The following is a 72089-nucleotide window of genomic DNA, read 5'->3' on the forward strand; positions in this document are numbered from 1 at the left end:
AGAATGTACACAAACTCCAGGGAAGCAACTGGAAGGACATCAATCACATACAGGAGGTGGGTGAAGTGACTGGAAATGGGGCATCAGGAAAATTGCCAGAAGCCAGGCAGTGGCATTGTCCCTTCGTTGAGCTCCCTACCATAAAGAGAGCCACAAAGCAGTTAAGGGAGTGGCTCCACCCTGGCAATTACCTAAGACTACACCCCACATAATTTACAGGTATCATACCTTTGCTACATAGGCTATGCTACTAAGGGAGTAAAAGCAGCTCTACCTAATACACAAAAACAAACACAGGGAGGCTGCCAACTTGAGAAAGCAAAGAAATATGAAAGTTATACAAAGTGAAATAAAGAAAAATATACAGGGAACGACGAGTGAAGGGAAGAAAGCCAGGATTCAAATCAACAATTTGGGACAAAAGGAAGAAATAAACATTCAATCAGAACAGAAAGAAGAAACAAAATGAAAAACAAAAACAAGGAGAGACTTAGGGACCTCTGGGACAACTTAAATGTACCCACATCCAAATTATAGGGGTGCCAGACGGAGAACAGGAAGAGCAAGAAATTGAAAACTTATTTGAAAAAATAATGAAAGAAAACTTCCTTAATTTGGTAAAAGAAATAGACATATAAGTCCAGGAAGCACAGAGTCCCAAACAAGTTGGACACAAAGAGGACCACACCAAGACACATCATAATTAAAATGCTAAAGGTTAAAGACAAAGAGAGAATCTTAAAAGCAGCAAGAGAAAAGCAGAGTTATTGACAAAGGAGTTCCCGTAAGACTATCAGCTGATTTCTCAAAAGAAACTGCAGGCAAGAAGGGACTGGCAAGAAGCATTCAATGTGATGAAAAGCAAGCACCTACAACCAAGATTACTCTATCCAGCAAAGCTATCATTTAGAATAGAAAGGCAGATGAAGTGCTTCCCAGACAAGGTGAAGCTAAAGGAGCTCATCATCACCAAGCCATTATTATATGAAATGTTAAAGAAACTTATTTAAGAAAAAGAAGATCAGAACTATGAACACTAAAATGACAACAAACTCACAACTATCAACAACTGAATCTAAAAAATAAAAACAAAAACAAACTAAGCAAACAACCAGAACAGGAACAGAATCTTAGGTATGGAAGTCATTTGGAGTGTTATCAGCCAGGAGGGTGAAGGCAGAGAATGGGGAAATGGTGCAGGGATTAAGAAGCATAATTGGTAGGAACAAAATACACAGGGGGATGTTAAGAATAATATAAGAAAGAGTGAGGTCAAAGAACTTAAATGCATGACCCATGAACATGAACTAAGCAGTGGACTACAGGAGAAAAGGGGGGCACCAGGCAGAGGGGGGCAGAGGGGGGAAAATTGGGACAAATGTAATAGCATAATCAATAAAATATACTTAAAAAATAAATAAAATATTTTAAAAATCATAATAGCTCAAAAGATTATATGAAACCCACTGCTAATATCAGAAAATGTTTCTTGTATGTGGGTAATTCTCTATTGAAATCAGCAACCATTATGATAGGTGGGAAAATATCTGAGCTTCTGTCTCTTTTGACAGGATGACTTAGCATATTTAATTTTACAAAATAACAATGTTATCACAGATTAATCAAATTCTGAATATAAAATCATAGCCTACTTTTAAAGGCAATACCAATAAAATATTTTAGTGGCACTTAGAATCTGATGATGACAATCCTTTTAAGAAGAGAAGTGTCTCACAGGGAAAAGAATACAGATGGTATCTTGTGGCTCCTTCACAGGTCACTTTGCATTCCTAACTCTCTTTTAAATGCTATCAACAGAGCACACTCTCAGCCTTTCCTTCCTCTCCATTTCTCATATTTCTTGGCCCATTCACTTTGATTTCAATCACTTGGCTCCTTCTAATTCCTCCTTTCCTTGAACCTCAGTTCTCTCTTTTCTACTTTACCTGATACACAAAGAGTATAACTGCTCCTCATATGACGGCACTGCATTTCTCTGGTGTTAGCACAAAGGAAGAGTTCTCTCTCAGATAGGGTCCAGTTACCCTGCAATTTCCCATGTCCTTCTTTTTTCAGAGATACAAGTCTCTCTGTCTGTCTCTGTCTCTGTCTCTCTCCAAAGCATCTGATCCATGATAATAGAGTGAGAGTGTTTTTGGTTAATGTTCAGAGTGAAAGTAGACTTAATCATAAAAAACTTTAAGTGGCTCTTTCAAACATTTTTCTAGAGTGGTAAGAGACGTAGCTTCTAACATATAGATGTGAACATTAAATTCAAATCAATAATTACTAATGTCTATATCTGCCACACCTCATACTAGGGATAGAAATTCACATAAGGCTTAGGCTCTGCCATTAAAGTGAAAACTTTGTAAAAATATTAAAGGAAATTAAAAAATAGTCAACCATTTGGTAGGAAACCTGGCAAATATCACCTGAGTATCACCAATTGGAAAGAAATTCTCAGGATACTACTGAGCTTCTGTTTCAACATTTTAAAAAATTTTTAATTAAACTTATTGGGGTGACAGTGGTTAATAGGATCACGTAGGTTTCAAGTGTACAGTTCTATGATACAAGATCTGTATATTGCAGTGTGCGCCCAACACCTAAAGTCAAACCGTCTTCCATCAGTATATAGTAGGCCCTCTCCACCGTTTTTTCAGTTAAAAAAAAAGATTTTATTGATCTGTTTTTAGAGAGAGAAAGGGAGGGAGAGAAATATCGGTGTGCAAGAGATACATCAATAGGTTGCCTCTCCTTTGCCCCCAAGTGGGGACCTGGCCTCCAACCCAGGCATGTACCCTGACTTGGAACCAAACCAGTGATTCTTTGGTTCACAGGCTGGCACTCAATCCACTGAGCCACACCAGCCAGGGCAAAATCATATTTTAATTTGACCCGAATAGTAATCATCCTGTGAAACAAGTAATGTTAACATCATAATACCCATATTAAAAGTGATGAAACAGCCATGGCTGGTGTGGCTCAGTGGATTGAGCACTGGCCTGCAAACCAAAGGGTCACCAGTTCAATTCCCAGTCAGGGCACATGCCTGGGTTGTGGGCCAGCTCCCCAGTTGGGGGTGTGTGAGAGGCAACCACAGATTGATGTTTCTCTCCCTCTCTTTCTCCCCGCCTTCCCCTCTCTCTAAAAATAAATAAATAAAATCTTTTAAAAAAAGAATTGGTTTAAAAATATATGATTTAATGTATCTTACAACTGTGCAACTGAATTTAAATTATATTCAATCAGCATTTATTCAGCACCTACCTTGTGCCAGGTCCTGTGCTAGAGCGATTGGAAATAAAAAGGAACATATAATCCTTTGAAACTAAAGCACTCAAAGTCTGAGGGACCAGAAACATGTAAAAAATATATATGTAATGTAAATAATATATAATATATAATACAGATATAATACAGTGTGATTATATGCTGTAATAGAGATACAGAAAATGTACCAGATCTTAGAGGAGAGATGAAATTATCAGCCAGGGGTATAGAGAGTAGGGAAAAAGGAAAAGGGCATCAAGGGATGCTATAGAAACAGAGTAGATAATAATAAGAGTAACTATCTCTTTCATCAAGTCCCTTCTGTGTCGTCGTCGTCGTCGTCGTCGTCGTCGGCAGCCGTCTATCTCGAGAGACGATGGTGTAGCTTCTTAAGAGTCTATCTGCACCGCCGAGAATGGCTGTGCAGTCCGACTCGGGAGTGACACGGTATCTCTCCTCCCGTGTTGAATCGACATCTTACAATGACGCTGGAGTGTCCTCTCCAGTGAAGCTGAAGCTACAGAGCCTGGGCAGGGTGATATGGAGGGTCTGCTGTTGCCCATGCAGCAGACCCCCCCTCTCTTCGCAGCTGAAGGGTCCAAGGGAAAGACGGAGTCAATACAGCTTGGCTTCAGGTGCGCCGCAGGAGTTGCCGGTGTTGACTACAACGTCAAACCGCCTTAGGGACTCCGGCTCCGGATTTTCTGTCGGGGTTTACTCCCTTAGCCTTTCCCTGAAGAGGTATGCCGCAAGGCAGCGGAGGTTTTTTGGAGTCAGAGTTTTCCTTCTCTGATGTGCCCTGACTGGAAGATCGAACCAGCGACACTTAGCTCGCAGGCCGACGCTCAATCCACTGAGCCAAACCAGCCAGGGTCCCTTCTGTGTACTAGTCAATATATTAGGTACTTTTTAGAGAATATTCTCAATAAATAAAGAAAACATTAAGTTAGAGTTTGGCTTTATATTGGCTATCAAGTCTATTTGCCTGGAGAGACTAACAGACAATTGCCCAGAAGGAAGGCAGGGAAACACAGAAGTAAAAGTGAAAAGTGATGGGTCCTCATCCCGGTCAGTTGCTATGTGTGCTAGGTTGTCCCTTAACTTGCTAGTCCTCAGTTCCCTCATCTACAAAATGAAAATTTAATACCAACTGACCTTGTAAGGTTGATGGGATAACAGATATGTAAAAGGCTTCCAAGTCTGTTGAGTGTTCTTTAGGGTAAGGCCTAAGCTGGAAATTCACTTACCTACAGTGGTCAGAGAGGTAACGTAGTTTAGCAAAGAAGGGCTGTGGGAACTCTGCCAGTTATTGTATCATCTAGCTATTGCTGCATAACAAATCACCCAACAACTTAATGGCTTAAACCACTAAAACGGTATATTACTTTTCACTATTTTATAGGTTGGCTGAGCAATTTTTCTGCTGGTTTTGACTGGGCTCATTCATATGACTATCTTCATTTGGAAGGTTGGCTGAGGGCTGGGCTCATTTGGGATAGCAGGGTGGTTACTCCTTATTAATTAATGTTCAAGATTGTCATGTAGAAAATTGGGCCCCTTGCTGCCAACTTATTGTTCTTTAAAAATTGAAACATTTGTCTCTCTGTGCATGTAAATGTGTATGTGCAAATGTGCGTAAGTCTCTAACTTTTAAATATTAACTAGTTTTTTACGGGAAAACATATCTATAGACTGGTTTGGGGTGTGGGGTTTGGGCCAATTGATAACCTCCATGTAAAGTAATGTTTCCAGCTGGCCTTTACTTAGGTGTCCATTCTCTAAAGTTTTCTTCAGTCCCAAAGGGCCATATCAGGCCCATATGAGCTCTCTACCTTAGTCCAGGTCCTCTTGGTCAATGATTCTCAAGGTGTGGTTCATGGATCAACAGCGTCAGCATCACCTGAAAATTGTTTAGAAATGCAGATTTGGGGGCCTGTGGATGGGAATAAAGGGGGTTCCATAGAAAGGAACCTCACAGGGTGATCTTATCATAAATGTGTAACTGGACAGGTCATGTTGGATAGTCACATGTTGGGCATATAACTATTTAGTAAAAGGTTTATCTTTGCCTTAAGCAAGCTCTGTCCATTGTGTCTGTGCATCTAGGTTAACACACCTTTGAAATACCCATGCTCAAGAGAGCACACAATCTTGTAATCTAATCCCTACCTTCCTTTCTCTCACTTCCATGTAATCCCTCCTTAATTTCAAATGTATATAAAAAGCCACATAACCTATTCTCCAGAGCATTTGAAAACTTTCCCACTGGCATATGTTGTCATTTATACAAATAAACTCTTATAAAAATTCTCTATAGATTTGGACATTTCTTACCTCAACAGGCCTCACCCTAGACCTACTGATTCAGACACTTGGAGTGTGGCCTAGCTATCTGTGGTCTAACAAGCCCTTCAGGTGAATCTGATGTGCAGTAGAGAACCAATATGCTTCATATCTGGGAAGAGAAAGGGTTAGGATACACATACTGCCTTTCAAAACTAGGGAAGTTCTCATCCTTGAGCACCACCAGGCAAGCTACAGATTCCCACTGTCAGTAAGATGAGATCACAAGCCAGGCTGTGTGATACAGACCAAAAGGTCCACGGGAGAGAGAGTTCAGTGCCTGCTGATCAGAAGGACTTCACACTAGTTCTCAGTCCCTGCTGCGGATCCTGTGGAGAACTTCCCAAAATATTGATGCCAGAATTGCATCCCCAGCAATTCTCATTTAAATGGTCTGAGCTGTAGCCTGGCCATCAGGATTTTTAATGCTCTACAAGTGGCTCTAATTTGCAGCAACGGGACTTCACTTGGGCCTCAAAAAAAGGGAGAAAAGAAATGGGTAACTGTAGATGTCTCTGGAGGAAAGCATGGTGGAACCAGAAGACTGGGAAAGAGTCTCACTTTTAAGTTCTCTTTTATAGTGGGCACTTCCTCCAGGTCTTCCTTCCTTAACTTCCAGCAGATTAGCATTCCAATCAGTTCCCACAGAGCCCAGAGCTCAGGAATGAAAGCAACTGAAAGCTTTTCAAGACTTTTTTGGGGGGTGGGGGGTGGGGGGAGAGCAGTTTAAATTATAAAAGAAGAGAGGGAGGAGAGATAGAGAGCTGGGTAGAATGTGAACATATAGGAAATGGGAGGGCTATATTCTAAGCAAAAGAAACAGTTTGGACAAAGGTTGGAGGTGAATACTGCAAGGGATGTATACAAATAATAAAAAACTTGTTTACCTGGAGCATGCATGGTCCTTATAGCATTGGAGCTCAAATCTTACTGGATTTGATGGGGGACTCAAATGCTGGAAAATTTTAGTTTCAGCTAACAGCTAATAAGCTTAGTAATCAATGTATGTAAAAAGCTATTGTTTCAGGAACTGGAGGTATGACCCACTTTGATTCCAAGAAACCATAAGAAGTTCCACCTTTGTGCCTCAGGAGGACTGCAAGCAATCAAGATGATATCTGAGTCATTGTACTCCAGGGTGACCACCGCCCAGGACACAGTTGAAAGACTGCTGCAGCTTTTATCCAATTATCCCATTAACCTTTTCCCTGAATTCCAACCCCCTTACTTACTCTTCTCCTTATAAAAAGGGCCCATTTATACTGCAATTTAAGACAGTCTGTTAGGATATAAACCTTGTGTCTTCTCAGATCGCTGACCATCTGAATAAAGCGCCCGTAAAGATTCAATCCCTGTCTCTGCTTATTGGGTCTGGTAGGTGACAGGCAACATGGACACTGGCTTTTCTGGTTTCAGGTTGTTTAGAAAATCAAATCAAATCATATGTGCAAATTACAAGACGTAGTGGTTCTTGCATAGAAGAAATGCATAGAATAAATGCTAGTTTCCTTCTTGTGAGAAACACAATAAAACACTGGGACACAGGACTTGTGCAGCAAAGCAAGGCATTTATTCATGAGTCTGCAGAGTCGGGCACACAGCCAGCCAGGGGCCTGCAAAATAGACAAAGAAAACTGGTTTTATACTGAAGCAATTAGCTCCCCTTCCCTTCTCCCCCATTTCTCCATTACTGGTTAATCCGGGTTCACAATCTAATGCAATAAACTACTTATCTCAGGATGTGATTAAATAAGGGTAATCTAGTTATAGGTCTGTCTCCAATGTATTTGCAAAGTTATCTAGCTACATCTTCCCATTTCTCTGTGTTTGGTGATGACAGTCTTCCTCCTTTTGATCCCAGAGATATGTGTGAGGAGCTGCAGAATGTCATTTCCTCACCCCTTTTCCATGATTCATTTGTTAATTATCTCCTACTGGTTTGAGTCACTGGCTTCTTTATCCCTAACACTTCTGAAGGGTACTAGACTATGTCAACCCAAAATATGCCTCTTTTGCATGTGGATCATTTTGAGCTAAAGTCAATTGAGAATCAGCAGAGGCAAGAAAAGTTCTTTACCTATCCCTAACTGACTAAAAATAGAGTACAAATTTCCCCTTTTGTAAAGGAAATTTGCATTTATTAAGGAATTTTTCATTTATAATGGTGTCTCTGAATCAGGGAGAGACTTTTATCACCTGAGAGACTCTTACCTGCATAACCAGACAACCTGTCTTTACCATATATTTCATCCCCTTTTACCTTCCCATAACTTGTTTCCCCCACCCAGAGGCTCCAAACCCCTTTTCCTTTGTCTAGCACAGGATAGTATATAAACCTCAAGCATCTGGCCACCTCCTTGAGTCTCATTTCTTTGTGAAACTCCCATGTATATCTATGTAATTAAAACTGTCATTTTTTGCTCTTATTTATCTATTATAAGTTTGATTTGAGTGCCCAGCCAGTGAATTTAGGAGGGTAGAGAAAAAACAATTTTTCCTCCCCTACACATCCTTCCCACAGACCATGGGCCACAAACTCAAGTGCCTTTATGTGATCCATTCAGGTGCAATGTTCCCAATCTTCCAGTCTTTTTTTTTTTTTAATATGTTTTATTGATTATGCTTTTACAGTTGTCCTAATTTCTTTTCCCTTTGTTCCCCTCCACCCAGTGACCCCCTTAGTCCATGTCCATTGGTTGTGCGTATAGTTCCTCTCAACATCTTCCTGTCTACTCCACTCCCGCCTGCTATGCTTCTTAATTCCTGCACCATCTCTTTCCCTTTCCCCCCTTCCTCCTCCCTGCTGACCTCCCCTCAAAATATTCCCCTACCTATAGTTCTTTCCCCACTCTCGTTGCCTATTTAGTTTGCCTTTGTTTCGATTCCCTAGCTTCTGTTGCTGGTGATTGTGATACTATTTTAATTTTAATGTTCATAGTTTTGATTCTCTTTCTCCTAAACAAGTCCCTTTAACATTTCATATAACAGTGGTTTGGATCTGATGAACTACTTCAGTTTTACTTCGTCCTGGAAGCACTTTCTCTGCCCCTCTATTCTGAATAACAGCTTCGCTGGATAGAGTAATCGTGGTTGTAGGTTTCTGCTTTTCATTACTTTGAATATTTCTTGCCAGTCTCTTCTTGCCTGCAGAGTTTCTTTTGAGAAATCAGCTAATAAGTCTTATTGGGACCCATTTGTACGTAATTTCCTTCTTCTCTCTTGCTGCTTTTAAGATTCTCTCTTTATCCTTAATTTTTGATATTTTGATTCTAATGTGTCTTGGTGTGGTTCTCCCTGGGTCCAGTTTTTTTGGAACTCTGTGCTTCCTGGACCTGTAAGTCTATTTCCTTCCCCAAGTTAGGGAAGTTCTGCTTCATTATTTTTTCACATAATTTTTCAATTTCTAGTTCTTCTTATTCACCTTCTGGCAACCCTATGATTCGGATGTTGGCCCGCTTATAGCTGTCCCATAGGTTTCTGAGCCTCTCCTCATTTTCCTCACTTTTCATTTCCTCTTTCTGCACTGGTTGACTGTTTGTTCCTTCCCTAAGTTCTGATTTGTTGATTTGATCCCTGGTTTTCTTTCCCTCATCACTAGTTTCATATGTGTTTTCATTCATTTCAGCAGGACTAGCCTTCATTCCCTTCCCATCTTCTTTAAGATCTGCTGTTAGGTCTGTAAGCATTCGTATAACCAACGCTCTGAACTGTGCCTTAGAAAGATTTCCTATCTGCTGAAGCATTAGATTAGATATTTGCTGTCTGGTCAGCTGCGTGACTGGGATCTCTATCATGATCTGTGCCATCCTGACAGTTTTGTGTTTACCTTTGCTTCCTGGGTGGGGCTGTCACACCTCCTACGGTACACTGTGCACTCACCACAAATGGGAGACCCTTCTCACCACACTGTAGCCCTTTGCGTGGGAGCGGGGGTCCAAGATGGATTCCTGCCATTCACTCTTTGCTGAGAGACCGGGAGCCTCCTCCTCCATCCCTATGCTCTCTGGCCCTCACAGTCCAAGGCAATGGGAGTCTGCCTTCCCTGGTATTGGAATCACGAGCTGACGGGCTTGGTCTGCAGCCGGGGGTGCTCCCTAGGCGCTTCTCGCTTCCCCTTAAATACAGGTGTCTGTGCTTACTGCTGTACCACTGCTGCCGTCGCCGCAGCTGCTGCCGCCAGCACAGCTTAACCTCTCTGCCCCAGCTTCACCCCTCCAACCCGTCCAAACAAGCACCGCTTCTTTATAACTTCATACATTGGACTTCTATGTAGCTTTATTTTCTGGAACTTCTTGTTATTTCTGGTTTTGAGGTAGTTGTATGCCTTCTTAGTCGTGGAGGGAGACGGAGTGTGTCAGTCTAGGCCTCCATTTTGGCGGGAAGTTGTCTCTAACCTTCCAGTCTTAAACAGAAACAATGTTGGCAACTAATTCCTTACCTTGGCTAGACTGAATAAATACATCTGACCCAGGGGCTTCCCATTTGCAACTTCCATTACAGACTAACCCCAAATAGGCAAGGCATTCAGATAACTCCCAGTGTTAAGATCCCTCTGAGGCATTATGCAGGAAGACTGAGGGACCTCCAGTAAAATCCTTATTTCATTCCAGCTCAGACTAAATCAATCAGCCTAACTCTCTTCACGCTCCAATGAAACAGCAACCTGGTGTGACAGGATCATTATCACCAGAGGAAGGGACAATCTCACCATGGATCATCAGTTTGCATTATATAAATAAATCTAAGGGCTCCATATGAAGAAACAATGAAAAAGTACTCAACAGGACAGTGAGGCACAGTAGTTCAGGAACCAAATAGTGCTGATAGGACTTAAAGGGTCAATCATAACTACACAGGGAACATTCAGCCAGAATTCTCAGGTGTTATTTTCCCAGTGTGATATGCTTTCATGCTTCCTTTGTTTCTCACTCTTTCTGGTTCAATCTATTTTGTTTATAGATTTAATATCTGGTACTACTCCTCTAAAGAGCTCACAATTTTCCTCTGTCTTCTCTTACCCCTCCTGCTTCAGAGCAGGGCAGATGGAAAATCAAATAATAAACAATGACAGATGTAAAAAGATATGAATATGCGTATTGCTTCAGTCTGGGATCCCAATGAAGCTGAAATAACAGACACAAGGTTGGAGCTGCCTCATCTCTACCAGAAGAGTCTAGGTATTGTTGACTCTGACATATACCTTGTGTATAAAACCCAGTAATTATAATTCTGTGCCAGACACCCACACTTCCCCCTTTGTGTGTTGTTATTGCTGCTTTCGCTACTTCTGTCAGTCAGAAATGACCCTAACAGACCTGAATCATTCAGAAGTCCAACTCTGGGAGGACCAATACCCAACAGTCTTCTTACCCATTGGAATAGTTTGGTGACAGTGGAATTGGTAGCCAGCCACATTCCTTGGTGTGTATAGGACACAAGAGCCCTATGGAAGAGATGTTAAACATATACCACAATTGGGATATACTACAACCTTTTGTGATAGACAAGCAAGTTCTTTTCAAAAGGCCAGACTGTTTGAAGAGACAACAGGGCCATGAAGAAAAAATCACCATGAATTAAGGAGTCTGGCAGGGTGGTTGTCTTAGTTCAGTCTACCATAAAAAAATACCATAGGTAAAATAAATACTTTTATTATATTTCATGAGAATGAAAATAACTTTCTTGGGAATCTGAGCTTGGTGGTACCCTAAATGTGTGGTTGCAGTAGCCTATAAATTGCCAAATGTAGTGGGAACTTTCCATCACATATATTATCTGGCATCTGATATTGCTGACAATTCCTTCCTTGAAATTCTTTCCTCCTTTAATTTCCCTTCCCTCTGAATCCCTCTGGCCACTTTTGGTATGGCTGAACCTGGTGAAGGCGGAGAGGCAGTAAGGAGAGAATACATGGGATGTACCTATGGAATAGCAAGAAATTGCTTGCCCCTTTCTCTGTGGAATTACGATGGTGACTGGGACCCTGTACACATATCCTGAAAACTGGAGGGCCTTCAAGGCCCTCATAGCCACTCAGTACAGTGGAGCTCAGGTCCGCGTGCTGTCCACACCACTCCACTTCTACTTTGGCCAAACCAACCTCACCCCTGAATTTCACCACAAATTTCCTGCTGGCAAGCTTCCAGCATTTGAAGGTGACAATGAATTCCGTGTCTTTGACAGCAATGCCATCACCTACTGTTACTGAGCAAACTAGGGCTCATTCACATGTTGGTGTAAGACTCAACAATCAGTGTTGAGAAAAACAGATTTTTATTTACAATATTCCAACCTGGGGGGTAGGAGGGCTGTGAGCACTCCTGCTAAGAGCCCTGTTTTCCCCCAGCACCCAGCACTTCCCTTGGTCCCCAAAAGGCTATAAGCCAAAACCAAGCCCAATAGCTCTCCATTCCTTATCTATCAGCTCTCTCCTTCAGGATCTGGGGTATGTTGTCATCAACCTCCATATAATAGTCTAGAAAAACATGCGCCATGTTACACTGATCCTGGTGAAGTCCAGGAAAAGCATGAGTCCTAGGAGAGTGTCCTCTCTGCATGTCCTAAGTTCCAAGAGTCCAGAGTTTGGGTCTGCAAGGCAGAGTCCTTCGTGGCTTCAGAGTCAGCTGCGGCGGGCACAATCAAAGCAGCAGCAGGCCTGCTTTCCTACAGGCCCAGGTCACATGGCCAGATCCTGACTGCAAACTGCATAGCTACTTCTTCTCATGTGGCTGCTACAAACTGCTCATCCATCATGCTATTCTAACATGCTTCTTCCAGCGTGCTTCTTCTCATAGCAGACAGTGCCCTTCTTCATCCTTTCAAACAGCATGGCCCCCTTCCTTATGGCTAGCTCCTTCCCTTCTGGATCCTTCCTTTCCTTACAGAGCTCAACTTCAGGAAAAGGCTGAGATCTTCTAGTCATTGATATGCAAAGTACCTTAAAAGCTGTATTGTCTCCTTCCCCCAACCCCAAAACCATGGGCTATGGGGAATTTGGGGATGGCCTCCCTCTGCCCTCTTACACTACTACTTAGGCAATGAGTTGCTGTGGGGAAGTAGTCCAGAAGCAGTGGCCCAGGTGGTACAGTGGATGAGCTTGGCTGACAGCAACACAGTGCCCCCAGCCAGTGCCTGGGTTTTCCCCACCTTGGGTATCATGCACTACAACACGCAGGCCACAAAGAATGCAAAGGAGGAGGTGAGGCAAGTTCTGGGGCTGCTGGATGCTCACTTGAAGACACAGACTTTTCTGGTTGGCAAATGTGTGACATTAGCTGATATCACAGTTGTCTGCACCCTCTTGTGGCTCTATAAATAGGTCCTGGAGTCTTCCTTCTGCCAGGCCTTCCCCAATACCAACCACTGGTTCCTCACCTGCATTGACCTGCCCCAGTTCCACGCTGTCTTGGGAGAGGTGACGCTCTCTGAGAAGATGGCCCATCTTGATGCTAAAAAGTCTGCAGAGAGTCAGACTAAAAAGGACACCCCTCAGAAGAAGGGATCTTAGGAGGAGAAGTAGAAATCCCAAGCTGAGCAGAAAGAGAAGAAGGCAGCTGCCCCCACTCCTGAGGAGACAAATGAATGTGAGCAGGTGTTGGCTTCTGAGCCAAAGGCCAAGGACTCTTTTGCTCACCTGCCCAAGAGGACCTTTGTGTTGGATGAATTTAAGCACAAGTATTCCAATAAGGACTCACTCTCTGTGATGCTGTCATATTTTTGGGAGTACTTTGATAGGAATAGTTGCTGGTCCCTGTGGTACTCTGAGTACCGCTTCCCTGAAGAGCTCACCCAGACCTTCATGAGTTGCAGCTTCATCACTGGAATGTTCCAGCAATTGGACAAGCTGAGGAAGAATGCCTTTGCCAGTGTCATCCTCTTTGGAACCAACAATAGCAGCTCCATTTCTGGAGTCTGGGTCTTCCGAGGTCAGGAGCTTGCCTTTTCACTGAGTCCAGACTGGCAAGTGGACTACAAGTCATATACGTGACGGAAGCTGGATCTTGGCAGCGAAGAGACCCAGACACTGATTCGAGAGGACTATTACTGGGAGGGGGCCTTCCAGTATGTGGGCAAAGCCTTCAATCAGGACAAGATTTTCAAGTGTACATCTTTTGCCATCACCTAGCTGCCTACCCCTGTCCTTTAGGGAGATGGGGTCATTAAAGGAAACTGAACATTGAAAAAAAAATTGCTTAAGTAGTAGTACCTAGACCCTTGAGGGCTGCCAGGCCCTTCCCCAGACTGAAGAGCAGTAAGTGGCAGATAAGACTTCAAAGGGACTGTTCTGATCCCTGAATTTTGGTCACATGTCCATAAGGAGAAGAAACTCCAGCGTCTGTCACTCACTTTCATTCTCATTTCCTGTGCCTCTTGCAGTGCTTGCTTGCAGATTTGGAAGTAAGCTAGAATTTTGCAACCTTGAACTTGTCCAACTAGTCATTCTTGCCAGGCTTTGAACCTGGATTAGCCTGTTTTAGGCTAGCCTAACTCACCACTCCTTGATCTACTCAGTGACCTCCTCTTCCTTGTCCTGCTTTGAATTGCTGTGGTTCCACAGGGGTCCCTGCTCAGTCTTTTTCTCAGTGTTCACTGTGTAAGCAAACCTTAAAAACCACTCAGTTCTAACAACTCCTCACATACTAATGATCTCTAATCTGTATGTGGTGACCACACCTGAACTTCAGACTCATGTGCCACAGCTTAGTACATACCCCACAAACTCCTCAAATTCCACGTGTCCAAAACTGAATTCATTCTCTTCCTCCACAACCTAGTCCTCCTGTCACTTTCTCTTTCTTAGTCAACTTGACCTTCATTAACTTCACTGAACAAGCCAGGAAAACAAAACTCTATCACCAGAGTTGGCTCTAAGTTTCTTTCTTTCTTTTTTCTTTTTTTCTTTCAAATTATGAGAGTTTATTTAGAAAATTACATAGATAGTAGAAGTGAGCCAGCTGGGCTGTATAGGCTCAGGGAACAAGGTACAGAAGCAAAAGAAGGGCCCCTGAAGCTTAGGAGAGAGAAAGGCAAAGGAAACACCCCAGGGGGAAAGAAGAGGAAAAAGGCAAGGGCATGTTCTTAGAGGGAGAGCGTTTGAGTTTATAGGGATATACATGAATCATGTTGGCTCTTTTAAAAGATCGATTTTATTATTGATTTGAAGATGTGGTATGTTTTTATAGTTCTCATAGTACAAAGAAACTTGTGACTCTCAAACCAGAGTAGGAAATAATTAGCAGGAAAGAAAAAATGTAATTAAATCTTTAATTAGGGGGTCTCTGAGTCAGAGTGGACAGTATTAGCATACCTACAAGTCAGGAACTGACATTTCTGCAGCTCAGCACAAAGCCTGTGAGGTCAAAGGGGGAAGATATTCACCACCAAACACCAGGAAATGGAAAAATGTAGCTAGACAGGTCAGCAAAAAATTTAGGAAATTACTACCCTCAGTTAACTTAGTTAATCGCTTCAATTGTCACTCTGGAGTATCCAAGCATGAAGAAACGGAGGAGAAAGGGAAAGTGGAGGAGGCGGGCTACTCATGTTAGTATAAAAGCAGCTTGCTTTGCTTGTTTGGGTGTGCATACCTTTGCTGTGCACCCAGCTCTGCAGACCTCTGAATAAACAAAGCCTCATCTACTGCTGAAGTCCTGTGTCCTGGTGTTTTTATTGTGAGCATTTCTCACAATAAGACTACTAAGTAATGTCTTTAATCAGGTTTTTTCTCCTCTACCCACATTGCCGTATCTTTGGTTCCGACTTGCATTGTGTTTTTCCTGAACTACTGCAATAACCTCTTATCCAATATCCCTCATTCATATTCTTCTAACCGCTGCTGCCAAAATGATCTTTTTGTTTCAAGTATATTTAAATACCTTTTTGCTTAGTCCAGAAGTAATGTGTTTTGAGAAAAGTCCACAATATAAAAAAAAAAAAGATAATCACTAGTAACATAGTATAATACGTACTTCTAGTCATTTTTTAATTTATTTTTATTATGTATTGGTTTTTGGAGAGAGAGGGGAAGAGGGAGAGAGAAACATCGATTTATTGTTCCACTTATTTATGCATTCATTGGTTGATTCTTGCATTCATTGATTCTTGTATGTGCCTTGACTGGGAATTGAACCCGCAACCTTGGCATATAGGGAAAATACTCTAATCAACTTAACTACCTGGCCAGGGTGTCCAGTCATTTTCTTTTTCCTTTTTTAAGTATATTTTATTGATTATGTTGTTACAGTTGTCCCAATTTATTTTCCCTTTGCTCCCCTCTGCCCAGTACCGCCCTTCCCTCCAGCAATCCCAACCCCTTAGTTCATGTCCATGGGTCATGCATATAAGTTCTTTGGCATCACCCTTTCCTGTATTATTCTTAACTTCTCCCTGTCTATTTTGTACCAACCAATTATGTTTCTTAATCCCTGCACCATTTCCCCATTTATACCCTTTCCCCCTCCCAGCTGATAACTCCCCATACCTATGATTCTGTTCCTATTCTGGTTTTCTTAGTTGGGTTTTGTTTTTATTTTTTAGATTCAGTTGTTGATAGTTGTGAGTATGTTGTCATTTTAATGTTCATAGTCTGGGTCTCCTTTTTCTTAAATAAGTCCCTTTAACATTTCATGTAATAATGGCTTGGTGATGATGAACTCCTTTAGCTTTACGTTGTCTGGGAAGCATTTTATCTGCCCTCCCATTCTAAATGATAGCTTTGCTGGATAGAGGAATCTTGCTTGTAGGTCCTTGCTTTTCATCACTTTGAATACTTCTTGCCAGTCTCTTCTTGCCTGCAAAATTTGTTTTGAGAAATCAGCTGATAGTCTTATAGGCACCTCTCTGTAGGTAACTCTTTGCTTTTCAGGTTCTCTCTTTATCTTTTGCTTTTGGCATTTTAATTATGTTTCTTGGTGTGGTCCTCTTTTGGTCTAGCTTATTTGGGACCCTCTGTGCTTCCTGGACTTGTACATCTATTTCCTTCGCCAAATTTGGGAAGTTTTCCTTCATTGTTTTTTCATGTAAGCTTTCGATTTCTTGCTCTTACTCTTCTCCTTCTGGCACCCTTATGATTTTGGATGTTGGCACATTTAAAATTGTCCCTTAGGTTCCTAAGCCTCTCCTCACTTTTTCCAGTTCTTGTTTCTTCATTCTGTACTGGCTGTTTCTTTTTCTTCCTTATGTTCCAAATCATTGATTTGGACCCCAGTTTCCTTCCCTTCACCATTGGTTTTGTGTGGATTTTCCTTCGTTTCATTTAGCATAGCCTTCACTTCTTACTTTCTGGGTTTGCTGTACTTAAGCACATCTGTCAAGTCTGTGAGCATCTTTAGCACCAGTGTTTTGAACGCTACATCTGTTATGTTGGCTATCTCCTTGTCACTTAATTCTCCCACTGGAACCTTGATCCGTTACCTCTTTGGGGCCATACTTCTTTGTCTCCTCATCTTGACAGTCCCCTGTGTTTGTTTGCCTCTGTGTTCTAGTTAGAGTTGCCGCACCTGTTACATTGTAAGGGGTGGAATCTTAGGTATTCATCAGTACAGGGCGACCCATTTCACCACATTGTGGGTCTGTATGTGGAGGAGGGGTCTGAGAGGGAACAATGCTGCTTGCTCAGCACTCGCTCCTTTTCCAGGCACTTCTCCCACTTTCCACATGAGACTGGCACCCCTCTAGCTGTTGCCTGGGCTGTCGTTCCACAGTGGGTGGGTTTGCGGATGTTCTAGGACTATGGAGGCCCTTTAAACAAACGGACTCTGCTGAGAGACTGGCAGTTTCTTCCCCCACCCCAACCCCCACTGGTTTTCACAGTCAGAAGCAATGAGGCTTTATTTTCCCTGGCACTGGAACCGTGAACTGCATGGTCTGGTCTGGTGCTGGGAGCACTCCCCAGGTGTCCTTCCCTACTTTTTAAAATGTGTGACTGAGCTTTCCACTGGCCTGCTGCTGCCGCCGCTGGTACCACCACCACAATGCTTCCTCTCCGCTCTGGCTCCACCCCTCTTACCTGTCTGGATGAGTATTTCTTCTTTATATCTTTGTTTGTTGGATTCCATGCAGCTTGATTTTCTGGAACTTCTGGTTGTCTCTAGTTTTGAGGTAGTCGTATTCCTTCTTAGTTGTGGAGGGAGACACAGAATGTCTATATAGGCCTCCATCTTGTCCGGAAGTCTCATTTTCTAAGAATAGATATACATCAGATATTTTTAAATGTGCTGTAATAAACGTCTTTGTACATGCATCTTTGTTCATTTTCATAGTAATTTCTTTAGAAGTGGAACTGCCTGGTCAACAGGGATGCATATTTTTAAGATTTTGAACCTGTTGCCAAATACTCCCTGGAAAGGTTTTAGCTATTTAATATACTTCTGCTAGTAGAGTGATTATTTCAATGTAGAAATCAGATTGTTATTCAACAACTTGGAGGTAAGTTGCAGGTTCAAGAACACAGGACCAAAGAAGACTCAGAAATAAGGCTGTTGCAGTCATGTAGGCCAGCATGTTTCCAAGTATAATTCTGGCCCACAAGTTTTCCTAATGAACCATGAAAACAAAAAATATGCAAGTTCTTTCTTCAACTCTTAGAGCAAATGCCATGCAAGGGGCCAGGGACCTTCATTTTTACATATGACTGAGTACTTAATAGCTTCCTTCATTAATTATTAAGAGTGATTAAAATTTTATATTCACCCCCCCCAAAAAGCGTAGTATTGCCAATTATTGAAAACTTTGGCTGCCATAGAAATTTTGGCAATAATGCAAATTTCCTGTTGCGCATGTGACAACATAGATTGTTGGAATTTTCACAATTTTCAAAAAGGATACTTTTCTTTTAGGACTTCATAGTGTCTTGAGTTTCAAATACAGCCCTTCTGGTATGTATTATTTCACTTGTGAAATGCTGTTTTCTGTTTTTGATAACTTTGTTCATGAATAAAGTTTATGATGCTGTCATTTTAGATTCCTAATTTGTTCCTCTGTAATTCTTTGTTATCATCAGATTCTTTTCCCACCAGAAGTGGAATGGATAGTGGTATATTAGGTGTACAGTATTCCCTCACTTATCACAGGTATTACGTTCCAGACACCCCCCCCTCACAAAGTAGGAACCCTACATTTATTCTACACTCTTAAACCTACGTAACTTTAACAACATACATATACAGGACCGCAAAATCCTGCAATATAGCAAAAACTCTGCGATAAATAATTAAATATAATATTTTAAGAAATCCTGTGATACAGTGAGGCTGTGGTAAATGAACCGTGATATAGGGAGGGACTACTGTATTGTGGTGTCCTTTATGCCAATTAACATGTTGAGAATCAGTGGTCTAAATGCCTCAAAATCTCCCTACCCTGCGTCTAGACTGGTTAACTACTAAAGAGGCCTGGTAAATGATTGCCTATCCAATGATCAGATGTTTGAAGGAAGGGAAAAAATAGGGTGGCTATTACCAATTTTGAAAAAAGATAACAGGAGTCTCATAGACTCATCCTTTCCCCTCCCAACTCTCAGGTTTTAAAACACTGGTCTTATGTGACAGAAGAACATATGCAGGAATATAAGTTATATGACTAAATAACATGATTCAATTAAACATTAGCAGGGCTAAGAGGTCTGAGCTACCTATTAGCCTAATTGAAACATAAAAAGGCTCTGTTGAGAGCCTTCAATACTGTTCTGTATTCAGTCCAAGCTACCCAGCCACAAGCCTGCAGATTCATGAAACTCCTGATTTGAATCTGAAAGACTAGCAGGAAAGAGGAAAGAGATCTGGATTATTGTTTCCGGTGATAGGTTCAAAGCTCCTTATTTTCCTATTAAGCCCTGGGAAGTCATGATTTTAAAATGTTAGATGTACCTTGAAAAATAGCTTATGAGAGGATATGGCAATCTGATTTCCACCAGTCCAGCTTGCACTTAAACAGGGATTTCATAATGTTACCAGCCTAAGAAAGAACAGGTCCACTGTGTGGTAGTACATTTTCTTCAAAAAAGGGGAAGAGCTCTGGCCGGATAGCTCAGTTAGTTAGAGCGTCATTCCAATACACCAGTTTGTAGGTTTGATCCCTAGTCAGGGCACATACAAGAACCAACCAGTAAAGACATAAATAAGTGGAACAACAAATCAATGTTTCCCCCTTCTCTCTCTCCCCCCACACCCCACCTCAAGTCAATCTTAAAAGGGTGGGGGTGGCTAAATCAGTTCTACTTGTTCTGTTCACATTTCTACTGCCAAGAATGGCATGGCTACTCACCAACAGGTACTAGAAACAACCATATGCTCAAAAACATAAATGGTCAGGCATTTGTTAGGTTATAACTCAATAAGCTTGCTATTTTCCATAATCTAGGCCCTGGTTAAAATACTGAGTAGCCCCAGAACTGGACTCACTTCAATAGCGAATTTTATGTGAAGACCTAAGTCGGCTATGAATCACAAAGAGTTACATTTTATTTAGTTCCAGAATCTTCTGTGCATCTCTGAAGTAAGACAAAACAACAGATGAGGTTCCCCGGAAGGCCACAAGTAAGAGTAGGAGAGAAGATGCACTAACAGAAAGAAAATTTTAAAAAGAAGAAAGGGACAAAGACTGGAAAGAAAAGGGAGAAAGACTAACTGTACTAGAATACTCTAAAGATAAATGTGAATGGTCTCATTTATTACAGTACTGAACTGAGCTGTAATAGGTTATATTTATTGAACATCATCTACTCTATATCAGACATGTTATAAGTGCTTTTGCATGCATTATTTAATTCATTAACACACATTCATTTCATATCTTCTGTGTGTTAGGCACTGTTCTAAGCAAAGGATGTTTCATAGAGAATAAAATAGATGAAACAGCCCTTGTTGGGTGGCTTAGTTGGTTGGAGCACCGTCCCATACACCAAAAATGTTGTGGGATCGATTCCCAGTCGGGGCACATATCTTAGTTGCAGGAGGCAAACGATCTATGTTTCTCTACCTCTCTTTCTCTCTCCCTTCCCCTCTCTCTAAAATCAATAAATATGTCCTCAGTTGGCACAGTTGGTTGGAGCATCATCTGTATACCAAAAGGCTGCAGGTTCCATCCCCAGTCGGGCACATATGGGAGGCAACCAACTGATAGGTCTCTCTCACATAGATGTTTCTCTCTCAATCTCAACCAATCTCTCTCTCTCTCCCTCTCTCTGCCCCTTGCTCTCTCTCTAAAATTAAATATATATATCCATCCATCTGGTGAGGATTTAAAAAAATGGATAAAAATAGATGAAACATCTCCTCCTTCCTGGATCTTACATTTCAGTAGGGAAGATCTTATTTTATTATCACAATAAGGAAAAGTGATAGGAAAGGCATACATACAGAAAAAAAGAGGATTTAGGAAAAAGGACATAAAGAAGTTGAAAGTTAAAGGTTCATTCTTGGGGATTTGAGATGCTAGATTAAAAGGTAAATCTCTGTTAAGGCCTCAGATCCTCCAGCATAAAGGCTTTGAAAGGGTCCACCAAACCAATTTACTGAAAAGTCTGAATTGTAAATGTTTGAAGAAATATGCTTCTATATTATTTCGAATGTGCACGTATATGGCAATTTGAAATGCTAACAAAATGTTTCTGAGTAGATATCCAGCAATATCCTGTTTTAATAAAAAGACAAGACATATTTGTAATAAGCAATGCCCATCTGCTCATATAAGCCTCATTTCTCCCAGCCTATTCCAGTGAAGGGGGTAAAAATCAGTGACCTAAGAAAAGATGACCCAGGTATTTAGCTGAATCCCTCACCAGCACCAATTAGAATACTAATAAATACCACTTACTGAGGGCTTTCTATTTGCTGCATAACAAACTATCTCAAAACTTAATATTTTAACATTAATTATTTATTTCTTGTGATTCTGTGGGTTCTGGTCTTGCTAGGCTCACTCATGTGGCAGCATTCAGATGATGAGCTCAGGTGGATCACTGGCCCCCTGTTGCCCCTTTCTCCATGTAGTCTTATCATATAAGACTCTAGGCTGGGCTTCTTTATACTGGCACAAGTGGTCCAAGAGAGGAAAAATGGAAGCTGCCAGGCCTCGCAAGACCTAGGTTGGGAACTGGCCAATGACACATCTGCTGCATTACTGAATTGTCAAAGTAAGGCATAAAAGCCCAGCCCAGCTTGTTGGGAGGAGTCATGGTACTTAAAAATGATGAGAAAAACTGTTGGCAACCATCTGGCACATTTCATTTGCCATGTGCCAGACACTATACAATATCTCAATGAATCTTCACAACAACTTAATAAATAGTCTCCATTTTATCCATTTTACAATTAAGGAAATGTAGTTCCTAAAATGTTGAATCTTCCTACAAGTAGGTGACAGATCTAGGACCAGACCTTAACCACATTAAAGTTCCACTTTACAACCATCCCTCAATACAAGGGTCAATAGAGTTAGAGTGGTTAGACCTTATGTTCCCTCTCTTTGAGGGAAACAGGAAAGCATCGTAAGAGCTCAGACCCTGGGGTCAAACCACCTTCATTCCAATCTTGGCACTAGGTCTCATTAGCTCTATGACTAGTGAGCCTCAGGTTCATTAGCTGTAGAACAGAGCTGATAATATTTACCCTGCAGCACTATTATGAGATAATGCAAGTAAAGCACTGCCTGAAAAGAGTATGTGCTCCATAGATGTTAATTATTTTTGTGTCCTGATTAGTTTACCCTCAATCAAGCAGTATTGCAGTCCCAAGACCATGGTCTGCAGGCCTGTTGCTGACCAATGATCCTGAGTCTATGTGACTTAATCATCACTGTCCCTGCTGGCCTTGCCTCTGATTCTCCTCTGCTTCTGGACCCATGCTGCTGCTGCACTGACCACTACTGAGGGTCCTGCCTCACCGCAGTCCCTTTTTGCTCATTTGTTGCACTCCTTGCTTCCTTCTGGAGTTGCCACTTCATCTAGAGATCTGGTGGCTGTCCTTGTTTACCTACAACATTCTGTCTTTGTCAGTGCTCTGTTATACAAAGGGAGAGCAGCTCTCAGAGCTAACTTCATTAATACCTTGTTTTATCTTTGACTATTTACAAAAGGTTCACTAACATCTCTTTCTAAAATGGGAGGAGAGAATAGAAGTTTCCCAGTTTAAGGACATTGCCTGGATGTTCCTGTACTTAGTTTCTCTTCTGTTGTCTGTGCTTTGAAAGAACTATAGTGTTTCAATTCCTTCTTTCTTTCTGCTGTGTAGTACTCCATTGAGATAGCATGGATGGAACTGTAGACTATTATGCTAAGTGAAATAAGCCAGTCAGTGAAAGACAAATACCATATGATTTCACTTATAAGAGGAATCTAATGAACAAAAAAAACAAATGAGTCAAAGAGAACCAGAGGCATAGAATCATGGAACAGACTGTCAGCTGTAAGAGGGGAGGGTGGAATTGGGGACTAATTGAAAGAAGGTGAAGGGATTCGTCAAAGAGTATATATGAAGGACCCATTGACAAAAACGTGAGGGGACTGATTATGGAAGTGGAGGAGGGCTGGATGGAGGATATAAAGAGAGGGAAAGTGGGACAACTGCAATAGCACAAGCAATAAAATATTTTTAAAAACAATCATCAGTATTAAAGGTGGGTCTAATTCTCAAAGAAAAGAACTACAGTGTTTCAGAATGAGTAACCACTAGGTGGCACAGGTGTTTCACTCCCCAGCTCACTTCCTTCTTCCCCCACGTAATATCAATTACAGCCCCTTTCAAAATGAATGAGTTGCTTTTAAATCAACTTAGTTATCCACATGAAGTTCAAGGTGAACAATAAATTTCACATACATTCTCTTGAAAATTCATTGTGATGTCACTAATTCTAAGGGAGAGCTCTCACAAGAGTTATATTACTAAAGCAGTTTTATAGCCTTTGGCTTGAAAGGGCATGGGAAAAGTAAATAAACCTCAGCTTATTTAGGGCAGGTCCAAAGCTGACTGTTTTCCCCTCTAGTTGTTAACTCCCAACAGGCCAAAGGTTGACTGAGTTAAGAGTTCATGGACTTGTAGACTATCATTTCTTTAATAAGACTGTAGACACATCTCTCATTTCCCAATGAAGTCCCAAAAGGTTTTCTTGGGGGAGATGGAATTTCAGTAGCTTCTTGAGTGAGAAGCAGATGTAGGGACATCCCTTCTTTCAATTACATCCCCACAAGCATCCAACCTACCAAGTGGAATGCTCTTTAACAAACTAGATTGGGAGGTTCAAAGAAGGGAGGAGAGGCAGAGGAAAAGCCAGAGTGCTGATAAAACCCTCATCTTAAATGTGGGGGATTAAGTGATGCTATCTAAAGCTGATAGAACTAGATGTTTAATATATCAATTTAACAAAGAGGAACAAATTATACTGGGTTATAACTTTAATGGGAGGAGAAGGGAGATGAAATAGGATGGTGGGGATGTTAAAAGGCTAAATCTCAGGTACCATAACGGAGTCTGTAAATAATCCCTAAAATTGAAAAAGCAAGAAATAGCACTACAAGCTTGTCATTTAAAGAGTTGGAGGAAATCACCATGTGAACAAAAGGTATAAGTAGTTAATAGTCCCTGCCTCTATAGAAGAGCACAGGAAGAGGGAGGGTTGGGGAATGGCTGTATTTATTGGGCTTTCTAACCATGGCTCTATTTTACTCTTAAGAATGGACAAGGATAAAAAACTATTAGGGTAAAATAGATTATCTAGGTTCATGGGAACAACTACTAAGTTCCTAATTTGTGTCACTATATCTGATAGGAATTATTGAGTTCAATTATTTGCTTGTTTACATAGGGGTCACTTTAGTTTAATATAACACTGTTGCCAATTAGAAAGAAATGAGAGGCTTCAATTTCCACATGTATATGTTACTTACCCAAAACTGGCATTTTTGAGCAAGGATCCACTTTAGTCAATATTTTTACAGCAGACCATCAGGGTTTTCCTGATGTAAGGTAAAATACTATTACTCTACAATAAAGCAGAACCAGAACTCTAAAGAGCAAATGTGTTTATCTTTTCTTCCTTTGTAACATTTTAGCCTGAGTTCTTGAGCATGCATCACCCAGCAGAATAGAGCACTCTCGACCAGCAAATTTGCTGGTCTGACCTTCAGACTCCCTGTTCTTTACCTTCTTTTCAAACCTATATCCAACCCATCACCAATGACTGGTAATCCTTCAATATACACCAGAATTTGACAATTCTCATCACACCTACCCCTAATATCCTAATTTGAGTCATCATCTTCTCTCATTTGGACCACTAAAAGAACCTAGTAACTGCTGTTATTCCTGTCCACTCCCATTCCACACACAGCAGCCAGAGTAACTCTTTATTTTACTTCATATATTGATGAGAAAGAAAGAAAAGGAGAAGAAGATGATGAAAGAAGAAAGAAGAAAAGAGGAGAGAAATGTGCCCTAACTGGGGATCAAACCCTCAATCTTGGCATATCAGGATGATGCTTTAACCCAGCAATTTTCAACCTTTTTCATCTCATGACACAAATAAACTAATTATTAAATTCTGCAACACACCAAAAAATGAGTTACATTTTTTGCCCATCTGACAAAAAAATAAGTATATTTTTGATTCATTCATACCAGATGGCTATTGTTGTGTTGGCTGTTGTCATTTTTTTACTTTGAGAACCTAAGGGAAAAGAAGTCAGTGCCTCTGACTGGTCAGGTATTGCGTATTTTAAAAATTCTTGCAGCACACCAGTTGAAAATCGCTGCTCTAACCAACTGAACTACCCAGCCAGAGATAAGAGTGATTCTTTTTAAAAGTAGCTCATAGTGATAATTTGTAAAACATAAGCCTATTTGATGTACTCACCCCATCTTATCTTTTACCTCTCCTCCCTCATTCATTCTTCCCCAGCCACACTGGCCTCCTGGCTCTTGCTAGCCCCTGTTGAACATGTTCCTGCTCTCTGCCTAGAATGCTCTTCTCTCAGACATTCAATTGGTTGCTCTCTCATTTTCCACAGGCTCTGCTTTGTCACCTTATAAATGATATCTTTCCTAACCACCTGACATAAAATAGGCATTACCCTCCATGTCTTCAACACCCTCTCTCCCCCCATCTTATTTAGTTTTTTTTTTCATAATACTGACCATCACAGTGATGTTATGTATGTATTTTCTATATTATCTGGGTTTTGTTTTGTTTTTTCATTTAGAATATAAGCTCTAGAATAGGAAGTCAGAAGCTTAGGAACTTCTTTTTCACTGCTGTATCCTCAGTGCCTAAAAAGAATGTCTGACATGTAATAGATGATCAATAAATTCTGCTAAATAACAGACTTAATATGATACTACTGGTAGATAATGTGTCTTTAGAACAATGTTTCCCCAAATGTGAGACCCGTTTATAAAGGTAACTTTAAACAGTAGAAGGTATGCATTAAAAGCACTGAATCAGGTGAAGAGAATCTTGAGGAGTCTCTTGTTTTAATCCCTCTTACTTTTTCAAGAAGGTCTCATTTACTGCAAGTTTGTTCCTAATATCTGATAATTTATCCCTTTAAAGAATAGAGAATGAGCCTTACATAGAGCCTACTAAGAGCCTTTTGTAGGTAACAGTACCTGGATAGAATCTAATAACCTTGTTTTGTTTTCATTGTATTTATTTTTAAGGGTACCATCTATTTCAATTATGTGCCTGTCAAAATATTAATCTTTTTAAAATCTTGTAATAACTTTTATGAGAGAAGTAGTATTTTGCATATGAGAAAACTGCAGATGAGTTTCCCATGAGGCCAAAGATTCCTTTGAGACAAAAATTCACATACCATAAAAATCCACTATTTTAAATATTATAAAGTGTACAGTTCATTGTTTCTTAGTCTATTCACAATGTTGTGGAACCACCACCACTATCTAACTCCAGAATGTTCTCTTTACACTGAAAAGAAACCCCATACCCTTTATCTATCATCCCCAATCTCCACAATCTTCCCAGCTGTAAATAATCAATAACCTACTTTATCTCTACAGTTTTGCCTACTCTGGATATTTCATACAAATGGAAAGATATATGTGGTCTTTTGGGTCTAGCCTTTTTTCTTAGCATAGTATTTTCAAGGTTCATCCATGTTGCAGCATGTATCAGTACCTTTTCTCTCTGTATTACCTGATAACATCGCATTGCATTGATAGATTACATTTGCTTATCTATTCATCTACTGGTGGACATTTAGGTTGATTGCACTTTGGAACTATTATGAAAAATGCTATTAAACACATTCATGTACAAGTTTTTGCTTGAATATCTGTTTTCAATTCCCTTGGGTATATACCTGAGTAAAACCGTTGGGTCATGTGGCAGTTCCATGTTTAACTTTTTGAGAAAGGCCAAATTGTTTTCCAAAGTGGCTGTACCATTTTAAAAGCATTCCACCAGCAATGTATAAATTTTCCATCACTTCACATCCTCAATGGAACTTGGAACTGTTCATTTTTAAAAACATTTAGCCACTCAAAATAGGTATTTCATTGTGGTCTTAATTTGCATTTTCCTAATGACCAGTGATGTTGAGCCTCTTTCTTTGTGACTATCTGGCCAGATAAGTGTTTCTTCTTTGGAGAAATAGTCGAGACTTCACCCATTTTTAAATTGGGTTATCTTTCTGTTGTTGAGCTTTAAGGTTTTCTTCTAAAATGTTAAAATAGATATTTAAAAAATATTAAGTAAAGAATAGTGCAATTGGGCAAAAACAGTGAAGACAATTTTTGTAGTGCCCCCTTTTCCACAGTGGATATGTTCCAGGATTCTGGTATTTGCCCAAAACCACAGACAACACCAATTCCTATATATACTATGTATTTTCCTATGCATATGTACCTATGATAGAGTTTAATTCTTGAGTTTGGCATAGTAACTGATTAACAATAACCAATAATAAAGTATAACAATATACTATAATAAAATATCTGAATGTGGTCTCTCTCAAGATATCTCATTATATTGTATGCATAGTGTGGACACCTTGGACAAAGGAATGTTTCACATCATAGGCAAGCCAGAGCAGGCAGCACGAGATTTCATCATGCTACTCAGAACAGCATGCAACTTAACACTTTTTTTCTGGAATTTTCCTTATAATATTGTCAGACCAGTGTTGACCCAGGGGAACTAAAACTGTGGAAAACAAAACCATGAGTAAGTGTGTGTAGGGGGGGAGGCGGTGAGGAAGAAGACTGCTGTATATCACCCAGGAACTACTTTTGTTACAGAGAAGTCCCCCCCCCCCGCCCCCAAATCCCCAGAGCCTGTGGTTGGGAGATGGAGGAATGGGGCAGCTTTCAAGATGCCTTTGTATATATATGGCTGGTACCTAGTGTCTTAGTTATGCAAATAGTTTTGGTTCTTCCAAGGCCCCAAGGAGATGGGAGGGGTTTTGATCATAGAAAGGTGAAGAAAGAGCATATAGGGCCTGCACAAGGTTCTGTGAATGGTCAGAACCGGTTACCATGCCCAGTGTGTCACAGGGCATGGTCAGAGATTTAAAAATAAGGCAGCAGCCATTTTTGTAAAGAGTAGGGAGTTCTATGCAGTTTACAAGGAGGTGGCGTAGTAAGAGCCATGTGGTTTTGAGAGGAGAGAGTTCCATGTGCAGAGTGAGAACCATGCAGTTTGCAGAGAGCAGAGAACCATGTGTTTTGCAAGGAGCTAAAAGAGATCCATGTGGCTTTGAAAGGACAGGGAGAGAACCATGCGTGAGCCAGTGCAACACGGCACATGTTTTCCTGGACTGTTAAAAGGAGGCTGATGACATAGTTCCCTAGATCCTGCAGGAGAGACCTGACAGATAAAGGATAGGCATGTTTTTGGCTTTTAACCTTTTGGAGAGCAAGGGCAGTTCTGGGTCCCGTGGGAGAACAGGGCTCTGAGCTGATGTGCTCACTGCCCTCCTCACAAAGCGCCATGTAAAAGAACCCCCTTTCCCTCTGCAACACTTTGAGCAACAGTAACTCAGATGTTAAGAGCAAGAATTTCGGTACCACCATCCAAATTCAAATCCCAGCTCTGCCTGGAAAGTGCTGTGCCTGATATTTCAGCCAAGATATTTAACTTCTTTGAGACTAGTTTCTCCTACTTTAAAACGGGAATGGCTCAGCTACATCAAGGAGTTGTCGGAACAAATGGAATGAGGCGTGTAAACCACTTACTTGGTGCTTGGCAAGGCTAAACACTCTATAAATGCTAGCAATTACGAGAACAGGCTACGAGGCCCTCAATTTTGCAAGTTCAGAAAGCAGAGGACACTGCTCCAATTGGTAGGGCGGACCAACCATATTGGCCGCCACCCAACACGGACCTTTATGCGGAAGTTCCTCTTTCCATGACCTTGTGCCGGGGCCCGCCCCTAGTTCGGAGTTGCTGTGACAGCGCCCCCTGACTTCCGTTTCCGGGTCTATCTAGGTGGCTTCCGGCTGCGTGACAGGAGTGCGTTGGGTGCCTTGTGTGCTGGAGCCGGAAGGGTCTGCGCTACCAACCGGTAACCGGGCGGCGGAGCGGGGCGGCTGGGTATAGAGCACTTGGGGAGGGAGGGGCGACCTTCGTCTTGTTACTAGGGCTAGTACTAGGCCTGACTTCAGCCTGGTGTCGCGGAGCCTTTTTCGCTCCTTCTCCCGGGCCTTTACCCGCTCCCAGGATTCCTTTGATGAAGGCCCTGGGCGGGGATGGAGGGGGTGGGGGGAGTGGGGGGGTGGTCCGGAGACTAGGATTTTCAGTCCAGCTTGCGCCAGAGATTGGGTTTCTGTCCTTGGAGCCTCCTTATTTAGAAGCAGGTCTTACAGTGATTGTACGCTCTTTAAGGGCAGGAATTGACTTTTATTAGTGTTAGACGCTGTTGCTTGTCCCGGCTACAGAACAAGGACTGTGTAGGTAGTCAATGCCTTCTTAAGTTGTTTTAGGTCGCAGAGCCTTTGAAAATATGGTGAGAGCTATTGATCTCCACTTCCCACCTCTCTAACCCCACCCCCACCCATATTCTGGTACTGAAAATTTGGCTTACTATTTCAAATATTTCACAGATCTCTCGATGCCCAGCCATGGATGGATCCAGGGCTCTGGAGCCCTGGCCGGTAATGGGCATTCAGATATTTGCATTCAGTTTATCATTTTTAAACGCATGAATCACTGTCTCCTTCACAGGAGGAAGAAAGATATCCTATTACTAAGTTTTAGTCATGGGTCTGGCAGTATGCTATTCTCACTTAATTCTCCCAACAACTCTAGGAGAGAGGTATTGTTTAATTTCCATTTTGCAGATTAGGAAATTGAAGCACCAGAGAATAAATTTATTTAGGTCATTGAACCTACGAATGGTGAGGGTCAGATTCCGATCCATTTCTGAAATTCTAAAGGCCCATGTTCTTAAGTGCTAGCTAAAAAAAGAACAAGATACAGAAATTATTTGAATGTGTTCTAGGAGCCTCTGTTTTTGAGTTATTAACTATTGTAGTTATGAGATGGCTATTATCAACATAGATGATCCCAAACCAAACATCATGTGCTGTGGAAATTCTCTTGTCTTTTTCCTTTTCTTCCATAGTATCTATATTGCTTGTTTAAAAATATATTTTACATCTATGCCCATGTTATTCAATCCTTTTATCTTCGGTGAATACTGATTCAGGTGTGCTGACTGAATATGGCTATATCAGTTGTGTTGCCTTGTTCTTCTAGCCGTCCAAAGCAGTTATTTTCACTTATAGTTGAAATATGAGGTGATAATGTTTGGAGATTTTTTTTTTTTCTTTTCTGTACTGCTTTTGAAAGTACTATATCAGGGATCTTGGAAGCACTGCCAACATGTCTGATGTTCAGGAAGCCACTAACCAACTTCTGGATGTGAACCTTCATGAGAACCAGAGGTCTATACAAGTGACAGAAAGTGGCTCTAGAAGTGAGTCCGAGAACCCTCAAGTCACTATTGGAGCCACTGTACCTACTGGTTTTGAGCAAACAGCTGCAGATGAAGTGAGAGAGAAATTGAGGTCATCATGCAAAATCAGCAAAGACCGGGGCAAGATATATTTTGACATTTCAATGGAAAGTCTGGCTCAGGTTTGAATGAGGCAATATTTAAAATAGTTTTATAACTAGGTTATCTTACAGTTATTTCCTGTTGCATTTTCTGTTGGGTACTGATTTGTAAGTTTGATAGGTTTGCTATATTTTTAGAAGTGATCCTAATATTTCCAGAGGATGAATTAACCAGAAGAATTCTGTGTGACTTAAGAAGAAATTCTGGGCATCTGCTACACATCTTTGAATTACTTTACTTAAGTACCTAGCTGAAGTTTAGACTTTGGGAGTGAAACATAAACAAGGATTTAAAAAAAAAAAAATCTGCACCAATAAATACTTGTGTAAAAGTAATTAGGAATCACACTGAAGGTGAGACATGACAGTCAGCAAACTACCATCCCGCTAGAATAAAAAGCTAAGCTATATCTCATTACCATCTAAGCAACAAGAGGACAGGGATTATCTTTTTTCTTTTTTTTTTTTAATTGTCTCACAAGTTCTTAGTGTCTGCCATAGAGTAGATAGCCCCCAAAAACATGTGAGATGAATTGGTAAGCAAGTATTTTCCATCCAGTATTTTAGTAAATAACTTTAGTAGCTTTGTGAAGATAGGCATTGTTATTCTTATTAATCATTAAGCTTAGTAATAAGTGATCTGCCCAGGATTGCTCAGCTAGTAATCATAGAGCTGGAGCTCAAACACTGTGTTCTTAACTACTGCACTATACAGTGTACCCCAAAGAGCCAAGAGGGAAACATGATAAAGCCTTACTTGTCTTTCCTTTCTCCCCCAAACCTGTTACCTACATAAACTTCTGTCTTTCCACTTGTCCTTCCTTTTATCTAGAGGAATAGAAACTGAACAGATAACCAAAAAGATGGGAAAGTGAGGATATGGGGGGAAATGTTAAATATAAATTTTAGGTACAGTAGACCCCCCCCCATCCATGGAGATATGTTCCAAGACCCCCAGTTGATGCCTGAAACTGCAGGTAGTACTGAACCCTATATATACTGGGGGTTTTTCTATACATACATACCTATGATAAAGTTTAATTTATGAATTAGACAATTTCATGGTAGGAGATTTTTTTTTTTTTAAGATTTTATTTATTTTTAGAGAGAGAGGAAAAGAGGGAGAAAGAGAGGGAGAGAAACATCAACATGAGAGAGAAACATTGATCCATTGTTTCTTGAACACACTCTGACCAGGGACTAAAACTGCAACCCAGGCATGTGCCCTGACCAGGAATAGAACCAGAGACCGTTCACTTCATGAGAGAATGCCCAACCAGCTTGGCCACAGGGGTCAGGACGAAAACTGATTTTTGCCATATATCTTAGCAACCTCAGTGTACAGTTTTTTTCTTATTAAATCATCAACTTTTGCTTTTTCACTTAAAGGAAGCACTTTACAGCTTCTCTTTGGCATATCCAAATTGCCAGCATTACCACTTGCACTACAGGGCCAATCTTAAGTAAAATAATGGTTATTTGAATATAAGCACTGTGATACCATGACATGGCTACTAAGTGACTAATGGGTGGGTAGCAGATACAGTGTGGATATACTAGGCAAGGGGGTGACTCATTGTCCTGGGTGGGATGGCACAAGATTTCATCAAGCTACTTAGATACTCAGAATAACATGTAGTTTAAAACTTAAGAATTCTTTATTTTTTCCATGTAACATGTTTGGACAGTAGTTGACCATGTGTAACTAAAACCACAGATAAGAAGGGACTACCTAGGCAGGTGGTTCAGTTAGTTGGACCTTCGTCCCCCACACCAAAAGGATGTGGGTTTGATTTCCAGTCAGGACACATACCTGGGTGGCAGGTTCAATTCTGGATTGGGGTGCATTCAGGAGGGAACCTATCTGTGTTTCTCTTTCTCATCAGTGTTTCTCTGTTTTTTTTTTCTCTCTCTCTCTAAAAAAAAATCAATAAAAGTGCTCTGGCTGGTGTGGCTCAGTGGATTGAGTGTCAGCCTGTGAACTGAAAGGTCGCCAGTTCAATTTTTGACCAGGGCACATTTCTGGGTTGTGGCCAGGTCCCCGGTTGGAGGCATACGAGAGGCAACCAATTGATGTTTCTCTTGCACATAGATGTTTTCCTCCCTTCCCCTCTAAAAATAAATAAATAAAAACTTTATTTTTTTTAAATCAATAAAAGTATATCCTCAGGTAAGAATTAAAAAAGTGGGGGGGGACTACCATATTGGCTCCTTTGTTTTTATTTTTCTATTTTTGAAAGGTTTATTCTCATTTGAGAGAGGGAAGGGGGAGAGAGAGAGAGAGAGAAACATCAATGTGAGAGAGAAACACAGATCAGCCCCAACAGGGGATTAAGCCCTCAAATTGAGTATGTGCCCTGACGGGGAATTGAACTGGCAACCTTTTGGTTGTGAGATGACATGTCAAGCAACTGAGCCACACCGGCCCGGGCCATGTCTTTGTGCCTAGACCTGGCCAGGTGGCTCGGTTGGAATCAGGACAAATACCTAGGTTGTGAGTTTGAAACAAGGCACATACAGGAGGCAATCAATTAGTGTTTCTCTCTTTTCCTTCTAAAATCAATAAGCATATCCTCAGGTGAGGATTTTAAAAAGTATTTTTTTACCTCTTCTATCTAATTTTTATATTTAAATGTCAATAGTTTGTGTGATTCAAACGCTTTCTCAGAAATCTGTTCCTAATATTTTTTTCCCTTACCAGGTTCACTGTCTAAGATCAGTTGATAATTTATTTGTGGTTGTTCAGGAGATTAAAGATTACCAGTTCAAAGAAACAAAGGTAAGCTATCCCAACCAAACATAGTAGCTGATTTTCAGCCATCATCCCCAAAGAGATTATTTCTACTTTTCACATTCTATCTATCATTTAGTATTGCTACTCTTTTTACATTATAGAATACTGGGAGACTTTTACAATAAAATCCAGAAATTTGTTGACGATCCATCCCAAAAGCTGTTTTTAAAAATCAGTATTTCAGGGGATGGAGTAGAGAGTGGGCAAAATGGGTAGAGGGGGTCAAAAAGTACAAACTTCCAGGTATAAAAATAAGTAAGTCATGGGGATGCAATGTAAAGCATGGCAACTGGAACATATTTGCAAGTTGCTAAGAGAGTAGATCTTAAAAGTTCTCATCACATGAAGATGAGAACCTGGTAGCAGATGTTAACTAGATATAACGTAGTGATCATTTCACAATGTATACAAATATTGAATCACTATATTGTACACCTGAAACTAAAATGTTACATTAATTATACCTTATTTTTTAAAAAGATGAAAGAGTAATAAAATTTAAAAGTCAGTACTGAAAACATCAAAATTTATAAGAAAACAAACTGTTGGACTTTCTAACAAAAGATATATACCTCAGATTAGCTTTGCTGATATATATGATTTCAAAATAGAATTGCTTCCGGACTGCAAACCAAAGAGCAAGTGACAGTTTATATCATCTGCAAATAACACTTTCCCTCACCATTCTGCTTTTGCCTGATATTTTCCTCTAACTTCATTTTTTTAAATAAAGTCAAAGTAATATCTAGATATTCCTTCAGTTATTAGGACAACAGCTTTGTCTCCAAATTGTATTTAGCATCTGATTCTTAAATATTGAGAATGCTGCCTACGCTGAAGGTTGAAAATAGATCTCAGTAAGGCTTTTAGTATTTTTCTACATTGCTTTTTGGTCAGATTTTCAGAATCAAGTGCTTGAAACCTTTTTCTGTTAGTTTTATTGCCTATATGAGAAATAACCTGTTTTAAGAAACTGATACGCTGCTTAATTCTCTAATTTTTTTATTTATTGGCAAAAGGTTGATTTTCAAAACATTCAAAAACCAATCAAAGTGGTATGAACCCACAGCCTAGAGAAAAAATAAAACCAGACCTAAAAGAATACAGACTGAAAATAGATTAAAATTTTAATAACCCCAAATGTAGCTTTCAACACTAGTATAACCCTTTAGATTTCTGTTAGTCATTGCTAACTGAAATTATATCTGTGGAACTAGTAAATAATAGGCTACTAAAAATTTTTGCTGCTAAGTATTTCAAAAATTTAATAGCCATGAATAAATGTTAACATTTTAAAAACTTTTACTTGGCTGCTGTGGCTCAGTGGATTGAGCATCAGCCTGCGAGCCAAGTGTCTCTGGTTCGATTCCCAGTCAGGGCACATCACTAGGTTGCAAGTCAGGTCCCCAGTTGGGGGCACAAGTGAGAGGCAACCACACAGGGATGTTTCTCTCCCTCTCTTTCTCCTTTCCCCTCTCTCTAAAAATAAAAAATAAACAAATAATTTTAAAAAAACAAAACTTTTAAGTGTTTGTTTGAGTTTTGAAATTCTTAGCCCTGGCTGGTAGCTCTATTGGTTAGAGCAGCATCCTGATACACCAAGGTTGTGGGTTTGATCCCCAGTCAGGACCCCTACAAGAAGCAACCAGTGAGTGCATAAATAAGTGGAAGAGCAAAAATCAGTCTCTCTCTCTCTCTCTCCCTCTCTCTCCCACTACTCATATGTGTGTGTGTGTGTGTGTGTGTGTGTGTGTGTATATATATATATATATATATATATATATATATATATATATATATATATATCTCGTTGGCAGCCGTCCGTCTCGAGATCTCCCCCTTCCACCCTCCCTCCCTCCCTTTCTCTAAATTCAATATGTAAAAATCTTTTAAAATTTAAATTCTTGCCTCTAACCCCCTAGGGCATTATTAATATTCTCTTCAGTTTTTGCATTTTTTCCATCTTAAAATTTGTATTATATTGGCATTTTTTATCTCTAATTGGAGGTGAATTTGATATTGTGGAATGGTTCTATGTGAGCCAGCTTTTTAGGGTTGCTTTATGAGTACCTACAAAAGAAGTTGCTGGTCAAGTCCCAAAAGAAGAGCATTAAGTATTAAGGTAGATTTTCAAATCTGTGCATGGGCAACTTTTCTGTGTGAACATGAAAAATTGTTAAGCCCTTCACTTTGTGGACTTAAATTGCAGCATGCCCCAGTAAAACCTTGCTTTTAAACATTTGCTTCTAGCATTTATCCTGTTGATCATCAATTTTATTCTTTGTAGTATTACAATTTCCCTTGTCTTATTAAAAGCCTATTACTTTAAGCATTTTAATGGGTATTTTTAATTACTCAGATGATATCATGAATTTATAGTGTTTTTTAAAGGCTAGCATCTGTGACTTATTTTTCTTTGAGCATACAAACTCCTGTTTCTTCTTCTGATGGTTCACCTCATCTTATTTCTGCTTTTCTATCTCTGCCTTGAGCTCTTATTTTTACAAAGGTCTACCCTCATGACATTTTTGATGCCATGTCAGTGTGTTTGATCATAGCTTTCAACTGCTCTTCGGCATTGTCTTTCTGGTCAGTTTTGGGGGTTTGTTTTTTTTGGGGGGTGTGTGTCTATTTGTTTTTCTGTTCCTTTCCTCCTTTTTCATCTTTTATGTTTCTATAAATCTTGTGCTGGTAACTTTTGATAATTGCTCATCTTTGAATAAGGGAGTTCCTCTTGGACCTGCTGTTTAAATGAGGTTCTTCTGAGAGAAGTCAGGAACTATTCCAGGCCAGCAAAAATCCCTTTGGTTCACTGTGAAGTTCCTTCTGACAAAGGGCTTTGGGTGAATGAGTTCTTCTCTTCTTCCTTCTTTTTTAAAAATAGCTTTACTGAGATATAATTTCTATACCATTAAGTGAGTTCTTTTAACCATTACTTCTTACCAATGTGAAGAGATCAGCAGCTTCAGGCTTATTTACTATGTAGAATATTCTCCCCAATTCTACCTCACCAATGGACTGCTTCCAGCAAATAGAACTTATTGGTGAGATTCCTTGTTCAGTCTCCCTTTCTCTCCCCTCCTTCTTCTTGGAACAAACGAAGTCCAGTACACACTTCTTCCCTGTTGTTTCCAAAGAAGAGTTTATTCGCTACTGTTATACATTGCAGACTGCTCTATTCTTTATCCGAGATCAATAGGCATTCTTCCTCTCTGTCTTCCTGCACCTGTTTGACACTCACTGCACTCGGGAATTCTTATATTAGAGTTCTCATGTTATGGTTCAAGGTTATAGATCTCATGTAGATTCTATTATGATAGAGTCGGTATTTCTATTGTTTTTTCTTTTAGAATGGTTTCTGAAGAAAGAAAAGGGCTATACCAGTGTTGTTCCACCATGTTAACCCTAGATGCCTTTTTTAGGAAGATTATTTGTAAATAGAACTGGATTTGCCAAACCCCAAATTTACCATTATTTTATCAGGTTTCAAGTCTCATTTTCATCAGCCAGCACTGATTTTGTTTTGCTTTGATCTTCAGTAACAAATACTGTCCACCAGCACTCTGCAGTAAAGCTTTCTAATGGAAAGTTTTGTGTCTACACTGTCCAACATGGTAACCTCTGGCTACCAGTGTGTGAAATGTGGCTAATGTGACTGATAAAATGAGTTTTTAATTTTAAATCATTTAAATATCAATAGCTACATGTGACTAATGGCTGCAGAATTGGACAGCATAGCTAAGTACCACACATTTTAACATTTAATCACATTATCCAACAGCTGTTAATATTGAGTACCTTTTGTGTGCCAGGTACTTTTCTAAGTGTGTGGCTTATAGCAATGGTCAAGACAGGTAAGATCCTTCCCACTAACTGTCTGGGGGAAGCCTTATTAATGACCAATGCATAAACCTAGTAACTTTAGATAATGCTAAGCTCTGTAAAGAAAATAAAATGGGAAGAGAATGACTTGAGAGGACTACTTAAGTAGAGCAGGTCTCTCAAAGGATATGCCTTTTAAATTGCTATTAAATAATGAGAAGGGAGCTAGCAGTGCAAAGAGACCATGTGAACGAAACATCTTCCAAGCACAGGCAGTGAGGGAGAGAATGATCCTGGAGTGATGTATAAGACGTAGGCAGGAGTCAGATTATGTTGGGCTTTTTAAGGAATTTACACTTTTTTTATGTTCTATGGGAAGCTTTTGAGGGGCTCTAAGCAAGGGAGGGGGCATGATCAGATTTATTTTTGAAAAAGAAGACTGATACTATTTAGAAATGAGATAGATGTATTTTTAACTGTTAACGTGTTTCTTTTAAAAAAATATTACTTTAAAAAATAGTTAATAGGTACACACAGCATAAAATTTAAAAGGTAGTCAGTCAGTAAGAGACAGGTTGCCCTCTCTCCCTGTCTTTCATCCACTGACTTCTCCTTTCTAAAGGTAACCACTGTTTGTAATTTTTTATTTACATTTTAATCTTGAGGGAAACCTCCAAGGTGTCATTCTATCTTGTATTATTATTTTTTAAAGTATATTTTCTTGATTATGTTGTTACAATCCAATTTTCTTCCCCTTTGCTCCCCTCTGCCCAGTAATCCCCTTCCCTCCAGCAATCCCACCCCCCTTAGTTCAAGTCCATGGGTCGTGCATGTAAGTTCTTTGGCTTCATCCTTTCTATATTCTTAACATCCCCCTGTCTATTTCGTACCAACCAATTATGCTTCTTAGTCCCTGTACCATTTCCGCTTTTTTCCCCCTCCCCCCTCCCAGGTGATAACTCTCCAAATGACCCCCCTACCTATGATTCTGTTCCTATTCTGGTTTGCTTAGTTGGATTTTGTTTTTATTTTTTAGATTCAGTTTTTGATCGTTGTCAGTTTGTTGTCATTTTAGTGTTCATAGTTTTGATCTTCTTTTTCTTAAGTAAGTCCCTTTGACATTTCATATAATAATGGCTTGGTGATGATGAACTCCTTTAGCTTCACCTTGTCTGGGAAGCACTTCATCTGCCCTTCCATTCCAAATGATAGCTTTGCTGGATAAAGTAATCTTGGTTGCCGGTTGCCTTTCATCACATTGAATACTGCTTGCCAGTCCCTTCCTGCCTGCAAAGTGTCCTCTGAGAAGTTAGCTGGTAGTCCTATAGGCATCCACCTGTAGGCAGCTCTCCGCCTCTCTCTTGCTGCCCCCAGGACTCTGTCTTTATCTTTCACCTTTGGCATCTCAATCATGATGCGTCCTGGTGTGGTCCCCTCTGGGTCCAGCTTGCTTGGGATCCTCCGTACTTGCCAGACCTGTATGTCCATCTCCTTCACAAAATTTGGGGAGTTTTCCTCATTTTTTTCACTTATTGCTTCCTCATTCTGCACTAGTTGACTGTTTTTTTCTTCCTTACGTTCCAAATCATTGATTTGAACCCCGGTTTCCTTCCCTTCACCATTGGTTTTGTGTGGATTTTCCTTCGTTTCACTTAGCATAGTCTTGACTTCTTCTCTTATGTGTTTTACGTACTCAAGCATATCTGTCAAGCCTGGGAGCATCTTTATCAACAGTGTTTTGAATTCTGCATCTGTTAGGTTGGCTATCACCTCATTGCTTAGTTCTCCCACTGGGACCTTGATCCGTTTCCCCTTTTGGGCCATACTTCTCTGTCTCCTCATTCTGACAGGCTCCTGTATTTGTTTGCCTCCACGTCCCAGGTAGAGCTGTCGCTCGTGTTAACGTTGTAAGAGGCGGAGCCATAGGGATTCGTCAGTACAGGGCCACCTGTTTCACCATGTTGTGGTGCTGTGTGTGGTGGAGGGGTCCAAGGGGGAGCAATGCCGCCTGCCCAGCACTCACCCCTTGTCCAGGCACCACTCCCACTTCGCACCAGACTAGCACCCCTCTAGCTGCTGCCTTGGCCGTCATTTGCAGAGTGGGTGGGTCTGTGGACATTCTAGGACTGTGGGGGCCCTTTAAACAAGTGGACTCTGCTGAGATGCTGGTAGTTTCTGCCTCCACCCCAACCCTCACTGGTCTGCACAGTCAGAAGCAATGAGGCTTGATTTTCCCAGTTCTGGGACCGTGGACTGTGAGGTCTGGTGAGAAGCTGGGAACGCTCCCCAGATGTCCGTCCTGATTTTAAAACGTGTCTGCGCTTTCTGCCGGCCTGCCGCTGCCACCAGTGCTGCCGCCACCGCACCAAGTCCTCTCCGCCCGGCTCTGCCCCTCCTACCTGTCTGGATGAGTATTTCTTCTTTATATCTTTGTTTGCTGGACTTCGTGCAGTTTGATTTTCTGGAACTTCTGGTTGTTTCTAGTTTTGAGGTAGTTGTATTCCTTCTTAGTTGTGAAGGGAGACGCAGCGTGTCCGTCTACGCCTCCATCTTGGCCGGAAGTTTATCTTGTATTATTCTTTAATGGTTTAATTTGTATATACCTTAATTTTGAATGAGATTTTAATTTCCTCAATTATAGGTGATATTTTATGGACTCTTGTTTTGCACCCCTACCATTCCCAAATAATGATTTATGCCATCTGTAAACAAAGTAGGACTTTATTTGTTTAATTAATGTGGTGAGAAACGAATGGATTTCATTCTCTGTCTCTTATAGGAAGAAGTCCTAAAGGATTTCGAAGAATTGGCTGGGAAGCTTTCATGGTCAGACCCTTTAAAAGTGTGGAAAATTAACTCCAGTTTCAAGAAGAAAAAAACAAAACGCAAAAAGATAAATCAGAATTCAAATAAAGAGAAGTTTGATAATGGACGAGGAGACAAAAGAGATGAGAAAGATGTTAAAAAAGAATTCACCAGCAATGCTTTAGATTCACATATTTTAGACTACTATGAAAAGCCAGCCATCAATGAAGAGATATCAACATTAGTAGGTGACGATTTGGCATCTTGCAAAGATGAGACTGATGAGATCTCAAAAGAAGAAACTAATCTTGAAGTGCTCAAGTTTAGAGTCACATGCAACAGGGCAGGAGAGAAACATTGCTTTTCCTCAAATGAAGCTGCAAGAGATTTTGGGGGTGCTGTTCAAGATTATTTTAAATGGAAGGCTGACATGACCAACTTTGATGTGGAGGTAGGTACAGGCTCTGATTATGATGATTCAAGAAGGCCGTCATTACAGATCTGTAGAATTTTTAGACTAACCCAATCTTATGGATAATTAGACTGAGGTTAACAAGAGCATGGGCTATGAAGACAGATCTAGATCCAAATTTTAATTCTGTACTGTGTAACTTTGGACAAGATATTCTCTCTGAACCTGTGTTTCAACTAGAGCCAGTAGTAATATATATTTCTTAACTGTCCTGAAGGTTAAATCAGATAATACATTTTAAGTATATGATGCAATGAAGTGTTAAGTAGATGGGAACTATTAAGACTTGAGTTTTCTCATTTCTAATTTAGTACTTTTTACATTACATGGACTTCCAGATTATAAAATTCAACCAGACTAAAAACAATTATTTTGTTTTTTTCTCTTTTTTCCTTTTGTTTTTTAAGTCTATTTTATTGATTGTTCCAGTATTTTTTCCCTCTTTGTCCTCTTCCTTCCAGTACCCTCCTTCCCTCCAGCAATACCCCACTTAGTTCATGTCCATGGGTCGTGCATATAAATTCTTTGGCTTCTCCATTTCCTTTACTATTCTTATAATCTGCCTGTCTATTTTTTACCTACTAATTATATTTATTAATCCCTGTACCTTCTCCCCACTCTTGCGCTTCCACTCATAACCTTCCATACGATCTCCATTTCTATGATTCTGTTCCTGTTCTAGTTGTTTGCTTAGTTTGTTTTTGTTTTTTAGATTCATTTTTTAATAGTTGTGAGTCTGTTGTCATTTTAATGTTCATAGTTCTGATCTTTTTCTTAAATAAGTCCCTTTAACATTTTATATAAGGCCTTAGTAATGATGAACTCCTTCAGCTTTACCTTGTCTGAGAAGCGCTTTATCTGCCCTTCCATTCTAAATGATAGCTTTGCTGAATAGAGTAATCTTGGTTGTAGGTCCTTGCTTTTCAACACTTTGAATACTTCTTGCCAGTCCCTTCTTGCCTGCAAAGTTTCTTTTGAAAAATCAGCTGATTGTCTTATGGGAACTCCTTTGTAGGTAACTCTGCTTTTCTCTTGTTGCTTTTAAAATTCTCTTTGTCTTTAACTTTTGGCATTTTAATTATGAAGTGTCTTGATGTGGTCCTCTTCACTTCAACTTGTTTGGGACTCTGTGCTTCCTGGACTTGTATGTCTATTTCCTTCACCAAATTAGGAAAGTTTTCTTTCATTATTTTTTTCAAATAAGTTTTCAGTTTCTTGCTCTTCCTTTTCTCCTTCTGGCATCCCTATGATTCGGATGTTGGCACTTTTGGAGATGTCCCAGAGTTAACTTATTCTCTCCCTGTTTGTTTATTTGTTTGTTTGAATTCTTGTGTTTTCATTCTGACCTGGTTGACTGTTTACGTCTTTCTTATGTTCCAGTTCATTAATTTGAACCCCGGCTTCCTTCCCTTCACTATCAGTTCCCTGTGGATTTTTCTTTCACTTAGTGTAGCCTTCATACCCTCCCTTATGCATTTGCTGTACTCAGTTAGGTCTCTGAGCATGCTTATCACCATTTGGAACTCCACATTTGATATGTTGGCTATCTCCATTTTGTTTAGTTCTTTTCTGGAGTTTTGATCTACTCTTTCATTTGGGCCATATTTCTTTGTCTCCTTAATTTGGCAGCCTCCTGTGATTATCTCTGTGTACTTGGTAGAGCTGCTTTTGATTCCCTGTCCTGGTGCACCTGTTACGTTGTAAGAGGCAGAGCCTTAGGTGTGTGTCAGTGTGGAGCAACCAATTTCCCACGTTGTGGTGCTTTATGTGGTGGAGGGGTCAGAGAGGGAACTATGCTGCTTGCTCAGCACTCGCCCCTTTTCCTGTCACTTCACCTACTTCCTGTATGCGACTAGTGCCCCTCTAGTTGTTGCCCTGATGGTGGTTCCCAGAGTGGGAGGGTTTGCCTACGTTCTAGGACCATGGAAGCCCTCTAAATGGACTCACCTGAGAGATGGGCAGTTTCTTCCGCCACCCCAACCCCCACTGGTTTTCACAGCTAGAAGCTATGAGGCTTTATTTTCCTGGCACTGGAACCCTGGACTGCACGGTCTGGCCCGGGGCTGGGATACTCCCCAGATGTTGCTCCCAGCTTTTATCTGTCACACATGAGTGTGGGGCCACCCATTCTGCCAGCCACCACCTTGCCTCCGCCACCTTATTACCCCAGCTCCCCATCACTGCTCCTCCTACCCATCTGGATGAATAGTTCTTTAAATCCTTGGTTGTCAGACTTGCATGTAGTTCCAATTTTCTGGCAGTTCTGGTTGTTTTTCTTTTGAGATTAGGTGTGATCCTTCTTATGGTTGTGCAGGGAGGCAAAGTGTGTCAACTTATGCCTCCATCTTGGCCGGAAGTCTATTTTGTTTTTGTGTGTCTTGGTTGTAGAGGTTTGGTACTAAAAAACGTAGAGTCCTTTTTTTTTTTTTTTAAGAGAGAGAGAGGTTTTATAAATTCATTTGAGCCAAACTGACAGCATATGCCTGGGAGCAAGATCTCAGATGTTCCTCAGAGTACATTTTTAAAACAAACCTCAACCTCCTGAATTCAAAACATCATTGCTAATACTCATCTTAGAGCCAGCTCTCCTCTTTCTTAAATTCTACTAGATTCTTAAACCCAGATACATCATTTTAGCATCCTTAGTATCAGCTGTCTACTACATGGGTAATTCACATGTGGACCCTACTAAGTTCTCTTTAAATCTCTGACAGCTTAAAAGGCCCCTAGCAGCTGATGTTTTTACTAAGAAGTCATTTTCTTTTTTTTTTTTTTTTTTTTTAGAAATGTTACTGTCTATGTTTTCTTTTTTTTTTTAATGTGTTTTATTGATTATAATATTACATTTGTGTCAATTTCCCTTCCCTCTGCTCCCCTCCACCCGGTGGCCCCCCTCCCTCTAGTTGTCCCCCCCTTTTAGATCATGTCCATTAGTTGTGCATACAGTTCTTCTCAACCTCTCGCTGTCTATTCCATTCCCTCCTACCATGATCCTTAATGCCTATATCATCTCCCTCCCTCTCCCCATTCCCCCTCCCCGTTGACCTCCCCCCAACATGTTCCCCATACCCATAGCTCTCTTTCCAGTCTCGTTGCCTGTTTAGTTTGCCTTTGTTTCAATTCCCTAGCTTTTGTTGTTTCTTGTGATGCAGTTTTCATTTTAGATTTCATTGTCTTGATCCTCCTTTTTCTAAACCAGTCCCTTTAACATCTCATACAACAGTGGTTTGGATCTAACGAACTCTTTCAGTTTTATTTTGTCCTGGAAACACTTTCTCTGCCCTTCTATTCTGAATGACAATTTCGCTGGATAGAGTATTCGTGGTTGTAGGTTTTGGATTTTCATTACTTTGAATATTTCTTGCCAGTCCCTCCTTGCCTGCAGGGTCTCCCTTGAGAAGTCAGCTGATAGTCTAATTGGGACCCCTTTGTACATAATTCTTTTCTTCTCTCTTGCTGCTTTTAAGATTCTCTCCTTATCTTTAATCCTCGACATTTTGAGTATAATGTGTCTTGGAGTGGCTCTCCCTGGGTCCAGCTTCTTTGGAACTCTCTGTGCCCCCTGGACCTGCAAGTCCATTTCCCTCCCCAAGTCTGGGAAGTTCTCCTTTATTATATTTTCACTCAATTTTTCAAGTTCTAGTTCATCTTCCTCGCTCTCTGGCAAACCAATGATTCTTATGTTGGGCCTTTTATAGCTGTCCCAGAGGTTTCTGATCCTCTCATCATTGCTTCCCATTTCCTCTCGCTGCATTGGTTGACTGCTTGTTCCTTTTCCATATTCCAGTTTGTTGAAATGAACTCTGGATTTTATTTCCTCACCATCTGTCTCGTATGTGGTTTTGTTCCTTTCGTTATGAGTGTTTTTCGCTTCTTTCTCATCTTTTTCCAAATCTTTTGTGAATTCTGTAAGCCACCTGATAACAATGGCCCAGAACTGATCATCTGACAGGTTTCTTATCTGTTCATCTGTCAAGTTCTCCATTTGTTGCCTGGTGAGCTGTGCCACCGGGATTTCTATAGTTGTCTGCCTCATTTTGACAGATGCGTTTTGTTTTCTTGGGCCGGCTGTAGGGGGCAGTGCCTGTGTACTCGTAATGACCCAGCAGCCGGCACCGTTTGGCGTCACAATCCAGCGACCGGCGCCTGTCCACGACCTATTTCGCAGCCCTGTGGCGCTTTCTTTGGGGGCGGGGGTCCAAGATGGATTCACACAGTTATTCAGCTAGGAGACCGGGATCCGTCCTCCCGCCCCCCTGGGCCTCACTGTTCAAGGCGATGTGGTGGCTGCTTTCCCCAGCGTTGGGGTCGCGAGCTGCCGGGGGTTCGACTGCAGCCGGGATTGTTCTCCCTGCCGCTGTCCCAGGTGCGACCGCAAACAGCGCCGCCCCCTTTCGCTCTTACCTGCCCAAAGGGCGCCGCTGGTTTATAACTTCATATGTTGGGCTTCCGTGTAGTTTTATTTTCTGGAATTTCTAGTTATCCTTTGTTTTGAAGTAGTTGTATTCCTCTCTAGTTGTAGAGGGAGACCTAGCGTGTCCGTCTAAGCCTCCATCTTGGCCGGAAGTCCAAGAAGTCATTTTCTATTGCTTTTCGGACACTTGAATCTGGGGCAAGTCACATATTTTCTCTGTAAGTTTTTCTTTTATTGCATATCCAATCAGAGGACCAATTCCCCATTCCTTTTTTCTCATAACAGCTGTTATGAAAATGAATAGAACAGTTATTTTCCAAAAGTTAAGGGGACTCAAGATACTGGAGCCATACTACCTGGGTTCAGATCTAATTTAAGAGACTATGACTCTGGGCAAGTAAGCAGATATCTTTGTGCCTCGATTTTCCTCATCTATAAAAGGTTAATATAATAATACCTAGCTCCGATGGTGTGAATATTAAATGAGGTAATGAATGTAAGGTGTGTGGAACTCGCTGTTTTGCATATAGCTAGGTAAGTGGCACCTGCTGTTACCAGGTCATTTTGAGGAAATCTTAGAAGACTGGAGAACATATTTTTTCTACTTTCTTTATTTGAATAGTTTATATTTAATTGTGTTAGAAAAACTAGGACAAAAAAATTCACATTGAGTCACATTTTTAAAAAATATTAAGAAAATAATAGATGACAAAGCAAATGTATAAATAAAAGTTAACATTTAAAAAATGTATATTAAACCCATAGACCTTCAAAATATGTTTACATTATGAAAATCTGAGGGAAATATGATTATAGCTAACTTACAGTGAAAGAAATATAAAGAATAAAATGTTACAATTTAAAAGTAGTATATACTATATGATTTCATTTATATGAAGTTAAAAACAAGACAAAACTAATATATGGTGGAAGTGGTCAGATTAATAATTACTGGAAAGGGAAAAGGCACTTTCTGGTGTGCTAGAAATATTGTATATCTTTATCTGGGTGGCAGTTACAGTGCATATATAGGTAAAAATGTACTATGCTGCATACTTAAGATTTGTGTACTCTAGTGTGTTCAAAGTATACCTCAATAATAAAGTTAAAAAAATAATAAAGACTGAAATTTAAAAACCCTAGTAATAAGTGCAATTTGTATAATTCTAAACCTATTTTATTCTATCTTATTTTAGGTGCTTTTGAACATCCATGATAATGAAATCATTGTGGGCATTGCATTGACAGAAGAGAGCCTCCACCGAAGAAATATTACACATTTTGGACCTACAACTCTTAGATCTACTCTTGCCTATGGTATGCTCAGGTAAGAGAATGGGTTTCTCATCTAGATTAAAGTGGTAACTTGGTTTCAAGTTTCTCTTCAAAACATTTTAATTTCTTATGAGGTACTATGTTGGAATTTAGTGGGTAAAGAACGGAATAAAAAGCTAATAATGATCTGTTCCATTCTCTTGTATCCAGTGTTGATTCTTTGTGATCCTGAAAATATCATTTAATTACTGTCTCAGTTTCCTTGATTTTAAAATGGTAATGATAGTTTTCATCTACCTCTTGAATGGGGTTGCCACATTTCTGTTTAGAAAGAATATACTATATATTGGGAAATAGAGCAAATTTTACTTTGTTTCATTTCTGTTATTGAAGCAGATGAAAGCAGAGAATTTTTAAAAATGTCTAATGTATAAATGAACACAGAGAGCTTTTACTTATATTTTTAAATTTTATAATCATTGCAACCCAGAAACCACCTTGGAATTTTCCACTTTTTCAAATGCAAGACCTAGCTTGCTTTCTCCTTTTCCCTGTTCCCTTTTGTATTGGGTACTTCTACCACTCAGACAAGTTGTCTTCTCTAGGTTTGTTTTTTAGAGTGCAAAATGGGTCTGCTGAGAGACTTAAAGGATTATTACTGAAGCGTAAATGCAGAAACATATGCAAAATACCTGCTATATACAGTGTTTGGCATATACTGGAAGTCCTTTTTACCAGCTCATCCATGGGGTTGCAGTTCAACACTATTAGAACCTATCCATTTGATGGCAATAATAGAACACTAGGGCCATTTGATTAAGGAAAATTTTGTCATTTTCATTCAACAAACATTGATTATCTACTGCAAAGCATTGTGATGTAGGAGCTAGGGATATGAATAGTTATTTTGGGTGCAATTATTAGAAACCTAAGTAAGCTGGTTTAAGATTAAAAAAAAAAAAAGTGATGACAGTGTGGGAAGGGGATTCGTGGGGATTTGTTGAAAAAATAATGAGAAATCTTAGGGAATCCACAGAAAAACTGAAAGCCATGTTTTGAGAAGGGTAGGAACCAGATCTTGGAAAACTACCTTTTAAACCTAGACAGTCACTCTCGTCTCTCCTGGGAGTTTGTGGGTTCTTTGCTCTGCTCAAGTGTGCGAATGACTGCTCCTCATCTAAATTTACACATTTCCAATTTCAAATGACCAGCTTCATATTGCCTAGGGCTTCTAGCTCTTTATTCCCAATTCTTGGAAGAGAGAATCTGATTGACGTAACCTTGGTCAAGTGTTCATCCAGACCCTGGCAGCACTGGGAGGGAGTATACGGTTGCTTACTGCCAACAGGGTTGTCAAGGATTCTGCTACCATTTATAGAGGGACAGGGACAGGGAGGTAGAACTGAGCAGGTATTAACAATAAGAATGTAGCTCTGGCTGGTGTTGCTCAGTGGATTGAGTGCTGGCCTGCGAACCAAAGGGTCACTGGTTCAATTCTCAGTCAGGGCACAGGCCTGGGTTTGCAGGCCGGGTCCCCGGTTGGGAGCGTGTGAGAGGCAACCACACATTCATGTTTCTCGCTCTCTCTTTCTCCCTCCCTTCCTCTCTTTCTAAAAATAAATAAGTAAAATCTTTAAAAAACAAAAAAGAATCCAATGTTATCCCCAAGAATCTCAAGTCTTATGAGGGAGATAAATAGTTACCTTACATATAGTAAATACCGTAATACTCATAGAATGTGAAAAGATTATCTGGACAAAAGAAGAAACCTAGTGACCTGAGGAGGGGGTGCTTCATAGATGGATAACATTTAAGCCACTAAGAGTAATGTCTGTAATCCTGACTCTTATCACCTATTAGTTTTATGTCTGTGGACAGGTTTTGCATCAGCTTATCTGTAAAATGGGAATAATAGTGACCTACCTCATAGGGTTAAATGAGATGATGCAAGCAAAGAGTTAAATTCATGCCTGACAAATACAGCAGGTCCTCCAGTGACATTGTTTCTTGTAGCTTTGATGAGATGCCAGAGATGCTGTAAGAACTCAACTCTTGTTTATATCTGTTAGCCTGTGGTAAAATTGGTTCCATTATATGTCATTTGCTTAAGCGAGGAATTACTATACTAAGTACTCAGAGTAAAGCAAATATTTTTATAGCAAGGTTATTATCTTTAAAATTCATAAGGAAAGGAATACTGAATGTCTAATTGCCAGTCAACTTATATTAATACATGTTCTACCTGAAACATTTGAGGTTTCTTGCTTTTTAAAAAAAATTTTTATTTATTTTTAGAGAGGGGGAAGGGAGGGAGAAAGAGAGGGAGAGAAATATCAATATGTGGTTGCCTCTCACACACCTCCAACTGGGAACCTGGTCTGCAACCCAGGCATGTGCCCTGACTGGGAATTGAACCGATGACTCTTTGATTTGCAGACCAGCACTCAATCTTGCTGAGTCACACCAACCAGGACTGAGGGTTTTGTTTTTAATGTAACAATACAAGTTTATATGAAAAATTAAAAAATGTGTTTTCTTAAGGCATGCATGCATATTAAAAGATCTAGAAGCTAAATTCCATCTGAGTAAAAGGGTACTTTTAGTTATATGTAATGCTTTTTTTTTTAACTGCTAGGATATAGAGTGAACATTAATTACAAATTGATTTTTAAAATGAATATTGATTAGTGTTTCTTCATGCTAATATAACAGGTCCTTGATCTTAGAGCTTCAGAACTAATTGCCGTGGAAACCTCAGCTATGTTGAAGTCTCTTCACATAAGGTGTTTTCTTTTCTCTAGGCTCTGTGCTCCTCAACCTACTGATATAATAGTTGATCCGATGTGTGGAACAGGGGCAATACCAATAGAGGTAATAACTTTTCTTTAGCTTTCCATAAGCAAATGTTACATCCAGAATGCCCTAGAACTAATGGGCACATTAGACATAATGAAGTCATCAAGATTGGGTCAGTGGACCCAAGAGTTTTGAAATAATTACTCTGGTAAAGCTGGAATTTTTTGTGTCAAGGATGTAACCACTTATTACAAAAGCCAAGAACTTGTAGATTGTAAATTATATTTATTCGGTGAATTATAGAGGAGGCTGAGAATTACAAACTGGTGCGTCCCTTTTCTATGATCGACAGGCAGATAGACTTGAATGGAAAGGATAATTGAAGGCATAAGCATAAACTGGAGGAAGGCATTTCAACTTTTTTAAGTGATTATGTTTCTTAATCTACTTATGTTCTTGGAGTAAGTATAGTTATAAAAAGTGGAAACCTATGGATAATAGTTTTTTTTTAAAGAAGTCTAAAAGGTTACCAAATGTTCATTAGTTTTTATTTTTTATTTTTTTATTGTATTTTTTCCCATTACCATGTAGCTCCCGTACACCTCCCACCCCACCCCCCACAATCGTCACACTGTTGTCCGTGTCCATCAGTACTTTTTCCTTTTTGCTCCATCCCTCCACCCCCTAACCTATCCCCTACATAACTGTCATCCTGCTCTGTATCTATGAGTCTGTCTTTGTTTTGCTTGTTAGTTCAGTTTGTTTATTAGATTCTACATATGAGTGAAATCATATGCTATTTGTCTTTCTCTGACTGGCTTATTTCACTTAGTATAATATTTTGTAGGTACATCCATGCTGTCACAAAGGGTAAAATTTTCTTCCTTTTTAAGGCCTGAGTAGTATTCCATTGTGTAAATGTCCCATAGTTGTTTTATCCACTCACCTACTGATGGATGCTTGGGCTGCTTCCATATCTTGGCAATTGTAAATAACGCTGTAATGAACATAGGGGTGCTTATGTTCTTTCAAATTAGTGTTCTGGGTTTCTTCGGATATATTCTGAGAGGTGGGATTGGTGGGTCAACAGGCAGATCCATTTTTAATTTTCTGAGGTATCTCCATACTGCTTTCCACAGTGGATACAACAATCTGCATTCCCACCAACAGTGTAAAAGGGTTCCCCTTTCTCCACATCCTTGCCAGGACTTGTTGTTTGTTGACTTATTGATGATAGCCATTTTGATAGTTGATGTCTCATTTTGTTTTTAATTTGCATTTCTCTGATGATTAGTGATGTTGAGCATCTTTTCATGTATCTACTGGCCACCTGCATGTCCTCTTTGGAGAAGTGTCTATTCAGATCCTTTGGCCATTTTTTAATTGGATTGTTTGATTTTTTGGTGATGAGTTTTATAAGTTCTTTATAAATTTTGGATATTAACTCCTTATCAGATGTATTGGTGAATATGTTCTCCCATTACATGGGTTGTCTTTTTGTTGATAGTTTCCTTTGCTGTACAAAAGCTTTTTAGTTTGATGTAAGCAATCTGTAGATACAATGCAATTCCTATCAAGATTCCAATGATGTATTTCACAGAACTAGAATAAATATTTCAACAGCGATCCTGAGAAAGGAGAACAAAGTTGAGGACTCACGCTACCTAATATCAAACTATACTATAAGGCCATAGTAAGTGAAACAGCATAGTACTGGCATAAAAACAGACTTACAGATCAATGGAACAGAATAGAGAGGCCAGAAATAAACCCACACCTTTATAGCCAATTAATATTTGACACAGGAAGCAAGCACTACAATAGGCTAAAGTTAGTTTATTCAATAAATAGTGTTGGGGAAAATTGGAGAGATATGTGCAGAAAAATGAAACTGGACAACCTTCTTACACCACACACTAGAATAAATTAAAAATTGATTAAAGACTTAAATATTAGACCCAAAACCACAAGATATCTGAGAAAACATAGGCAGTAAAATTTTGGACATTGCTGGTAGCAATATTTTATCTGATACACCTCCTTTGACAAGGGAAACAAGAAAAAATAAATGTGACTACATCAAATGTTAAGTAGTTTTTAAAATTACTGTGATATTGAGAGAACTCAAAAATTGCTTAAAGCAAAGGAAGAAATGATAACGCATTTTCTAAGTGGAGAACATTTAACAGGGAGTCTCCTTGAATCAGTATTATCTATACTTTTATAAATAATTTAGAAGAAAGCACTCCCAGTAAAATTATTTAAATTTGTGAAACATAGTAAGTTCTTACATGTAGTACACTTAAAGCCACTGGGAGATACCATACATCAGCTATTTTCAACTGGTGTGCCACAAGAATTTTTAAAACATGCAATGCGTCGGGGGCACTGATCTCTGACACATAATAGCTATCTAGTGTGAATGCCTGTCTTAAACCATAAATATATGGGTTATATAATAGAGTTGCATCTTACTGGTCACGTTGCATAATAAGGTTGCATCTTATATGTTAATTCTTGCTACCAGAAATTCTTTTATACAGGTATGCACCTGAGTTTTTGTTTTGTTTTTAAATTTTGGGGAGAGAGAAACATCGCTTTGTTGTTCCACTTATTTATGCATTCATTGGTTGATTCTTGTATGTGTCCTGACCGAGGATCAAACCCACAGCCTTGGGGTACCAGGGAAGTGCTCTAACTGAGCTACCTGGCCAGGGCTAGGCACCTGGTTTTTTTTAAAGTCACTTTGGAGCAAAAAGGGGAAGTAACTACTATTATTATTATTTTTTGTAAATCAATCAAAATTATACCTATTTTTTTGTCAGATTGGCAAAAATAAATATTTTTTGGTGTGCCACAGAATTTTATACATTAGTTTATGTGTGCCATGAGATGAAAAAGGTTGAAAATCACTGCCATCGATTGAGTGGGCAGAAACTGGATAGATGACTTACAAAGAGAGAAAGAATCCAGACTGCAGTTAGAAAATGACATATGTCATCTGGAAGTTAAAATCCCAAAAGGAGCCCTGACTGGTGTGGCTCAATGGGTTGGGTGTCATCCTGCAAACCGAAAGGTCTCTGGTTCAGTTCCTGGTTGGGACACATACCTGGGTTGCGGGCCATGTCCCAGGTTGGGGGCAAGCGAATGGCAACCAATCCATGTTTCTCCCTCACATCAGTGTTTCTCTTCCTCTCACCCTCCCTTCTTCCCCTTTCTCTAAAAATAAATAAATAAAATCCTTAAAGAAATATTTTTTAAATATTAAATAAATCCCAGAAGGAAGTCATAGTAGTCTAGATGACTGCTATTTTCTGCTCATGTCAATTAGAGAAATTTACTCTGGCTAAAGAGACTGACACAGAGAAAACTCAGTTATTTTCAAGAGTAATTCTAGGGACAAAGGGAACAAAGCAGAATATTTTTCTTTAGCATTAAACCATGATGTATTAATGAAATAGCAGGGAAGGTCACTAGATGTCAAAAAATATACAACAGAGCTAAAAGTCCAGAGAAGGCCCCTACCACCCCTCAAAAATATTTTTAAAACAATTGAGTCATTTACATGTAAGGGTAGACATGAGGATATAAATATAGAAAAACGTAAGCTGATATTTGATCAAAGTGAATGAAATTATCAAAAGAATTAACAAGGGGTATATGTAGATTTGTTCGCCAAAGTATAATATACTTGATTTACCATACTTCCCTTAAAACTTGGAAGTATTACAAAACCCATCTCTAATTTTAGAGATTGAAAATCTAGATAGGTATTGAAGAAAAAAATGAATGTTGGTCGGCCTGCGAGCCAAGTGTTGCTGGTTCGATTCCCAGTCAGGTCACATTACTAGGTTGCACGTCAGGTCCCCAGTTGGGGGCGTGAGTGAGAGGCAACCACACAGAAAAAAAAAAAAAAAAAAAAAAATTGAATGTTGGTCGGCCTGAGAGCCAAGTGTCGCTGGTTCAATTCCCAGTCAGGGCACATTACTAGGTTGCACGTCAGGTCCCCAGTTGGGGGCGTGAGTGAGAGGCAACCACACAGTAAAAAAAAAAAAAAAAAAAAATGAATGTTGGGGAATTAGAATCACCTGAGAGGCTTTCATGACCCTCTCTAGGTCTCTTACAAATCCTCTGTACATTATCCTTGTACATCACCCTCAAGTGCCTGGGCAAAAGAAACTGAAGCACTGTGTTCTTGGATGAGGGTGAATTATCATTTACAAAGGAGGAGGTGTTTGTCACTCATCCCTAAACAGAAGGCAGAACTTTCTTTGTCCTTCATGTCAGAATTCTGTTAATTTGCATAGAACATTGTTCAGGCCTAAGGTAGTATGTTACCTCATTCCACAATGTAACGGCTTGGTATTTATATTCTGCTGACATGTTTTTGACTTAAACTTACGAAATCCTTTCAGGGTTTTGGTAGTTACTCAAAATCCTATATACAATGGAGATTACATTTTCTTTTGAAATTCTTAAATATTCCAATATGTCAGATTATGTAAAGTCCCATAATCACAAAAGTATATAGGTTGGTCATTTTGATTGGTTGTTTTTTCTTTTTTTCCTTTGTTTTGAGAGGATTTTTTTTCCTTTGTTATTAAAGCTCTGGGGACAGTGAAGTGAAGACTTAGGGTAAAAGAAGCAACAGGAGAGAACCTAGGCTGTGTTCTGCTTTGGCTCTCTAGACACATTATAGAAAAGAATTGATCCTCAGTGGGGCTGCTGTTAGTTCATTGAAATGTCAGAGAATAGTGGGCCTTGGAGACAGGCTCAAGGGGTAAGTCTGGGATGAGCTGCCGTGGCCCAGTGCTCCCTTGGTTGCAAGTCTTTTGGGACTCTTAAAGAGTTTATGAGAGAAAAAGTAAAGATGCGCCCTGAGGGATGGAAGGCATGGGTGTGCTCCAGAGAGAGGCTGCAAGTTTGGTTGTTTTTTGCAAACTACGTTTGTATTTATGGTCTGTAATACCTATTATGTGCCAGATACTGTGGGATGAGAGATTGAATAAAATACCAGACCTGAGTTCCCAGATTCATTGCGAGTCAGACAGGTGTAGAAATAATTTAAAAGAGAAAGTGCAGTGACAGAGATATGTACAAAGTGCTTTGGGGAGGGGACAAATGAGGCAGTTTGGAGAGTTGGGGTTCATGTCACAGACCTAGTTTTGGAAGATGAATAGGAGTTCAGCAAGTAGAGAAAGAAAAGGAAGGCATTTCAAGCAGGGGGAATAATGAAGTTGACAACATATAATGTCTTGCCACTTCAGAAAAGCATTGAACTACTGGATTGGATGTTTTGTTTATTGACAATCAATTGAAATTATTTTTTCTTTAATCATATTTCTACAGTCTGCTACTTTTGTTTCAATATATACTCTTATCTTTTAGGGGGCTACTGAATGGTCTAATTGTTTTCATATTGCTGGTGATAATAATCCGTTGGCTGTGAATAGAACAGCAAATAACATCTCATCTTTACTGACCAAGAACCAAATTAAAGGGTAAAATTCTTAAAGTTTCTGTAGCATCTCTCTTAGACTTTGATATTGACTTTATGATTAAGACCCACAGTGCACTGTGACATCATTTAACCAAAATGAACATATTGAGATTCCATTTAAATTTTAAGATTATTGAAAATGATTTATATTTTTAACTCTAATTTTCCTGCCCTAATGCAACTATTTTTATTTCTGTCTTCCTTTTTCTTTTTTCCCACATAGTGGAAGAATATTGTATATAGTCTGTTTAAACCTGCATAATATTCTGTTCTATAGGAATACTATAATTTATTTAGCCTTTCCTTTATTAATTGGCACTTTTAAAAAAAATGAGTTGTGAGAGACCTGAAAGCCATCCATGCCGTGGTTCCTAAATATCCTGCAAGAGATCCTAACCATTGTCCTTCCAGCGTGTGTAAACACTTCTAACAACCCATCTCTGAAGGCTGTTGATTCCATCTTTGCACAGCTAGTCATATCTTTCAGTGAACTGAATCTCTCCCTGAACCTCCTACAGATTTGTTTTTTTTCCCCTCCCACTTGGGTCCATAAAGAAAAATCTTATCTCTGTGTCACACAGTGATTAACATCAGCTTTTTGAAGGGCTACCAAAACTCTCCCCCTTCCTCCATTCTCACCCCTCCAAATCCTCTCTTCTCCAAGCAAAATATTCCAAGTCTTTTAAATGTATCTTTTTGATATCTGTGCATTGGAAGTCCATTAGCTTCTGGGAAATTTTGTTTTTCATCTGAGATGCATGTTGTTATAGTAGTAAGCCCTGGTCCACTACAACAGTTATATCTGACACTATCTGTGCCAGCCAGCCTTTCACCATTCTATCAAAGTCTCAATTGTCTTTGGGAAGAATTGGTTGAAATGTCACTTAGTCTATAACTTCTTACCAGAGGCCTCATCATAGAATTGTTTCTCTAGTTTCCAATACTGTTGTCCTTCATTTTCTTATAAAGCAGCAGGAGTAAGTAGTTGTCAGCAGATTTGTCAGGTCTTACAGGTACTCCACATCCTGAGTACATAGCCCAGGAAGTTGTTATATCCCATGATTGACCTTAACAGATCTAGAAACACCTGTCTTCATAACCCTTCATGTGAGGTTAATGTTTGTTTTAAAAAATATATATTCATTTTATGCAAATATTCATTTATTACTTACACATGGTATACCTGTTACTATTTTATGTCTGTATATATATTTTCAAATTTTTACTTATTGATTTTAGAGGAAGGGAGAGAAACATTGATTTTTTGTTTTTCCACTTAATTTATGCATTCATCTGTTAATTCTTAATATGTGCCCTCACAGGGGGATCTAATGTGTAACCTGGGGTATAGGGATGATAATCTAAACAACTGAGCTACCCAGCTAGGGCCTTATGTTTGTATATTGATTATCCTCTTTTCTTTGCTAATTTTGTTTCCCCCATTTTAGTTAGAATCACCAGTGCTTTGTATTGTTCTTTCATATACTACTTGTTATATGGTTTTATGTTCATTGCCTTTTGTTTTTATTCCTATCTCCTACTGAATCCTACTGAGGTTTTAAAGTTTATCTAATATCTTAAGTTATATGGTGTAAATATCTTTTTAATGATAAAAGTTTTTATTAGAGCTGATTTTATGCACAGTACTTCTGTTGACTGTATTCTATAGATTTTGATAATTCTCTATTTTAGTTACTTTCCATATTGTTAGTTGTATATTTGGCTCTCTGATCAGTTGTTTTGGATGGTACTTTTCAAATTTTAATGTGCCTGTGAATCACCAGGGATTCTATTAATATACAGATTCTGATTCATTAGGTTTAGAATGGGACCTAGGAGTCTGTATTTCCTAGCAAGCTTCTGGGCGATGTTGCTGTTGCTGGTCTGTGACCCAACTTTGAGTAGCAAAGATAGTTTTTATTTTTGTTAATTTATATTTTATTACAATGAATTTTTATGGTATATTTTGTTTCATGTGATATTTTTTTGAGGCTTAGTACATGACCAGGCTTTTTTTGAAACCTGACATTTTAAAACATTGTTTTTCTATCTTCTATTTTCTTCTTTTTGAGACCCTCTTGGGCACCCTCATTTTTTGTCTGTTTGACCTGTACTATTTCTATCAATCTTACCTAGCTTTTTAATATTTTTTGGCTTGTTATTTTTGTTGCCGTTATTGGTGCTTATGATTGTAAAGCTGTATTTTCAACATCTGTGCTTTTCATCACAATGTAGTGATTGCCTTCACTGCATTTTTTTTCTTATATTCTTTATCAAATATCAATAGTATAATCCTTCATTTCTGCTCATAATCTTTCATTTGCCTTTAATTCTTAACCTGTGTATTATTGCCTGTTGTATTTTATTAAACCAGTAGCTTTAACTTAATGGGATTTAAATCACATTTTTATTAATGTCTCCTGTCATCTGGTTAACCTTTTTTTTGCTTCTTTATTAATATATTTATTTGTTTTTTAATCTTAAAGTATCTATATTTACTAATTTTACATGTCTTATCTTTTTAGGTCTCCTGTTACCACTACATAGATTTACCAAACTTTATCCTTCAGATGTGTCTCATCTTTTCCTCTTTAGCATGGTTTCCAGTGTCTTTTTCATCAGTGTTTTACATAATCAGTTACATAATTTACTGTCTCAACAGTTTTCAGAATTGTTTATTGCATTTGTGTTGCAATCTTGTTTTTCTCCTTAATCCTTTTCCTAAAATCATAAGTGAAGCAGATAGATCTTTTGAAAGCCAATTCTAACAATTTAAAAATATTTTGTCATTCTTATAGATGTTTTTTAATCTTATATATTTTATTTTACAATCTTATACTTTCTACATTCTACTTAAAATTTTTGATTATTGATAGTCAATATCAACTGATATTTTAGTAGTATTTTGTACTTTATATCAGTGTCTTCAGAAAAAGAAAACTTTTAATTTTCATATTTCAGAATATGTTAAAGCACATCTCCTTTGTTCACACAGCAAACTGTCCTGGGGCTTGCCCATAGATGCTATTCAATGGGATATCTGTAATCTACCCTTGAGAACTGGCTCTGTGGACATTATTGTAACAGACATGCCATTTGGAAAAAGGTGGGACTTAGTTTTCTTTTAAATGGGTTTTATCTTTATTATACTAGTACCCACGTCTTCTAAACCTGTTATATTTTATGTTAGAAATCTTTCATTGATTTTAGCAGACTGTTAGCAGAGCAACTTTTCTTTAAAGAATTATAATAAGATAATGGATTTACCCATTTTCTCGCGAAAACTGAGGAATGTATTAACTACATTTTAATCCTGACCATCACAGAAGGTTCATTCACTTCTAGTCCATTGTTGAATTATGATACTTCACACAGAAAGGTTGAGGAAAACTTGGTTTCTTTCTCAGTGTAAATGATTTTTTCACTGATCTGGTTTCTATAATTTAACTACTTACGCTCATTAAGAAGACAGTTTGTATACTTATAGTTGTCAGAGTTTTTTCTCTAATTATCTAATTCAAAATTCTATGCAATTTAGTAAGTCTGATCACTCATTTCATATAATGGCAAAGCTATGGCTTCTAAATGGCAACTATTTTTCATACCTCAGAATTTTCTTATTGCAATGAATTTTTAGTAACTTCTCACATAGTCCTAGATACTTTTTGCAAGTGTTTGACTCAATAGACCTTCTTTTATAGGATGGGCTCCAAGAAAAGAAACTGGAACCTTTACCCAGCTTGCCTATGGGAGATGAGCCGTGTTTGTAGACCAAGGACAGGCCGAGCTGCACTACTTACTCAGGACAAAAAATGTTTTACCAAGGTGCTGTACAGTAACTCAAAAACTCAGCCTGTGGCATCTTTATGTCCTTGTTTAAGTAAACCTGGGGATATTAATTTCACCAGGATTGTGTTCCTTTTCTCCAGTGTTTCTTATTGGCAACTAAACCACTGTGTACCCTAGAAGCAGGTAGGTCATAGGAGCTAATTACTTTTATGCCTTTTGTGTATACACAGGCATTATCTGGAATGGGCCATGTATGGCAGAAGGTACATACTGTCTGGGTGAACATAGGTGGTCTTCATGCTGCAGTTTACCTACTGAAACGTACACCTCAAACTTACGTTTATCCTTCAGAACAAGATGGAAAAAGAGGAACTTCTTGGTAATGCAAAGAATGAAGATGATTAATAGTATTTGTGCTTGCCGACACTGGAAATGGCATTATGAACTTGCTTTGAGAGAAAAATAGTATTAACAAAAGTGGAGTGTGCACTGTTTAAATTGGTTTAAAGTTCTTTACCCTGGTTAGTAAAACGTGTGACTGTAACATCATGGAATTGAAAGTCTTGTAAGAGAACTTTGCTTTGGAGCTGTTATGAAGAGGTAGCTGGGCAATTGGTACTTTTCTTAAAATGCTTTAAAGATGCTAAAGCCTACTAAAATGCTCTGGAATTTGGGTTTAGAACATTTTATTTTCAGGCTGTATACCAGTTCCTATTTTCCATTGTAGCCACCCTGGCCTAATGGAAAGGGAAATAACATAATCATAGCATCTTAAGCAATAAGATATTGCCTCTGTAGCTTTGCTATTTAGTTGTTCAAGTTCTCTTTACCTCAACCCTAAAAAAAAGAAGCATTATTACATTTTGTGAAATAGTGTTTGCCTTATGACAAGATGAAGTCTCAGAAGACCTATAGGAAAGTTTACCATCTGCCTTAATAATTAAAATATGCATCTGTTATTCAGGTTAATACACTGAATTAAGGACTAGGATTTAGCAAAGGAACTACAAAGATACATTTTTATTTGCAAACAGCAGCAAATACATTGGTAGATGAAGTACAGGACCAACAAGTAAAATTTAAAAAATTTTATTTTTCTTTCCATACACAAAAGTGGTGTTGCTTTTCAAAGTCAAACATAAACCTGTCAAAATACTTTTTGTTTCTTAAAAGGACTGATGTATCTTTGAATTAAAAACTTAGAATCTAAGTTCTTGGTTGTTTTCTTTTAGGTCACTGTCCATATTTAGATGCTTTTCCAGTTGCAGAAAGGCCTTCTTGAGATAGTGAAAAATAAAATAAAATATGACCAGATTGATTTAAGGTGATGCAAATATGTGGAGAGCATTGTCTGCAACAGTTTGAAGTCTTTCCTCCCTGGTATTATGTTTTGTAATCTGGTGACAGGAACAGGAAATGGGTATCAGGAAGAGCTGGGATTGAGTTATATATGACACTGCCACCTAACTCGTTCTGTGACCTTGATTTTTAACCTTTGAAGTGGGCCTCCTACACCATGGGAATATGAAAAGATGGCAAGATAATCTTAATAATCTGAACACAAAATGAAGAAATTATGATCCAGACATTCTGTTACTGGGAGAGTCAACAACATAAACATTGAGACAGATTTTATAAATTAAGTGAAAGGAAGATGATTATCTCCCAGAGACTCATGAGAAAGGGAAAACATTTGTTAAACACTTCTTTTAAAATGGTAGTAAGACTTTCCAGAAACTGCCAAAAGTAGATTCTGGCATATCAGTTTTGGATATAGTTCAGGTCTTCACTGCAAGAACTGAAAGATAAGTGAAGACTGAAAAAAAGGAGGTATTTTAAAAGGCCTGTAGAGTACTTAAAGTGCAATAAAACCTATAAGTGCTTAATATAGTGCGATAGGCATAGAAAAGTAAAACATCTTTATTCTCAGCATTGCCTTTTCCAAAAATTTCAGGTGAGGTGTTATGTGGGAATTTCAATGGAGTATGCTAAAAAAAAAAAATCACATTTAATTATTGTACTCTAGTGCATTTTAAAAATATATATATATACAGGTCTCCCCTATCAAATTTTTTAAATGTGCACAATGTGAGAAAAAAAGTATCATTGTTTAAAGAGGCCCTTATACTTTTGTACCAAAGCTAACATGTTTGCTAATCAATTGTGAAGTTGTAGCTATTCAATGGTATATTCTATGATAAAAGCAGTTTTCACTGGATTAGAAAAATGGTATTTTTCTCATGACCAAATTCTAAATTTCCAACCACCCGCTGTAGTTATTGTGTATCCTAGCATATCCATTCTCCCAGTCATCCAGCCTTAATACTGAGTCATTTTTTTTAAAAACTCCATCCAATTATTCAACAGGCATTTGAATGTTTACATTGTGCTAGAGCAACTGTTTCTCAAACTTTGGTCTCAGGACCCCTTCTTAAAAACTGAGGGTCCCAAATAGCTTTGTTTACCATTATTTTACCATATTAAAAGTTAAAAAAAAAAAGTAAATGCATCACATTAACATTTTCATGGAAATAACTATTTTCAACAGAATGAATTATTTTATAGTTTTGCAGTTTGGTTCTCTCAAATGTCTGCCTTTAACATCAGTTTGTTGTTCCACTTGTTTATGCATTCTTTAGCTGATTCTAGTATGTGTCAAATGTCTGCCTTAATATAAGGCAGCTGGATTTTTATCTTTCCTCATTCAATCGTTTGAGATAGGTTACTTCCTTGCAAATTTTTATAATTGCATGTGTTGGTCATTGGAAAATATTGGTTCACTTAGTAATGTAAATCTCCCAAATGCTGACCCAGTTCTTAATATATAGAAAATCATATTAATATCACTACCTATCTCATAAAAAACATAAATACTGCAAAAATGTTAAGCTCCCTGATAGTGGATAGAAGTTTTCCCAAAATTTTAATTTTTTTCTTCATAGTATGAATTTTACTATTGACAAAAGCATTCAGTTGTTTTCCTTGAAAGCCTCACTTCCTTTACATACAGAATAAATGTCTGCCAAATAGCCAACTCTGACAACCAAAATATGGCAGTCATTCTTTCCAACTAAAAAGGGTATTCCAGGAAAATAGTACTTAATTCAGCTTCTAACTAGCTGCACAACCACTGTATGTAAGCATGTAGCAGTACTATATGCGAGACTTCTGGTCAAGGTGGTGGCTTAGGCAGCCATGGCTCGCCTCTTTGCACAATCACATCAAAATTACAACTAAAACATAGAACAATCATGCAGAACTGTCAAAAATTTAGTTGAACGTAAGTCTGACAACTATGGAACTGAAACCACATCCACTGAGACTGATAAGAGGGATGCAGGCACAGAATGGGCTGGTCCCACACAAACATGATAGATAAAAATTTGGGAGGGTTATCTTGGGAGTGAGGAATCACAGCTCCACACCAGGACCCCTAGTCCAGGGTTTCAGTGCCAGGAAAATAAATCCCCGCAACTTCTGGCTGCAAAAACCAGCGGGGATTGAGTTGGTGGAAAACACTGTTGAAGCTCCTCTTAAACCCACATGTGAGACTCACGCCAAACTCCATTACCAGGGTAGCAGCTTGAAAGGCACCAGTGGCATACAGGGAGAAACTGAAGTGCCTGGGATCAATGCCAGCAACTGGCCAGTGTCTTGTAAACCATTCCCACATAGAACTACAGAGCTGACAACCTAACACCGTTTGACCTGCCTTGGAGCTCGCCAGAGACTGCCCACCCAACTTAAGAACCACCCACGCTGCTTTTCCATATGAATGATTGCTCTTGGCTCATGCTTCACAATTTCCTAAATCCTCTCAAACAAGCAACAGTTGGCCTCAGTGAGCCCCAGGCTCAGCACTAGCAGCAGCCAGCCTAAATCCAGAGCTTGGCTTCGCCTGGGATCTCTTAAGACCAGCACAAATGGCAGCCATTTCAAATAGCTTTATAGCTCATGCAGTGTGGCTCCGGGCACAACACAGGTATTTAACCCAGGAAATACCAAGGCCAGCACACCAAGTGGACAGGTACAGACCGTGTAGGAGCACCACCATCCTGCTGACCCTCCACAGAGGGTGGAGGTTGGTGTAAGTGGTCACAGCTATTCCTTGCAACTGACTGGCCTAGGTAAATCCCTCGCATTGATCTACCAACAGCAACTAAGTCTCCTACAAGAGGGTGTACTCACCTTACACAAAGGATGCACTTCAAGTACCCAGCTTGGGTGATATGGGAAGGCTATGCCCTTGGACCCTACAGGACACCAACTATATTAGGCCACACTACTAAGACATAGAGTCAAAGCAGCTCTGCCTAATACATAGAAACAAACACAAGGAGGCTGCCAAAACAATGGCACAAAAAAAAATGGCCTGAAAAAAAGAACAGATCAGAACTCCACAAACAGCTAAACAAAATGGAGATAAGCAGTCTATAAGATGCACAGTTCAAAAGACTGGTTAAAAGGATGCTCAATGAACTCAGTGAGGCCCTCAACAGCATAAAAAAGATCCAGTCAGAAACAAACGATACACTAATTGAAATAAAGAACAATTTACAAGGAAACAGCAGTGGAGTGGATGAAGCCAACAATCAAGTCAATGATTTAGAACAACAAAAAAAAAAACAACCAGTCAGAACAAGAAAAAAATCCAAAAAAATGAGGATAGTATAAGTAGCCTCTGGAACAATTTCAAGAGATGCAACACTCACATCGTAGGGGTGCCAGAAGGAGAAGAGAGAGCAAGAATTTGGAAATCTATTTGAAAAAAATCTTCCCTAATTTGGTGAAGGAAATAAGACAAGTCCAAGAAGCACAGAGTCCCAAACAAGATGGATGCAAAGAGGCCCAGTCCCAGACACATCATAATTCAAGTGTCAAAGGTTAGAGAGAACCTTAAAAGCAGCAAGAGAAGTTAAAGTTACCTACAGGGGAGTTCCCATAAGACTGTCAGCTGATTTCTCAAAAGAAACTTTGCAGGCTTGAAGGAATTGGCAAGAAATGGTCAGTCACGAAAAGTAGGGACCTCCTGCCAAGATTGCTCTACCTAGCAAATATATCATTTAAAATCGAAGAGCAGATAGAGTTTTCCAGACAAGAAACTAAAGGAGTTCATCATCACCAAACCAATATTATATGACATGTTAAAGGGATTTAAGAAAAAGATCAAAACTATGAACAATAAAATGGTAAAAAATACGTTAACAATGGAATCTTAAAAAAAAACTGAGCAAACAAAAACAGAGACAGAATCACGGATATGGAGAACGTTTTGATTGTTGCCAGGTGGGAGAGGGGTGAGGGAACGGGTGAAGAGGTGAGGGGATTAAGAAGTACAAATATGTAGTTACCGAATAGCCAGTGTTGTACAGTACAGGAAATGAAGTAACCATAGAACTTAAACGCCTGACCCATGGGCATGAACAGTGGTGGGGAGATTGGTTGAAGGAGTAGGGGATGCTGAGTGAAAGGAAAAGGGGGGAAAAAATCAGGACAACTGTAATAGCATAACCAATAAAATTAATTTTAAAATGTATTTAAAAGTACTATATGCAAATTTTCTACTTTATCACCAGTTATGTACTCAGCGTCCAGATATTTAAAAATTTACCGTTATCATAGGGATATGATGTGGAATTGCTTCCTCCTTCCCCTTGGGTGTATACTGTATATGTATGGCAGGGAAGAATGACTACTACAGTCTGGTGCCACTGCCCTCATTTATGCCAAGTGCCAGCAGTTTTACCCACCTTTGTCTTTTCACCATTAGTGAAAATACCAGGATAAACCATAAGATTTTAAAGTTATTCAACATTTTGACTATTTTGGTACATCTTTTGTTGTCAAGCTTTTACTTAAGAGTCTCTTTGAGGGGTAAATAGAGGAAGGGTCTAGTAAAGGAACTAGTATAAAGAACCCATTGGACTTCTGGCCAAGATGGAGGCGTAGACAGACACGCTGCGTCTCCCTCCACAACTGAGAAGGAATACAACTACCTCAAAACTAGAAACAACCAGATTCCAGAAAATCAAACTGCATGGACATCCAGCACACAAAGACATAAAGAAGAAATACTCATCCAGACAGGTAGGAGGGGTGGAAAGGATGCAGTGTGGTGGCAGTAGCGGCAGAGGCAGCAGGCCGGTAGAAAGCATAGTCACACGTTTTAAAGTCAGGAGACACACCTGGGGAGCGTTCCCAGCTCCTCACCGGACCTAGCAGCTCACACTCCTGGCACTGGGGAAAATCAAGCCTCAATGCTTCTGACTGCAGACAGTGGGGGTTGGGGTGGAGGCAGAAACTGCTGGTCTCAGCAGAGTCCACTTGTTTAAAGGGCCCCCACAGTCCTAGAATGTCCACAGACCCACCCACTCTGGGAACAAGGGCCAGGGCAACAGCTAGAGGGGCGCCAGTCCGGTGCAGAAGTGGGAGAGGTGCCTGGAAAAGGGGCGAGTACTGGGCAGGCAGCATTGTTCTCTCTCAGACCCCTCCCCCACAAACAGCGCCACAATATGGTGAAACAGGTGACCCTGTACTAACGAATCCCTATGGCTCCACCCCTTACAACATAACAGGAGCAACAGCTCTACCTGGGACGCAGAGGCAAACAAACACAGGAGCCTGTCAGAATGAGGAGACAGAGACGTATGGCCCAAAAGGGGGAATGGATCAAGGTTCCTGTGGGAGAACTAAGAGACAAGGAGATAGCCAACCTAACAGACGCAGAATTCAAAACACTGGTGATAAAGAAGCACAGGCTTGACAGATATGCTTGAGTATGGCAAACACATAAGAGAAGTAATGACGGCTATGCTAAGTGAAATGAAGAAAAATCCACACAAAACCAATGGTGAAGGGAAGGAAACTGGGGTTCAAATCAATGATTTGGAACATAAGGAAGAAAAAAAGTCAACCAGTGCAGAATGAGGAAGCGAGAATTGAAAAATGAGAAAAACTTCCCAAATTTTGTAAAGGAGATGGACATACAGGTCTGGGAAGCACGGAAGGTCGCGGGCGAGCTGGACCCAGAGAGGACCACACCAGGACGAATCATGATTGAGATGCCAAAGGTGAAAGATAAAGACAGAGTCCTGGCGGCAGCAAGAGAGAGGCGGAGAGTTGCCTACAGGTGGATGTCTATAGGACTACCAGCTAATTTCTCAGAGGACACTTTGCAGGCAGGAAGGGACTGGCAAGCAGTATTCAATGTGATGAAAGGCAACCTGCAACCAGGACTACTCTGCAGCAAGGCTATCATTTTGAATGGAAGGGCAGATGAAGTGCTTTCCAGACAAGGTAAAGCTAAAGGAGTTCATCATCACCAAGCTATTATTATATGAAACTTGAAAGGGACTTACTTAAGAAAAAGATCAAAACTATGAACACTAAAATGACAACAAAGTCACAACTATCAACCACTGAATCTAAAATATAAAAACAAAATATAAGCAAAGTAGAATAGGAACAGAATTATAGGTATGGGGATCATTTGTAGGGTTATCAGCTGGTAGGGGGAAGGAGGAGATATGGGGAAATGGTGCAGGGATTAAGCATAATTGGGAGGTACAATATAGACAAGGGGAAGTTAATAATATAGGAAAGGGGGAAGCCAAAGAACTTATATGTATAACCCGCAGACATGAACTAAGGGGGCGTGGGATTGCTGGAGGGAAAGGAGGGTACTTGGCAGAGGGGAACAAGGGGAAAAGGACAGGGACCACTGCAACAAAATATACTTAGAGAAAAAAAAAAGAACCCATGGACATGGACAACGGGGTGGGAAATTACTGTGGGAGAAGGGGTGGGCTGGATGGGGGGGAGAAGTGGGGAAAAATGGGACAACTGTAATAGAAAAACAATAAAATTAAAAAAAGAAAAACTTAAAAGTCTCTGACTAGTTGACTCTAATGCTAGACAATTAAAGGGTAGGGCAAAAGTAGGTTTATAGTTAATTACACAACTATACTGTATTTTTATTTTGTATTATTTTCCATACAAACAACTAAACCTACCTTTCCCCTACCCTGTACAATCAAAATAATGCCAGTCACATTTGTAGGTTCATCCATTTGTAAGGCATAAGTCGTCGTCGGCAGCCGTCCGTCTCGAGAGACGATGGTGTAGCTTCTTAAGAGTCTATCTGCACCGCCGAGAATGGCTGTGCAGTCCGACTCGGGAGTGACACGGTATCTGTCTCCTCCCGTGTTGAATCGACATCTTGCGATGACGCTGAAGCTACAGAGCCTGGGCAGGGTGATATGGAGGGTCTGCTGTTGCCCATGCAGCAGACCCCCCCTCTCTTCGCAGCTGAAGGGTCCAAGGGAAAGACGGAGTCAATACAGCTTGGCTTCAGGTGCGCCGCAGGAGTTGCCGGTGTTGACTACAACGTCAAACCGCCTTAGGGACTCCGGCTCCGGATTTTCTGTCAGGGTTTACTCCCTTAGCCTTTCCCCTGAAGAGGTATGCCGCAAGGCAGCGGAGGTTTTTTGGAGTCAGAGTTTTCCTTCTCTGATGTACCCTGACTGGAAGATCGAACCAGCGACACTTAGCTCGCAGGCCGACGCTCAATCCACTGAGCTAAACCAGCCAGGGCCTTAAGGCATAAGTACGCTTCTACAAAGATATTAACAGATTTTATGTCTGCATACAAATATTTAATATGACAAATTACTGTTAAAAAGTGGCACGGATTTTTCATCCAGCATTCAGCAGTGTCAAATGTACATGGCCTTTTGTAGTTTCTCAGCTATTCTTGTTTCTCCAGCCAGTCATACATTTCAGTAGCTTTTTCTCATAATTTCTTTGAAGTTGATTCTTCCTGTAAGATAACTCTGCAATACCTTAAATTCATCTTTTTAGCATTTTTAGACATAATTTGTGAGTTGAATAATCTTTTAAGCCAATGGCCCTGGCTGGTGTGGCTCTGTGGATTGATTGCCAGCTTGTGAACCATAAGGTCAACTGTTAAATTCTCAAGTCAGGGGACATGCCTAGGTTGCAGGCCAGGTCCCCCAGTGGGGGCATGTGAGAGGCAACCGACTGTTACCTCTTGCACATTGATGTTTCTCTCCCTTCCTTTTTCCCTCTCTTCCTGTCTTTCTAAAAGTAGATAAGTAAAATCTTTTTTAAAAAGCCAATGATAGTCTTAAATAAGAAAAATATAAACTGGTTATAACTTATGAAATTCTAAAATAAGTTGTAAATATAAAATTTAGAAGTTTTGAACAAATATTTAAAGCACTACTGCATAACAAGACAAAAGTATATACTTATGTTTATGCTCAGGCACAAAGGAAATGACAGGATTTTATATTAACAACTGTACAATTTGAGGGTTGCTGGGATTATAGAAGATATGTTAAAAAGTGAGTTAACTCCTAAAAACAAATATTCATATCTTAAACCTAGCACCTTAGGAAATTCTAGAAAATGCAAGAATGAATATATAGCACCATTCAATTAACATCAGTGATGGCCCATCTCATCAACATCATGCAGTATCTGCACACTTGTAAAAAAGGTAAACAGTTTAGTGTTACGAAAAGTTTAACCCCAGAGACCTCCCTATGCTTAGGCAACATAATACAAGGTCTGCCCAGAAAGTATCAAGCCATGTATATGGAAGACATTTATTGATGATACAGGAAACATTGTACATGTACATAGGACAAGGAAACCTCAGTCCCTCCAAAGTAGGCACCTTGGTACCTCACACAGTTCTATCTTAACTGATTGCAGCCATACATGTTCAACATTCTCAGGTGTTCTGCTTGTTGCAGGTCTTCCGGAACGTGGATCGCTTTCAACAGATTCTCGACCATGTTTGAAGCGTTTGTGGCACACTTTTATTTGTGCTGCACTCATTGCATCGTCCCCAAAAGCCTTCTGAATCACCCGAATAGTTTCCATGGAGGAATGTTCAAGCTTAACGCAAAATTTGATGCAGATTTGTTGCTCTACTCGCTCCGTCATTTTGAGTGGGACAGCCACACAGTACACATGCTCACTCAGCGATGACTACCACCCCCAGACTAGTACAGTGAAGTCATCATTCATGCATGTGCATTCCAATCCACTTTCCTTGGCTACCAAGTGACACTGATGTTGCGCAAACTGTTATATTAACAATGGTTGGCCTTTTCCAAGACAGACCTCGTACAAATACCGTCCTGCCCTCAAGGAGCAACCTGAAAAAATAAAACAATTACCCAATTACTAATTTAATTACAACTCTGAAAGATGGTATGACAACATTCAAGTGGGGAACCCAATGTAGCACAGGTGACAGCATCAAGGAAGGCTTCCTCAAGAAGTGATGTGTTGAAACTGTCTTCCCTCAGTGACTGATGTTCAGTCAGTTATTGAGTCCTTTAACTTCTCTTCCATTTTGATTGCCATAGCTATACCAGATCTTACCACTTCATGTCTGGACTACTGTGAAATAAATTTACGAGGTCACTCTGCCTTCAAACGTCTCCATTCCTACCATCTATCCTGTATCCTGCAGCCAGATTAAATTTCTTAAAAGACTGTTTCCATCAGAGAAAGTAGTACCATAAGCTAGTAAGGTACACTGACTTATTCAATTCAGACCAGAGTTTTGAATCCCTGGCCCTTAATTTATTGCTGTGTCTACAGGAAAGTAGTTCAGCCTGAGCTTTAGTTTCCTACTCTTTAACTCTGGGTTTTTACATATCAGGACCACACTACAATGGCACTGGATAAACATTAATTTCTTCAACTTAACTATGTTTCCATTAGTTTTTGCCTATAGTATGCACTAGAAAATCTTGCCTTTATTTATTATAGTAAAAGTATGGAATGACTTTAACCAAGGGTCAGTGAAGAGATGTAAGGCTGTGAGGAGTGTTAACCAAGTTGACGAGAACTCATATACTATAGAGGGGCTTAGTTGGCTGGTAAAATAACCAATTCTATAAACATGATCTGAAAATGTGTTACTATTGTCAATAGGAAGAGCCAATCTTAAACACGTTCAAAAAAAAAGAAAAAAAGCTAGAAAACAAAGGGTGACTAAGTCCCAGGACAAACTAAAGGTCAGTGATGACTGAATTCTAGGAAAAAAGCTGGAAAGTTGTATTAGTACATATAAGTATGATTTTGAATTACAATCAGAGGCAAAAACAGTCTCTCCAGTCACCATGAAGGTAATACATCCTACCAGGAATAATTCATCAGGTTTAATCCTGGCTTAACTAAAATAAACCTAAATATCTGATTTCCTGCTGCTAACAGTTCTGTAACAATACAGTTTCTCAAGAAAAAAAGCTTCTGTGGAAGTATTTTCTCCACTATAAAGTAGAATGCCACTAGTAGAGTAAGAAAACCAAGAATTCTCAGACTGTAAACTACAGACTCCTGTAGGTGACCTAACAAGGTGCTCTACAATTAAGATTGATGTAAAAGTCAAACCACTCTTAACCTTGTAATACTCACTCCTATCATATTCTGGATTAACAACTGCAAACCATAATTGTACCAGATCTCCTCCATGCATAAAAAAGTATATGAAAGCAATATTATAAAATTCAAATTTTGCAAATCTAAAAAAAATAAGCTCTTCCAAAACCTACAACTCTTCTCATGCCAGTACAAGTGCTAAAACATACTTAATATTTGTCCTAGAAGAAATATGGCTCTACTTCAAAAGGAGATAGGCTGCTGGTTTATTAAAAAATTTAAAAGCCCAAGAAAGTTAAAGCACAGGAAGAGGACAAGTGCAGTGGTTCATCCAGGAAACCCAAGGAAGGGTTGGACAGTGGACAGATGTATTCAGAGACCATGAGGCATCCATTTCTTTTATGGATAGAAAATTAGGAGACTTAGGTTAAATATGACCCTAAAGTTCCTCCATACAAGAAGCCTTGTTTCTGTCTTTTGTTGAAGTAAACTATTATTTTTAAAGTAGTTTCGCAAGTCAATAAAATCAACATTTATTGAGTACCCAGCTGCATTCAGGCACTGGGAAATAAAAAAATAAATCTGTGTCCTTGAGGAATGCATTTAGTGGGAAAACAGACAAAAACGGGGAACTTTCATGTCCAGAAAAACAATATTTGGAATATGTTAACATCCTTTTAAAAGGAAAACAATCTGACCTGCAAGTTTCCAAAACTATTAACTATCACTATTCTTTGCCTTTCTAAATGTTTTCCCATTCAGGTTTCGGAGGGGGGGGAGGGGTGGACAGCTCACTGAGGAAAAATACAGGGACAAAGGAGAGGGGACATATTGGATCAGAGAGGTGTTTCTCAAGTTGAATAATTTTTGTCAGATAAACAGGTGTAGCATAGCTCCAGGCTGTTTTTGCAGTGCAGTTTCTGGGCCGTCAACATCAGAAGCAAGTAAGAACTTGAAATAGAAGGTAATTCTAGTGCCCCGCTCCCCTCTGTTTCAACTGAATTTGGAATTCCTGGGTGAGACTGGGAATCTGCATTACAAAGCAAGACAATTGTGTGCACTGATGGTTAGAAGACCCCCATCCTAAGGATCTCATATTATAGGGGAAAATTTTAAGTGAACAACTTTTAAAATATAATTGAAGTCTGTGAGATACTGTTTTAGCACATAAACAACATTTTAGTGTGAAAATATATCTATTAATTTATACTTCAAGATGAAACTTAACTTTGTGATGGTTTCCTGTAACTTAAGATATGATACTCAGGGCTTCCTCAAATGAAGTTTTTCCAAAAATGAAAACTTGAGGGACTGAAATTTAGGACTAGTTTCATTAACATCAGATATAGTCCTATCACCACATGGTTTCGTGAAATTCCACGTTCCTAAAATTCATTATGCATTCTTTTGAAATCTAAACTAGTCAATACTTGCCTTCTCAACACACGGTTGTCCAAAGATGATTTACCTTTAATAAGGGCCTGTTGGATTTAGCTCACACCTAGGTTCAGCTGAAGTACAGAAACAGGCAAAATAAAAGCAGCAGGGGGAAAAAAACTACATGGACCAGAGAAGTTCAACTTTTGTTTCCTTACTGCTCACCATAAAAGAAAATTATCAATGTCCATATTAAGTACTCTGCAATTCACAACACAAGTTTGTGGCTACAGCTACACTGCCCATAGTGGCAATTTAAATTACACAAAATAAAAATTCAGTTCTTTAATCACACTAGCTACATGTCCAATGCTGAATATTAATATATGGTTACCATACTGGATAGCACAGATAAGAGAACATTTCCATTACTGCAGAAGGTTCTACTGGATAGTGCTAATCTAGAGCACTTGCAAGCGTACAAAGAACAGTTTTCAATAATCTATCATACTTTACAAAGACATCTACACGTCACCCACTTCATTTTTCTTAGGATTGGCTACACATCAAGGAATATACTAGGAGTTCAGTGGTACAAGACTCAACAAGAGCCTGTGTTCAGAATAGTTAAAAGAGAATTTAAACAAGCAATGACAACAACCTGAGAAGAGCTATGATTCAACATGCTTGTTATGGAATTAGGAGAAAGCCCTAACTTTTTTTACAGAGGAGTCTGGCTATCTGAACATTAGATAACAGAAGGCAAGAACATAGGGGAGATAATAACTGAGTCTTAAGTCTTGAAGGAGAAAGAGCATCGAGTAGCATTCCATCAGGAAGCACCTATAAAGTGGTATGTCACTATGATTTGGGTAAACAGTAATCAATTCAGTATGACTTGGGCAGAGAGGTAGTGTTGGTGTCTATCTGTGGAAAATTG

The 72089-nt window shown here is 39.4% G+C and overlaps 1 protein-coding gene, 2 long non-coding RNA genes and 1 pseudogene across 3 annotated transcripts in view; 2 read left to right on the plus strand and 2 right to left on the minus strand.

The window, feature by feature from the left end:
* Positions 1–7167: 7167 nt before the first annotated feature.
* On the minus strand, positions 7168–29025 carry LOC150004907 (uncharacterized). Its single transcript, XR_016512408.1, has 3 exons — positions 28952–29025; positions 17627–17798; positions 7168–7232 (listed from the first exon to the last, which is right to left on the minus strand). It is a non-coding gene; the product is annotated as an uncharacterized LOC150004907 (long non-coding RNA).
* On the plus strand, positions 11573–13744 carry LOC150004908 (elongation factor 1-gamma pseudogene; annotated as a pseudogene).
* A 35-nt stretch (positions 29026–29060) lies between the features above and the next one.
* Positions 29061–59561, plus strand: THUMPD3 (THUMP domain 3 tRNA guanosine methyltransferase). The gene is made up of 10 exons (XM_090284102.1): positions 29061–29131; positions 30418–30705; positions 33386–33463; positions 40080–40556; positions 46188–46318; positions 49068–49137; positions 54451–54563; positions 57558–57668; positions 58264–58387; positions 58582–59561. The coding sequence occupies exons 2-10, from the start codon at positions 30451–30453 to the stop codon at positions 58732–58734; spliced, it is 1512 nt and encodes a 503-aa protein (XP_090140228.1). The 5' UTR covers positions 29061–29131; positions 30418–30450; the 3' UTR covers positions 58735–59561.
* Positions 59562–67961: 8400 nt separating this feature from the next.
* Positions 67962–72089, minus strand: part of LOC150004910 (uncharacterized) — a 6549-nt gene continuing 2421 nt past the window's right edge. Inside the window, exon 2 of the long non-coding RNA XR_016512407.1 lies at positions 67962–68538. This is a non-coding gene — a long non-coding RNA (uncharacterized LOC150004910). The remainder of the gene's footprint in view (positions 68539–72089) is intronic.

Source organism: Furipterus horrens, unplaced genomic scaffold, assembly GCF_987537825.1.
Source record: "Furipterus horrens unplaced genomic scaffold, mFurHor1.1.pri manual_scaffold_7, whole genome shotgun sequence".
NCBI classification, from domain to species: domain Eukaryota; kingdom Metazoa; phylum Chordata; class Mammalia; order Chiroptera; family Furipteridae; genus Furipterus; species Furipterus horrens.

Excerpts from the sequence above, each read along its gene's own strand:
- THUMPD3 (XM_090284102.1), top strand. The coding sequence starts at position 30,451 with ATGTCTGATGTTCAGGAAGCCACTAACCAACTTCTGGATGTGAACCTT. Across the intron at positions 40,557-46,187 it reads TGACCAACTTTGATGTGGAG|GTGCTTTTGAACATCCATGA; the intron begins GTAGGTACAGGC and ends ATCTTATTTTAG. Across the intron at positions 54,564-57,557 it reads ACCAAGAACCAAATTAAAGG|CAAACTGTCCTGGGGCTTGC; the intron begins GTAAAATTCTTA and ends TTGTTCACACAG.